The sequence below is a fragment of the Ceratosolen solmsi genome, unplaced genomic scaffold, assembly GCF_000503995.2.
Source record: "Ceratosolen solmsi marchali unplaced genomic scaffold, CerSol_1.0 scaffold1, whole genome shotgun sequence".
Taxonomy (NCBI): Eukaryota; Metazoa; Arthropoda; class Insecta; order Hymenoptera; family Agaonidae; genus Ceratosolen; species Ceratosolen solmsi.
The window spans coordinates 3371046-3443134 of record NW_011948415.1 but is presented as its reverse complement, the minus strand read 5'-3'; the positions used below and the strand labels follow the sequence as shown (position 1 = coordinate 3443134).

Below are 72089 nucleotides of genomic sequence, written 5' to 3'. Positions count from 1 at the left end.
TCTCCCTTACGGCGCGAGCGGCCACTTGGATGCGCTCGAGTCGCGCACCCGGAGTTGGCTTCCTTTGTTTATCGGTCGCGACAGCTGAGCGCGGCTACTCGCGGGAGTCTTGCGCGCCCCGTTCGCTCCCCGGTGAACGCCGCTCGAAGCTAATAGGGCAAGCCTCGAGGACGACGAGGCTGACGGAGGGACGAGCCATCCGACAGCGCGCTGAGTTTCAGCTGACGTCGTGCGGCAGCCATTTTCGCATCAGCTGGCTGCTATCGATGACGACACACGCAGGCTCTTCGAGAACTTTCCCCTCGTACGGACGTCGAGAGCAACGATGCGGCTACCGGGAACGGGACCGAGACGGAAAAGCGGTTCGGAAAATCACGGGTTCGCCTGCCCCGGCAGTGGCTGGCGTTGAGGGGGCGGGGCTGCGCGCGGAGTCCCGCGAACAAAGGAAAAAGACTTTCGGCCCGTCGAAAGAGCGAGGAGAGGAGCGCGCGCGCACCCACACGTCAGGCGCACAAACACCGAGGCAGACGACGCACGCACGTTGGTTCGCGGCAGCCTCGGGATTTAAAGAGCGCAGGCACGAGTGAGCGGCCGAGTGGGGAGGACATTTTACTCCATCAGCTGGAGCGACGCCGCGATGCCAATGTGACGAAACAAAGCTGAGCGCCGAGAGCTTCGCTATTTACGCAGTACCTCGGCGCTCTCGTCACCCCGGCCCATCCGCCCACCCACCCGCCCTTGCTAACACCCTCGTAGGTTCCCGCTTGCTTTCTATCTCTTCCTCCATTCCTACCCCCATGTCTCTTTGCATTTTATTCGCACCTCCCGACAGGTTCTCGCGGTCTCCCCATGGCGAGGCGCAATGACAACGGCGGCGACGGTGGCAGATCGGCGCATAATCACGAGCGTTCCCAGCCCAAAGCGACAGTAGTGGCAGCGACAATCAAATCACAACGACGAAACTCCTCTTATTTGTTTTCTTTCTTTCTTGGACCGAATGCCACTCGGGTGACGAATCCGAGGGGTGACGCGCCCGTTGCTTTTCCCATTGTCGATGTCGCACAAAGAGACGAGCGAAGCTCTAGATAAGGAAGGGAACGCGGAGGCGCGTGCGATGCATGCGCGGAAAATCGGAAAATCACGGATAGGGCGAACTACAGCCTCGTGACAATAACAACAACAACAACACCCCCCCCCCACACACACATACACACATACACACACAGAGACACACATCGCCTAACCCACCACCGCATCTATCGTACCGACCCCCAACGCCCGTGCCCACCCCCACCCCCTGTCGCCCGTTATCACCGATCGTCATCCATTGTCACTCTTCGTTACCCGTCCTCACCCGTCCTCACTCGTCGTCACCCGTCATCACCCGTCGTCGCTCGTAGTCGCTCGCAGTCGCTCGTCGTCGTCCGCAACCTCCGTCACGGGTGGGGGCGCGTAGGGCCCCCTAAGATCGCCCACAAACGGCCCATCCTCGTTTATATCCGTGCGCGCAATTGCGCAATGATCGTCCCGCCCGAGCCGAGTATGTAATTAGTTATCCATCGGTCTCCAAGGTGGCTGTCTCTACGCTGAGCCGCCCGACGTTGTCAATGGATTTTCGCGCTAACGCTACCACCTCCTCCTTCGGCCCCGCGGGCATTGGGCCGCTGCCCACCAAATTTCGCATGACGGATACCAGTTAAGCGTAGGATATCACGGCGCTGCGGAAAAAGGCCCCGTGTGGTTGCAACCTACATTTCACGGGCTTCTTATCGGCTCCCCCGCGAAACTGGGTTAATCCTTGACGAATAAGGCCAACCTAGTGCCATTACCAATATTCGCCCTTCGCTGCCCTCTCCAAGTCCCCATCCCACACCGCCCCACTACTCGCTCCTAACGAGCGGCTTATTAGTGCGCGGATCGCGACACCGGCGCACTCCAACCTCCCCCGCGACTCGAGCCTCCTCCTCAATAAGCGTCGCGCGCGCCTTACGGAAAGTTTCCTTTTCTTTTCATTTCAGTCGTTTCCTTTTGTTTTGCTCCCACTTCCCTAAAGTGTCGCAATAACGATGAGTAAGGCCGCGCGCAGCTCTAATGTAATGCGCGCCGCGCACTGCGGATCGCTCGAGCGGCTTGCGCTCTGGCAAATGCCACTCTCCTTTTAAATCGTTCTTGTCGATAAATATTTGAGTCTTGGCGAGTAAACAGGCTTTAAAGAGCCATTATTATACATCGCTGACCTTCGCTTTGTCTGCAGTCCTATCGGTTGCATTGTACGTTGACGAGCGTCTCGAATGGGAAAAACACGGCGTTTTTCGCGAGTCGAAAGTGCAGCGAATCCGCTCCCCACCCCGCCGCCGTTCAATTGGCAAGGCATTGTGCGCGGGAGTTGAAAAACATGAAGCTATCCCCGAATCGCGAATTATCCCGATGGCATCTGGCTTTTATTGTTGCGCGCGACGTACTCCCCTAGCTCATTGTTGAGTTTATTTTTAACTTTCATTGCTGATGCACAGTGGAGTTGTCGGAAATGCTCGGTAAGCTCGGAAAGCTAATAATTTTCCTGGTCGTAAAATTTAAAGATGTCACTGCGAAGGTCGAATAAACTTTGTTTTTCCGTAACTGCTCGCTGCCAATTACTGCTTTTTCGTTCTAGTTTTTATTGCTTTTTTCTTTCTTGTTTGCCCCCCCCCCTCACACACACACACACACACACACACACACACTCTCTCTCTCTCTCTCTCTCTCTCTCTCTCTCAATTTTATCGACTAAGGCCATAATGTATCTGCCTCTCCATAATCGAGCTAATTAACGTATTTGCACTCTTTATTTGCATTAGGAGTAGCTCGAATGTCGTCGATATGTAACGTCAATTATAATTAAAAAAAACGATTTCCAATACTCTATAGTGCAATGTCCAACTTTAAAACTAGTGTAAATCGATCATCCTATTTACAAGAATTTTGCGAAATCTCTGACGCTCATGGGTGCTAAACATATTCAATATTATGGTCGTATTATGATAAAATTACCAGAAAAAAAATATTGCGTGCCTGTCAACGTGTAATAGTTACGCGCATGAATTTCTCAAAATACTGGCTAATAAGGTAACAACATTTTACTGCGCTTTTTTACCAAGATTTATCCTTCTCTTACTATCTGGGGAGCCTTGAATCATTCAAATTAATGACAAAATGAATAAATAAAAACATAATTAATTAATTAATTAAATAAATGAATTATTGTAATCGATAATATCACACGTTATTCTAATATCATCGCGGTGCCTATAATGATAATTGCAGTAGGCTGCGATGAACGTTTGCTCTACCGTGTAATTAGAACTAAATATGTTGTAATTTACTTGGAGGAAATTCTACAACTGGTGATATGGTAAGACCTCTTGTCAAATTACAAGTTGTATAATGCTGGCGTGATTATAGTTGGTAAATCAGTAACGATGCCTATTTGAGATACGCGGAAAGTAGCCTATGTACGAAAAATCAATCATTCGCGATTCGCCGATAATGCTAATAATTTCAAATTAAATTATTCTCACGAACAAACGGCTTATTCAACAAATACATTCTACAATTGAGTAATAGATCGCGCTACCTCACATGGCCTACAACATTGCTCTCTCTCTCTCTGTCTCTCTTACCGAACGCTAAATATAACAAAAACAAAAAACAAAAAGAAAGCAAAAAATACAATCAAACAATGAAAACGACAAAACCAATCGTTATTTGTTTCAATGGCTTATTCGTACATTATGCGCCTCCCAAAAGTCTCTATATACTCGTAAAAATTTTCCACGCAAATCTATTCTACATCAATCGTACTGTCTGTTACAACTGCTATTACTACTGCGCGTGCTGCCTTTTATGCGTATTAACATAATGCATATTAAATAATTATCCATAAGTTCACCGGAACGAAATTGCTCGGCTCGATCATTAAAGAAAAATCCTACAATTATTCTAATCAATTTCATTGGCGAGGCATCTCCCATTATACGCTTGTCTGCGTATTCATTATCAAAATTCATATAATTCGTTTCCTTTTTTTTTTTCTTTTTTCTTGTTGTTTTTTTTTTCCATCAAAAAATTCCGACGATTACAATTACACATAAAAAATAAAAAAAAAACACACACACACACACACACACACACACGATAAACCAATGGATATCGAGAATTTTATGCGCGTTTCAAATAAAGTTTCTTTATAATTGTCAAACGCCACAATGACAACGAATAGAATTTATTATGCAAAATCTTAATTGTGACTTAAGTATGTATGTAAGAAATATGTACAGCACTACTGGCAATAATAATGAGTGAGAGGCAGAGAGAGAGAGAGAGAGAGAGAGAGAGAGAGAGAGAGAGAGAGAGAGTTGGGATAATCGTAGCACAACGTAAAAGGTCGAACCAACGGTGTGAAAAGTATTATTTCGTTCTATCGGACGACGCTCCAAACACCATTGAAAAAATATAAAAAAAAGAACGATAAGAATATTACCAAAGGCCCTACCATTGTCTAGAGTATTTTTGTATAAATAATGACAAGGTTATAAAGGTTAGAGCAATTATTAGATAGAAAATAGGAGACTTAATTTAGAAGCTTTGAGCCGCTAATCAAGAAGTAGACACAAATGCATTTACGATTATATCAAATTGCAAGAGTCATTATTGCGTGGAAAGCCGAGTCCATCAATAGTCGCATTTATTGGGATGATTTGTTCAAACTATGAAATTCATAAAATTACTAATTCAATATAATTATCATTGATTGAGCAATAGTTTGAAATATTTTTAATATTTACATAATAGAATGGTATCTGCCTGCTTCATGACTGTTTCAATAGATGACATAATCAGCTTTAATTGCATTTTTTCCTTTTCATTTTTCTTTTATGAAAATCATAAAAAGTTATTAATATTACAAGATCATATAATTTAAATTATTATTCAATAAACATGAGTTACAAATGTTACCAGGAATTGATATTCTTCAGAAGCCGAAGTGTCGTTACATCAATGTATTTGTCATACGTATACTTGGGAAAAGTAAAATAAATATGAACATTATAAATATTTGAATTTTAAATAACAATGAAGTTCGTTTAATGAATAAATAATTCATTTACATTTTCTCCTTTCTTTATTAATTATATTTATAGTATAAGGAGCTAATGTATCTCGCTAGCTACATTTCAAGATATAAACTGTTATTTTAATTTTTATTATGCGCAAACTTTCTACATTAATTGGCCATTTCACAATTTCATTTTTTAAGCATGACTCTTCTGTTGTTTAATACATACCGATTTAAATAAAGCTTTAAAGGTTTTTTTTTTCTTTGTTTATTATTTTTTTCTCCTTTTCTTTTTCTTTTTATTTCTTGTTTTTCTTCTTATTCTTCTTCTTCTTCATCTTTTGTTTTTCAATACAATAAAACGGTTGGTATTTTTAAAGTAATTAAGATAAATATGTGCTCTAATGGGAAATAATGTTTACGATCTTGACATTTCGAAAGCTAATAGGCTAAGAATCTGGAAGAACATTGAATTCGTAAGGTAATAAAAATGATCGCTTCGAAAATATTTGTTTGTTGACAGAGTAAAAACATTTTGATAAGTTAATGGCAGAATTTCCTCTCACCGCGAACACAGATGAAATATAAGCGAAAATAAAAAATTCCAATTCTCTCACATTCGTTTCTCACGTGCAATAACCAATGTAATATATCCAATGCCTTCAATAGCATTTTTCTTACACTTACTTATGTAGAACTGGATATTTAATGTGATATCATTATAATGACTATTATTGTAAGTTTTCCCATTAGCCATCGTGAAATATTTAGTCTGTAATTAGTAAAGTTTTTAAAATCTACACTGTGTAATTATTGCACGTCGACGAGTTTATTTTTCTTCATATTTACCATTAATTTCATATCACTACAAAGCACAGTGTAAAAATGGAAGTAATGACATCATTAAACGTGTAATCGGATATTCAACCAAAGATATTTATAACGGCAACGATGCGTAAAAGTAATTTTCAGCGACACCTCAACACACACCCACGATTGGCTGAAACTACAAAATATCACCAAAAGCAGAATTCATTGTTCCATATTAAATATATCGGTCTATCTCTGGTTAAACTTTAAAGCAAAGAGATTATAACGCTTCCTTTTCTCTCATACTGGGTAATGGCAATTTCGATCGATACCTGTTGGAATACGACTGAGCAAACGTATCGTTTGGATAGTATTAAAAAAAAAAAAAAAAAAAAAAAACCAACACTTATAATGGAACATGTAAATTAAGTACCCCAGTGGTTCGATATCGTCAAGCTTGCAAATCAAATATCATAATTCAATTAACTACTCGACAAGTTTTCGAAGCTTGCGTCTCCTATTATCTCGCATAAACTTCAAATATCACCCAATATTACTTAACCGCACAATCATTACTTCATTTACACACTGAGTAGTACTTGATCAATGACAATTTACCAAATTGCGACTCAGCCAGTACAAAGTATTACCCCCGATACTCGAATAAATTTTTATAAAAATCATTAATCGTGTCTCTCCCACGAAAGCGGCATAGATCCATTACCATAGCCGCTTTGCGCTGAATTTGTGCCAAATTCTCGCAAAACCTCGAGATCGAGTAATCCTCCACGTGTCCGACCAATGCATCGATACTAGGATCATCGCGACGCCTCGCTAACACTTTTTCCCCCGATGCCCCCCCCCCCCCCACCCACCCACCCCCACCCTTAAATCCGGTTATGCATGCATCTCACGGCTCATCTCCTAACTCAGCTCCAAAGCTCATCTTTGGTCCCCACGTCGTGGCTTTTATCAGAAAATCAGAGCCCCGATCGCACGCACTATTCAACGGCGGAACAATCGATCTTCCGCTCCTTTAATTTCTAAAGTGCGCGTCCCCTTAATCCTGCCCATGTCGATAACACCTGTATCGACAAAAAAATATATAAGTTGGGGGAGGGGGGGGGGAGGAGTCTTTGCCACAGTAAGAAGAATGACAATTGCAACAACGAACGCGGCAGTGGCTGCAGTATAGGATCAACGAATAATAATAACGATAATAATAATTTAATCGTTTTCCTTCCTCTGGGGCTTTAGAATGTCGAGAGCTGCTATGAGAAACTCGCTTACATGACGTGGCAACTGATTTCATTCCTACCTAATCGCCTCCTCTTTTTTTCTCCCGTTAAGCGCAATTCGCATTGAAATTAGCTTAATGGGTCGTATATTTTAAGAATGTGCATCCACGCTAGTGAGCGAAACCATTGTAAAGTAAGTGAGCTTTTTCCGTGCTTAGCACCTTGCACCTGTCGCATTATGGCCATTTTGCCGAGTGCATCAAAAGACCATCACGCGTCAAAATCGCTTAAATGTATTTCTACGTGATTTATTGCCGGGCATGATATTATTAAAGTAGTACGAAACGACAATTATTACTGAAAAGCGATCGTATTGCAACAGATTGCCGCTTGTTGTTACTTAAAGGCCGCTCGATAGCCAAAGACATTAAAGCCGGACATGTTGTTTTTTTGTCATATTGTAAAGGAAAAGCCGAGGCGGCGGCTCGATAATTGGGCGCGCTAAAACCGCGGCAAAGGCCGTTTAATAAACGTCGTTAAATTTCCAATAATAATGTTCGTTCGCCTCCATGATCTCAAGGGCGTTCGATAATTTGCGGAGGCGCTGTCATAACGTTTCCAGTGGGTCTTCGCGGGCGCTTTGACGATTGCGATATACGCAAACGTGAGAAAGCCGATATAAAAAATGTGTAGAAAGACGATATGAATTCGGGGAGAGATGGATGAAGGAGCGTCCTGCTTATCAAGCGGGGAATTCGATAGATTTGAAAAGTTTAATGCCGGCGACGAGTGGAAAGGTAACGAAGCCGGATTGCGATGTATATGGGAGAAAAGAGAAAATACTCGGCGACAAGGAGAAAATGTGCGAGGACGTGCAAGAATGCAAAAAGCAGAGTAGAGCCGCTTATCCAAGTGTCAGGTCAAAATTCCCGAGGAATCGGCACTGATAATTCAGAATGGTCGCAACGAGGCTGTCGAATAGCCGTTGACTGTGACGGACGAGATGGACTACGAGGGGGGCGGGGGCCCGAGGGAGGAGGAGAAGAAGGGAGTGAGCGAGCGAGCGAGCGGAAGTAGAGGACGAGCGGCTGGAGAGAGGCAATCGGGTATCTACGGCAGTTGGACTACGGGCTCGTGGTGGAAAGTGTGGAAAAGGAAAAAATGGCGTTGGACCGCACGGCAATGGATCCGCTAATAAAGCATTGCGCCCCGACCTCCAGCCTCCTTCCGCCCGATAATCTATCTCTCGGCTCTCCTCCGTTTCTAGCACATTGTATAACTTGTGTAACGCAATAGAATAGATTGAGCTCTCTCTGTCTCTCTCTCTCTCTCTTCCTCTCGAGAGGAGCGCGGCCTGCACACAGACACAGTCCCGACGTACACAAGCATCGATTAGCATCGAGCTACATTACTCTCCATATCGACGAGCTATCGTAAGTGCATCGGTGTATCGAATCTTACCCGACCTATCCTTCTTTCCCTCGCGGTCGTCGTCGTCGTCGTCTCTCTCTCTCTCTCTCTCTCTCCCTCTCTCTCTCTCTCTCTCTCTCTCTCTCTCTCTCTGTCACTCTATCTATGTATCAAACTATATATATATATATATATATATATCACACTCTCTTTCAACCCCACCGCCAGTTGCCATCGTATCCCTCAGACAACCCCTCCACCCGCCAGCCCTACGAAGTATTTCTCTTTCTCGCTTTACCGCTCGCCGCACTCGCAGTGGAATGTAAATTACGCAAAAGCCAAGCCAAGATGTACCGTTAGAATCGTTACACTCGAGGCTTCGATCTATGCTATTTCTCTTTTTTCCCTCCCCCTCCCCATCCACCTCCCACCGAACCGCCGCAAATCGACCGGTCACCCTTCCCCTCCCGACAAAACACGTCGGGATTAGATGATTATACGGGCTCGCAAATCTATCCTCGCTCTTTTCAATAATAGCGGTTGACGGGGAAGGAGGATGTGGCGTCGGAGGAGGAGGAGAGAGGCACAGGGTGTACCTCCAGAGGGACCGTTTATTTTGTGTGTTTGTCACAACTGCAAATTAGGGGCAGGTGAATGCAAAAATTGCGCTTCCCTCCCCTTATGCGCGTAACGCATAAATTCGTGCAATATGGGCTTTGCGTGTTGTACATGCTTTTTACGCATTGCGCTACTCTTGCCGGCAATTATGTTGAGCGCAACGATAATTACCATTCAAATTTACACGAAATTCAATATACGTATTTGCAATCTCAATATACTGTTCCTGACAGAATCACTTTTCGCCTCCGACGTACAATGCAACGCATCATTGCAATCGCTCCCCTCCCGATATAATTAGCTTAAAACCGATGCTACGAATTCATTATTTTCAGCAACGGCAACCAATGCGAGTGCGTTGCTAATTCTACGAATAGTGCAACAAACATGTAGGCCTTTTATCTATAATGCAAAGTAAACAGATAATACGGAATAAGGAGTTGGAGTTTTAGTTATGCGCATATTTTTACACATGTCAAATGCTGTTCCACCAGTCGATTTTCGAATTACATTATCTACCGCTGTTTTATGGCCATAATGATTCGTTTAATTAAAAAGTATGTCATACATGCATACTAGAATCAATAGTATTTGCATACTAAACGAATGAGCTATTTAATAGGTACTAACACAATTATTATCCGAGGCATCTATATTCGTTCGGTATCGCTTAAAGTTTCATAACTGCCATTTTACTCGTTAATCCATATGCATCCTTAATCAATTTTTAGATCTTCATTTAAAAATCTCCCCTCGTTTCCACACGCTCTGCAATGCCAACGATCGTTCATTATTCGTCCGATGACGAAATTTTTAATAATAAAAGTTTAATTTAGAAAAATATTGGAAAATATGTCTTAAATGCATCTTACGACACACGATCATCGTGTTGTCCAATAGCCGTCTATCTACGCATTTTTCTCTCTCTCTCTCTCTCTCTCTCTCTCTCTTACTTAGTCGCACACACTCGGCCGCACGGCCGCTCGCTCGCTCACTCACTCGCTGATTCCTTTAAGCATGCGGAACGAGATGCGAGTCATTAGTTCATCTCTGCCATTTCAGAGTCGTTCTCTTTCTGTATTAAGTCATTTCAAGATCGTTTCCGTCAAATATTTTTAATCGTAATCGTTTATTGCACACATCATGCTTTTTTTTTACCGGCCATCAGCGTTTAATAACGACTGGTCGTCTTTTAATCAATGTTGAAGAATCGCACGAATGATCACTTTTATGTTTATTGACACTCCCCATCCATGAATGCAATTATTATTATTTTCTATTTTATCTATCTATTTATTTTTCTTTCGTTTTTTTTTCTTTTGTTTTTTTTTTGTTTTATTTTTTGATTTTTTTTTGTTTTTTTTTTAAAATCTTTTCGATCGTCCAATCTTGTCGCATATCGCCATCGAGGAGATAAATTTTGACTCCCCTAGACCGACGAATAATTGCATTTAAATTACCGGGACCACTGTCTCGAAATTTACGAATAAAATATTCTAAAATTAGATTTATTTAATATTGTGTATTGCGACTGTTGTATGCTGTACTTTACAGGTGTCGCTTTTATCGATTTATCACTATTCTTTCAAATACATCATGGACGCGCCATCTAACGTCAAACGCCTACAAGTAGAATCACGGAAACCTTATTTCCCTTCATTACTAGGTCGATCATAAAATTGTCTGCACAGCGCGAGAACGAGGAGATTTTGGTATTCTGAAGTAGCAAATTTTATCTTCGAAAAACATATTTTATAATGGACGATATGTCAATTGCACCACACTATAAGATTCAAATTATTTAACGCGGAGATGCGGATTTTATAAAACTAGGACCGAGTGTTATCGCTGTAGAGGCTAAATTTTTTAGCAATTATTTTTTTAGCAGAAATATTTTCCCTCACTGACGTATAAGCAATAATTGTTACTTACCACTTGGAAGCACTTGGAAGTACTTGGAAGTAATTGTAATCGTGCATTACAATAGGTGTCGTACTGAAAAATCATAATGATGGAATATTGGGATGTGTTTTTGATTTGTAATGAAATATTTTTATTTATTTTCTCAATTACATCGAGTTGCCAATCGCGTATAGCGCATATGGTACATTAAAGAGTTTTAATTCGCCAATGAAAGGTACTTGTGCTCGATAAGCGAATTCCATAAGGCATTTCAAAATAAATTCGTACACTGACATGACACCTTTGATGTTCGTTCATTTTATTAACGTAATATTATAAAGTAGTAAGACCAATATTATGTGCAATATTTCTTCTACATTCGATTGCTATTTCGTTTAATTGCACAATCATGTTAATTTTAATGATGTTTTAATTTCAAGAGCGGAACGATGGTATACATGAATGCAAGTATATATAATCGATGAAAGATATCGTGTAACCAGATGTAAATCTTTTCTTTCTTACTTTATTCTTCCTTTTTTTTTTTATTCCTTGAGCAAGGATGTTCTCTTCAAATTCTTTTATACATCGAGACTGAGACACGAATATAAATCGGATAAACGTAGACCGCAGCGCAACACTTTCTAATCTCGAAGTTGTAGGAGATACGCTATTACGTTCAAGTTGTACAGAAATTGATCGATCGACGCTTTAAACAACAGATTTAGAGATAACAAACCCGGGAAAATCCAGCCTTGTAACAATACCACCTAACTAATACAATCCATGGTACATCTAACTAAGTTGTAATGACAATAATTCGAGCAGAGTATAAGTAATCTGAGCAGCCTCGATGCCCATACTAACACCGAGGCATGAAATAAAAAGTTAATCATAAAATGCAATGCTATCGCGATAAAACTTAAGGTATATAATTCAAGAGACGAGGTATTAAAATTAATTCACAACAATGATCGTCGTAATGTTTGTGGCAATAAGTAATAGTTAAGGGTTAAGCATTACAAGTGGAAACATATGTTTGCTCTAATGAGCTGTGCTTGACGAATCATAGATTTCTTACACTTTACATTATGTAAAGCCTATTCAGCTTTAATAGATGCACTTTCCGTTATGATAATTTTATGATTCGTAATTTGCATTATAGTAGTAACGACAATCGTAAGTAGGTCATAAATACATTTTATTCCGTTATAAGCCGATAAATATTCTAGTATTTAATGATGGGTAGAAACTAAAACCTAATGCATAATTTTTTGAACTTTACAAGCAGGGCTTTGGAGTTGAGAAAAGTATTTATCGAAAGAACCATACCGTCATAATAATATGTTATACACGCAAAACGTACTTTGATGGAACAGTTTTCGAAACAACGTCAAGCCAAAACAATCCAAATTATAAAGATATTGCTTTTACTGCTACATTAAAAAAAAAAAAAATTTTTTTCTTTTTTTAATAAAATGTATTTAATACAATTGTTTCGTGTATTTTTAGAATATTAGAATAAACAAAAAACATGCTTTGTCGAGAACAATAGTCTTAGACAACTTTATTTTATATTTAAAATTTAAAATAACATTTCCTTCGTTTTAGTATAATATTGTAACTATTATAAAGTAACAGTATCTTTTTAAAATCATTTCTAAAGAATTTTGCAATAATATTTCGTATAACATACACTGCAAATCATTGGCAATATCGCATGAACACATGTAAAAAAACTTAATTTTTATGTAAAAATTTGTATTCTCGTTCTTTTTTTTTTTAATGTATTTTATAAATATTTTCAAATAAACAAATACCGTCCTTATTTGTGCTTTACAAAGTACAATTTGAAGAAATTTAATGGATTAATTTTGTATTGAATGTTCTCAATGAAATTTTATAATAAATTGTACAATATAAATTTAATTAAAATTGTATGTAAAATAGTTACTAAAATATCTTATCTACAAATTCTTTAGAATTATTTATTTGATGGTAGTGCAGCTATGTATTCGTAATAACTTTGCACTTGTAAATTCTTAACGCTACATTAATTAATTAATTATACAAAGTGATAAATGTATCCGTCATCTTAATATATTCACATAAAAAATTGTGAAGTACAAGCATATTGGTAACTTTAAAGGGTGTAAATAAAAATGCAAAATCATTCTTAATTAATTAAGCGGGGTAATGCTGGTCGCTTAAAATTATAATTCAAATTTTTTGTAATTAATTGCATAAATAACAAAGCAGATGAAAAAGCTTAGTCTTATCCTCATAATTGATATTGTTAGAAGTTTATGACGATAAATTGTAATTGTCTACAAATAAGCTAATATTATACAAAATTTTATTTATTCGATTATATAAAACTTATGAGAAGTAATATTAATGCCACGACTCTATAAAATAACCAATATATCCATATATTAATTAAAATTGATATAGCGACTTCACATAATATTATAAGCGTTTGTCTATTATCTACTCTAATGACATTGTCACATTAAGTATTCATAACAATGAGAGTTTAAACTTTTTTTAAGAGAGATTAAACTGTCTCATTTATGGAAAAGAAAACGGAAGAAATCATTCGGTGGAGATCTATTATGTTCATTAGGATTTTGTAGTTTCTTACTCCTTCTAACAAATTCACCCTGTCAGTCTTCATCATTATTAAATAACAATTAAAATTTTTTTAATAATTTTGTCGCTTTTAAAATCATTTAAAATAATCATCCTCTTAATCCAAGCATTGCATTACCAATCATAAGAGAATAATTATAAATTTCATTCATCTGGCATTTAGGCTTACAAAGGGGCTATTAAAACAATGCCCTTTCAAATCATAAACAACATCATAATTTATTTAAAAATGAAAAAACAAACAATCATAAACAACAATAACAACAACCAAAAATCAATAGGATAATGTCGGTCTGCATTGTCTCTTAAATAACGAATTGATTAGCAAATACAAACATATGGTGTAACCTACGGTATATCCACAAAAGAAATGCATTTTTACTTACGAGTGAATCCACTACTATCACTAACTGACTATTAGCCTATTAATTTACAAAACTAATATTACGTAAGAGTCGGACATTCGCCACGGCCAGATGATCATTATTATGATGTCTCACATTACAAAACGCATGACATGTACAAGCGTCCTCCCGCCCTCCCAATACCCCTCGGAAGGCAAGATATCAACAAAATAACGAATATTTCGAATATATCGGCAATTCTCAACGGCTTCTGACATTTCTTTACTCATTCGTTCAAATAAAATTATTGGATAAAACATGCATGCTGCCATCCAATAAATAGTCCTGATATTTACGAATTTTTACAACCCACCAAGATAACACATGACACCGCCTTAACCTCAAAACCTCTCCAACACTACCACTCCGATTACAATTTTCAGCTTCGTCACCTTTCCTACTTACTTCCCTCCGGTACTTCAAACCGCCAAGAAATCCCATCCATTCTCTTACGAACGTCCTTTTCACTCCCTTACCGTAAAGACGACGACTCGAATCGGCAACCATTGCCAACATTTAACCTCCACACATTTGCACCGCCCAATTGCATGCTGACGCTAATCTCCGTACTGCACAACTCCCACAATAGAGTTACCTAATAGAAATTCGTCTTTAGACCGAACGAGCTCGGCCCCGCTATTTATAACCGACTGGCGCAGACCCCGAGCATCGAGACCCCTCGATTCCCCTACGTTCCAAGCCCCCCTCACGACGAACCGCAAGTCCGGCATCATTAGTTGCGTATCTCGGAGCTCGCCGCGACCCATTGATCGGACCCTTCGCGAACCGCAGATCGGCCGCTGATCGGTCGTGGATTAACCGCGATTGCAGCTACCGAACGACGCGCGCGCCCCTCGACTCGATGAGACCAGCGACGCTCCGCGGCTACCGTTCGCCAACGTCGAGAGCCATCGCTGTTGCCGTCGCCACCGCCGTCGCCGCCACCGCTGCCGCCGCCGCCACCACCGCCACGGCCGCCGCCGCTGCTGCTGCTGCTGCTGCTGCTGCTGCTGCTGCTGCTGCTGCTGCTGCTGCTGCTGCTGCTGCTGCTGCTGCTGCTGCTGCTGCTGCTGCTGCTGCTGCTGCTGCTGCTGCTGCTGCTGCTGCTGCTGCTGCTGCTGCTGCTGCTGCTGCTGCTGCTGCTGCTGCTGCTGCTGCTGCTGCTGCTGCTGCTGCTGCTGCTGCTGCTGCTGCTGCTGCTGCTGCTGCTGCTGCTGCTGCTGCTGCTGCTGCTGCTGCTGCTGCTGCTGCTGCTGCTGCTGCTGCTGCTGCTGCTGCTGCTGCTGCTGCTGCTGCTGCTGCTGCTGCTGCTGCTGCTGCTGCTGCTGCTGCTGCTGCTGCTGCTGCTGCTGCTGCTGCTGCTGCTGCTGCTGCTGCTGCTGCTGCTGCTGCTGCTGCTGCTGCTGCTGCTGCTGCTGCTGCTGCTGCTGCTGCTGCTGCTGCTGCTGCTGCTGCTGCTGCTGCTGCTGCTGCTGCTGCTGCTGCTGCTGCTGCTGCTGCTGCTGCTGCTGCTGCTGCTGCTGCTGTTTTCACGCAGAGGCGCGCCATTCCTCGGACAAGAAGTCTCACAGCTCCCCATCCGCGCATCCCCTCCCGCCAGTCGTGCCCGGACCATCTTGTGGGACTGTGAGACCCAGGCCCGACTCGAGGCAACAACCGTCAACCCGCTGGCGAACATTTACCCAACGTTCGGCGAACAATTGGCTTGGCCCGCGATTGCCTTGGAGCCAGGCCCCGGGCCTCTCGACGCGGCCCCTGCCTTGCGGCCTCCAACCAACGTTATTGCTGACGAGCAGCGTCGCGTCACGTCGCTCGCTCGGAGCACGGCCACAACGGCAGTACGCCGTAGCCCGCGATTGTAGACGATCCTTCATGTGGCCGCGTTCTCCCATCTGGACAGCTGCCGCCATCTATGATCGACGATCGATCGCGAAGCGGTAAGGCGACGCTGCCGTGGTCCAGCAGCGACCTTGGGATCGTGGCTCTCTGGCGGTTCTCTGAGTCGGCTTGCCCCGGACCCCGGGAGCGGGAGCAGCAGTAGCAGCGATAGCAGCGTTAGCGGCTCTGAATCCCGTCCCGGACACCGATCGGAGGAACATCGTTCAAGCGGCCGAGGCGAGCGGTAGTTAGGGAGTCTGGAGGACTGCCTGAGTGGCGAGGGCAGTCGGGGGAGGATGCGAGCCGAGCTGCGTCCGAAGCCCGCTTACGTCAGGCGAGGTAGGCGATCGGCGAGAGGGGGGCAGACGACGTGGAGCACGAGCGGAAGGTCGACGACGATTGGGAGGATGGTCGCCCCGGGGACGGCCCTCCTCGTGCTCCTTCTCGCTGCCCTGCTCGCGCTCTCGGCGAGGGCGCAGACGCAGACGCAGCTGCAGCGCTGGCTGGCGGGCTGCCCGAGTCTGTGCGCGTGCGACACGCAGCTCAGGGCCTCCTGCACCGGCCGGCGCCTCTACAGCATCCACGCGGGCGTGTCGAGCGCGGCCCAGGCCCTCGACCTCTCCAACAACTCGGTGGCCAGTCTCGAGGACCGGCAGCTCTCGGTGAGTCGACAACGCACTCCGACAACGTCGGAGGACGAAAGACCGTGGCACCGATGGGCCAGTAGATACTCGCCAGAGCATACGCGCGCGCGCGCGCGCGAGCGTGACCATTATTATTATTATTATTATTATTATTATTATTATTATCATTATCATTATCATTATCATTATCATTATCATTATCATTATCATCATCATCATCATCATCATCATCATCATCATCATCATCATCATCATCATCATCATCATCATCATCATCATCATCATCATCATCATCATCATCATCATCATCATCATTATTATTATTATTATTATTATTATTATTAATATTATTATTATTATTATTATTATTCGACGAGGAGCGTGGAAACAAACTGGCACCCGCGGTGCTGGTGAACGTCGGAGGCTGAGCCGTGCCGTCGCGTGTATCGCGAGACTCGTGCGACGGTTACGATGACGACCATGGTGATGGTGATGGTGATGGTGATGATGACAATGATGATGATAATGATGACGATGATGATGATGATGATGAAGGTGGTAGCGATAGCGATGGCGATGATGGTAGCGGTGTCGCTGGCGCGTTCTCCTCGTTTAATTACGGATGGGCGTGGGTAGGTGGGTCGTGCGTTAGTTTCGACGAAATGATAATCAAAAGAGGTCGCGACGGGCCCTACGGATGACCGTGAAGGATCGGGGCCTCGTTGGTCGTGGCTTGCTTATCGTTGGGACGTTGCAGCATACGCGATTAATAGCTTGGGAGTGACCTTTCTCTAACAGCCGAGTGCACACCAACAACAACAACAACAACAACAACAACAACAATAATGATAAAAAATGAAAAAATAAATAGAGAAAAGAAAAGGAATGAGAAAGTAAGAATAGCGATTAAGCCATATCTATTCAAGTGCAATTATACTCTGTACGAATAGATAGATGAAAGCTTCGGATCGTGACTAGTGGGATAAAATCTACGTGACGAGATAGGCTGCTTGTAAATTAGAATAGTTGTTTTTTCTTTCTCTTTTTTCATTTTCTCCAAATAAATGGGTGGGCGACGGGGGAATAGAGCGAGAAAGGGATTTTACCTCGGGCTCTTTAATAATAAGCACTTGACATTTAGCTATCCGGTTAGACTGGGTAGTAAATTAATTATGCTTGTAAAGTTGCTTGCAAACTTACATTATGGGGAGTCTCTCAGTCTTTCTCTCTCTCTCTCTCTCTCTCTCTCTCTCTCTCTCTCTCGCCTCCCTCCCTAACCCGCCACCGTTCCCGCCCCTTTATCCAATGGACTACAATTTGTTATTATTTTTTGTTACAGAGAGCTGGTCTAACGAGATTGAAGTACTTGAATCTGTCGATGAATGCCATTAGTGAGATCGGATTGAATGCCTTTGACGACTTAAGGAATCTCACGGTTCTCGACTTGTCGATGAATCGCATCGATTACATAGCTCCAGACACATTTTACTATAATCAAAAGTTACAGATCCTCCACCTCGCCGGCAATAAGTTTAATCTCCACGTCCCGTCGCTTCACAGTGTATCTCTCGTGGTAAGCTCCACGCGAATAACGAATTTCGAATTACAAAGAAAGACGCAAAATCGTTAAATTCCTAAATATCTTGCTGTGAGGCCGACTGTACGATATTTCAAGTTGAAAACTATAAACGTTGTTAAGAGAGAGAGAGAGAGAGAGAGAGAGAGAAATAAATAAATAAATAAACAAGTAGGTGCCGTGCAACACGCTAATTGAGCAAACAAAAATTATAGCCTACATTTCACGCTTCTTTACTTTTTGTTTATTTGCAAGTCGTGACGTGCATTTTTTTCGACTGTGCAAGCATTTCGCGAGTGATTGTAAGCTCTCGGTTACTAAAATAAGCGATCGATCAAATGAGCACCACTTTAATGTCTGCCGCGGCATCAAATAAATTAAAATAAAGCCTCCTTGCTGAATGTGAACTTATACAAACAATACAGATACGATAAATCATCTTTCGTCAGCCAGTATTATGCACGACCGGGGGCGGGAGGGAGGGAGGGGAGCAACTTGAAAACGTACAATATATTTGGTCGCATTTAATTTACGAAACGTCACGTGCCAACCATTTGAATGATACAGCACATAACCATTTCATGGAAATAATAAATATCACGCCCATTCGACGAGAGAGATTATATTATAATTTCACAGACGGCACTTTGTAAGAACGAAACGCATTGTCAATAATCATTTTTTCCCGTATTTAAAGGCCTAAATAACGGCTTGGCTGCATTCGATTTGCAAGCTCTAGCGATATCACCTCGGATTCATCATCAACCGACACGATCGCGGTGTCTCAAATCCACATGCCAAACTAAAGGTTATTTATTAAGGATGTAGAGCATTGATTCGCAATTCAGCACTTTTCTTTCGCGAACATTGGAATAGAGCGAGAACGTCGACAGTCGGGTCGTGCCCCCCCCCCCCCCCCCCCGCGCGAAACTTTCATTGTTCCATAACGCAAACTCCCGTGATTAAGAGAACTTTGGTGTTATGGCGATGCCGGATTCAAAGAGTAAGAATACGAGAGATGCGACATCCACACGTCGTGAAAGAGAACATTTAATTAAAACAAACAAACAAACAAACAACAACAAAACAAGTCCGATGGCTAGCTCGAGTCGTAGCGCATATCATGCAAATGAAAAAAAAAGCCATTTCTTCGCGCTCACCCGTACGTAACAACTTACAATCTTAAGAAATTTTAACTCGAAGGAAGGAGCAGATGCGCCTGGTCCCCGGGACAAGAGCTTCGGCAGCCAACGATTAACAATAATATAATAATGCAAGACAAATAAATGCACTGCGACATACATAACCGTACAGTCTTACATCCGCAACGTGCTCGAATCGTTACCTCGTGTCGACAGAAAACAGAGAAAAAAGAGATTGATCGGCGGGACATCGGCGCCGACGACGGCAAGCGACGGGTTAACGAAGGTCGCGTTGCGCACTGGCTCTCCCATACCAAGGGCTGCCGTCTGCCGAGCCTCCGCTCTTTATCCCCTCCGCGAGTCGTCCCCGCCGCGTCACAGCGTCGCTCTCGAGTATCGACGCGCGCGAATCTCCGTAAGCGCCAGAGGCGCTGTCTCACACGCACTATTTCACTCACACACAAACACACAATGTATAATATAAGTGTAATAATATAATATTCATGTGTTTGTGCGCGCTTCCCCGTACCCCTTTCGTCCCAATCTACTAGCTGCCCTTTCGCCCCAATCACTAGCTGATCAGACGGCCGCCCTCGATGACGACGCTCGCCGTCAATTTTGCTGTTTTTGCTGTTTTAGACCCTCGACCTCAGCGGCTGCCGAATCAATCATCTGCCGAAACACACTTTTCAAGGACTGAAGCAACTGCGCAAACTCGATCTCTCGAGCAACGCGATGACCGGGTTAGATAAGGACGTCTTGCGGCAGATGCCCTTCCTTCAAAAATTGTCACTTGGAAGGTACGCTAGCTTCGTCATTCACCTCGTCCTTTCAAAACTTCGTCCCCCATACCGTCGAATCACCCACCATAGTGCCCTGACTCTAGAACAAGGCCCACCGACGTCCGTCGGAGTCGTCTTGATTTTTTTTTTTTTTTTTTTTTTTTTTTTTTTTTATCTCGCGGCAATTAGAGGACGACTTTTAGTGGCTTCGAAGCTTTTTGCAACGATCTACTCACAACGATACCCCGTCCACACTCCCTCCAGGACTTATCACCAACTACCGACAGTATTATTTTCTTAATCGCATAGACTTTTAGCACAATTGGATGGACTTTTTGCAAACGAGGGACCAAGGGCAGATATTAAATACCCCATGTTCATTAAGCAATTTGCACCGAGCCGTTCGTCGTCTATTGTAAAAAAAAAAAAAAGCTTTCTCGAGCGCCACTTCTTTCTCTATGAAGCACACAGTCGATTGCAATTAACAATATTCGTTAATAAACGTCAATTTTAACAAGCAATATGAATAATACGTATGCAGAAAATATGAAAGCAGAGAGGAAACATTAAAGAATTATTAAATTAAATTGTACTATTCCTCCTTTTATTATTCAGCTCGGTTTGATTCTCCATCCAATTATCTATCGCGCGTACTTTTTACAGACAAACACAACGGCCTTGAAATTCAGAATACCAATTAATAAATCGGTGCAGGTGTAGTGTAGTCGGTAATTGGGATCACGACTCATTGCACTGTCTATTATTCATGCCATCCCCTAATTCTACTTCGCAAACTAATTTATTACTTATGAACTTATCATACTGAGGGATCATTGCACAATTTATTACGATAGCGATTAAGATTTTAGCTTTTAATCGCAAGCGAATAGAAATTTTTTTTAAAGTCCATTTAATAAACGCTAGTCAGCGTATAGCAGACATTGGAATACGTTTATACGCAGTAAACAAAACCTATCTCTATGTGTACTAGTTTTTTTTTTCTTTTCTTTTTTCTTTATTATTTCTCACTTCACGAAACGCAAGTTGATAATCTATATTTACTTATTCGATGCAACGATTGTAACGTCTACCGTATAATCAGTAGTAGTAGCATCGCGTGAACTTTTCCTTTTGTAAAATTTAATTAATTCGTGAAGATTTTTTTTTTTTGTTTTGTTTTTGTGTTAAATAAATATTTAACAAGCGTATATTGTTCTGTTGATAAAGTACATAAATATGGTCTCGAGGAGTATGCGAGAAGCATAAAAGATACAATATAATTAATGACTTGAAATAAAGACGATGAATTCATTTTAAACGCGACAAAAAACAATGCACAGGCCCAGCTTATCCGGGAACTTGTTAAAGCCCAGTCAAAGCCAAGTCAAAGGAAAATCCTGAACCAAATCCCCTACGGCATTATTTTCTTTGATATTAATCTACACGCAAATACAGCCCCGCGTTAGCCTGACGTTTCTCGGGGGGGGGGGGGAATCGCTACCTTAGCACGCAGGGCTAGACATTATCCACTCAATCGGTCTCATCCGGGCAACATTAAGCTCCCATGTGCCTGTGATCTCGTTTCAGGAACAACTGGATCTGCGACGAGTCGATGTACAGCCTGAAGCTGTACACGCGTAGCAGGAACATCGAGACCCACCCGATCTGCAACAAGAGCGCGCTGACGATAAAGTTCGAGAAGATAAGCATCGGCCAGGAGGCCGGTAAGGGCGAGTCGCGGCCCTCGAAGAAGTCGAGCGACTCTTGGGACGTGGACCCGTGGCGCAAGCTCGAGGAGGCCGTCCAAGATCAGGAGCAGGAGTGCGAGCCCACGGTCCCCGACCCGACGAGCATCTTCGCCTTCAGCAACGGCGTCTCGCCCTTCTGGTTCCTATTGATCGGCTTCCTCCTCGGCAGCGGGGCCACGATGGTCGTCACCTACCTCTGGCTCTCCACGACCATCTCCTGTCTAATACCGAGGATTCGCCGTGCCGGTGTCACGGATTCACCCGACACCAGCTCCCAGAGAGTCTCCCTGCTCAGGTGAGTCAACCGGGCAGAATCACAAAGCTACGCGTCATCCGTCGACGGCAAGTGTCACGTCGAGTGTCGGCAGCTCCCCGCCATCCGACGCGATTCGCTTCGCGTGATTTATGGATGCGCGTGGCGCACGTCGCATCATCGTCTTAACGAGAAAAGCTTTGTTAACGAAACCGCCGAGCGAATCAATTTCTTCATATTACCCATGACCTTTTTAACTTTATTAATTCCGCTGCAAACTCATTTGCATCTACTCCGTGCTATCATTATGTTTATTTATGAGCTGAGGTATTGTTCGAGCGAGCGAACCTCATATTCATTCCAAATGATTTTCGAAAGCTCGAGCTTCATTGTGGAAAATGCATAAATCATGTAGGCGGATCGAAGCGAACGCTCGATTTATTATCGAGAAAATCCGAGTCGCGGGACGCGCGCACGTATCGCCCATATCTTCATTCGCATCTCGCTCGGAAAAATTTTTAATAATACAAAATAATTCATCCTTCGCGCCATCTCCGTCACTTAAATTGGCGATAATTTTTCAACGATTCGCCCAATAATAATAATAATAATAATAACAACAATAATAACAATAATAATAATAATAATAATAATAATAATAATAATAATAATAATAATAATACTCCCAAGGCGAGGACGCAATCATCTTCCACGTCCACGGCCAGTGCCAATTAGAATATCGACAATGGTAAATCGTACGAGGAAAAGTAAAATGATAATGCGCTTTTGTTCTTTCTTATTCCCTCATTAATGGAGATTTATTTTGATGTATGACCGGTATGACACGATAATAAATCCAAATTCAATATTCCTCACGCAGTTACGTGTGCTTTATCGCTACTCATGCGACTCCCAATAATTCCGAGTACAACTGACACTTTACGATTAAAATCATCGATTCTTGAGAATGTGTGTTGCTTATCGGCGGCCGGGATGGGGCAAGAATCGGATACCCATTAATCGCTTAATATTCATTCCATCGTCGATTATACGTACGTGATACGACGAGACAAAGCAACACAATTCAAAACAAAAACAAAATTAAGAATTAAGAAAGTTTAAACAAATTCTTTTGCACCGATTTATCGCAAACCAATGAATTGCCATATTTACAATGAAATATTCGCGCCCAATCGATATATCCGAAGATTGTGCTCCCCATTCACCCCACTCATTCGCTTCCCTACATCCACCGTAACTTTTGCTAAGACCATAACGATATCCGTGCTACACTTGACTCATCGAAGCATTGATGTATGTTTGCTCAGGCACCTCTGGCAGCAGGAGAACGCGAGCGGTGCCGGCGGCTCGCCTTCGATCACGACGATGACCACCACCACGACCACCACAACCACGACCACGAACATCCTGCCAATCTGCCCGGGGACGCCGCCTCCGCCGTATCGCGAGGTCATGCTACACCGAAACCTTTACCCGCGAGCAGCGATTGCAGCGATAGCGGCGGCGGCTGCGGCGGTGGCGGCGGCGGCGACGACGACGACGACGACGACGACGACTCAACCGCAACGAGCCAACACTCGAATTCTGGGAATCCGCACAGCCGGGATCAACGGCTCGAGCACCGCCACCTACAATGTCTGAGTCTGCCACTTGCCAATCGCGCATTTTCCGTTTGGCAGTGCTGGACCAGGGGATGGCAGCGGATTATTATTATGACCGGATCATCTCGATCGCGGCAAACGCTCGGGCTCGCACTCGACCTCGATCTCGACCTCGGCGCTGTGCGTTCGGACACGCGCGATCGATTCAGTTCACCAGCATCTCGCAAACACGATTTGCCAAACAGATTTTACGTCAAGCTGGACGCAAGTCGATTACTTCTCGCATTCACGGGAACGGATTGAGCGCCGTCGAATCATTGCCAACGACCTCGAGATATTTTTATTTTTAATTTACAAATTCAAGCTGCATATTTTAATCTTACGAATATTTATCGTTTTTATTGTTAAGTTATTTGCCGAACAAATATCGGCTTGTCGGCCAAATCGAGCATTTTAAAAACATCCCGACAAGTTAGATTTGTGTACCGAGACGATGACGATTACAAACATATTTTTAGAAGATACGATTTTATCGATCTCGATCGCAGCTAGGCTGAATTAGTCTAGCATTAAATGATCACATTAATATCATTAAACGTCAAAGGTGCTTAAATTAATTGAAACAATTTTTAAAATTAAATCGACATTTTACATATTTTGGCCCATTTCGCAAGCCAATATTATGTTAAATATAATTTCGGCGCTACATTACATTACGTATCGAATAGTTAATAACTATTATAATTATTATCAACATTATTATCATTATCATTATCATTATCATCATCATCATCATCATTATTATTATTATTATTATCATCATTATTATTATTATGATTATTATTATCATTATTAACATTATGATTATTATTATCATTATTATCATTATTATTATTATTATTATTATTATTATTATCATCGTCATCATCATCATCATCATCATCATTATTGGAGTATGAGTGAAGTAAAGCGATCGAAAGGCTTTAGTAAGCTCGTTTTATTAACTTTATCGAAAAAACAAATGGCAGATTTTATAATTACTAGTGATTATATTATATTTCATTATAGTTTATATAATAAAAACATAATAAAATCTGCGACAGAGTCTACGCGTTTCTCTCGGTTACCCTCATCGGTGTATAATCCAATCCAAGACTACGTGTCATTAGATTTTTTATATTGAGAAATTATATTCTAATTAAAGAAAGACTTCCCTGAAAATGAGAGCTTTGGCCTTATGAACCTTTCGTGTAAAATAAATTGAACAATAAATAAACAAGGAGAAAAAAATTAAACTATCGATCGTTTCCATTTGATCGCACGTTGACGTTGGATTCTTAAATCTTTTCTACATTTATTACAGGTATATATAAATATGCAAATAAAACTTTCTATTACAATATTCTTCTGAAAATAAAATTAAGTCTTTTTATTCAGTACAAAGATACCACCCACCTTGAAACAGAATTTTACACTTAAATGAAATAAGAAAGACATATTATGCAAGAGTTTTACAATGAACGTAGAAATAAATTGCACCTGCATAATTAATTAATAATATAATTATTTTATAATTATATATATAAAGAAGAAATAATAATTTCATGAAAAAGCATTGTTTTATTATTAAATAATATAAACTGAAACGTCGATTGGTGTGGGAGGTTACTCAATTGGTAAAACAAATATCTTAACACAATAAAACATAAGCTGTTAACGTTCATATGATTAAATCTTAAAATTTTTTTTAACTTTTTTGCTAATCGACCTAAAATTCCTGCTATATCAGAACCATATTATCTTAATAAATTAAAGTCATTGTTCCTGCTTTTGATAATTCGAGTTCTTTCAATTTATGCTCTTTTGTCTCTTGCGATGTTACGGTTAATATACACTTGTTGCTAATGCTACCATACCAATTGGGATTATATGCCGAATATGATAATAAACTACCAAATGGATATATATTAACTTTGGGCATATTAGTCAAGATAAATCTCCAACATAAGGAATAAATTTTTTTAATTCAAATGAGAGGAAAATTTGACGATTAAAGTGGGAAAAAAAATTCATTCTAATACAAATAGAAGATGTATGGACAAATTACAAATAACTTTATTAATATTCTAGAATAATTTATGTAAAGCCAACATCATTCACGAGTTGGCAATTTCAAAGAAGGAGTTGCGAAACTTTCTATAAACATTTATTGGTGATTAAATATAAATTGTAATTAACTATGTGCGGTCATAACGGAGTTTCTAATTAAGTTGAGTTAAGTGACCAAGAACGACAGCATCGCCGAATTTATCGTATCGAGAATACGATTGTCAGAAATTTAAAAGATTCTTTTTTTTACCGCAAGAAATTCTGTATAAACTGAAACAGTATATTTCATAACGCCGCTATAAAAAAAAAAAAAAAAAATAAATAATAATAACCGACTCTATGATACTTTCTGACAAAATTCAGAAATAAAATATTCCACTGTACTATTATTCATATTATTATGGGAATAGATATTTGTCAAGGCTTTTTCGTTTTTAAAGACAATTCGTCATCAACGCTTCCCTTACTTAAAATCGCGTGATAAAAAGCAAACAATTTATAAACGAATCCATTCATTCCATAACAGATCCATTCAACGTGTGCAGCCTTCTACAAATACAGAAGAAAAATGCGCTATTTTTATGTTGACACGCAAACGATTTTTTATAAAAACAGACTAGTATATAATCGGCACTATAATTAGACGAGTTGAATGTGTGCATTGACGTCACTTTTATCGCAGACAGGTTTCTCGTATGTCATATGGCTTCGATCGATAGTGCTCTAATTACCTTTCTTACGGTGGTTTACCAATAATGAACCACGATCATTTGTGCAATTTGGACCTCACAAGTGGCTTTTTCTCTCCATTTCGACTCAATTATAAGCGGCAATTTTTCATCAATTCTCAAAGACTCGGATTATCTAATAATACCAAAACAACTGCTCGATTTTACAAAATTCTTAAATATTTCTTTACTCTTCAGATACAAAAATTTCCAGCGTCGAATGTACAAAAAAAAAAAAAAAAAAAAAAAAAAAAAAAAAAAAAAAAAAATTTATTCTAACTCGCAACCGAATCCTTACTGCGGCATTACTAAAGAACTCGGAATTAAAACATTTCAACTAGCTATTATCAATGAAACGCGAAAATCCTATTGTTCCTACAAATTATGTAAATTCATTAAATCCTATGTATCCTGAATTAACAATAATTTATATACACACGCGTGCACCATGATAAAGCCATTAAACTGTATAGCATTGTTATTTATTAAAATGGATGTTGACTACGTAAGGTCCATATACTACTCTACTTCCCTCATGCCAGTGAAATGTTCTACGCGATAATTCCTATTACACGGTATTTATATTTTTCACTAATCCATTACTAAGACATTTTTTAAGCTGCTCGTTTCATTAATTATTGGTACAGAAAATTACAAATAGCCGTTATTTTATGGACAAGACTACGTGCGCCAGCAATGATTGAATTAATTTTTCATTATTATCAAGCAAACTGTTCAAAGATAAATTTTACGAATCGATCAAAAATTACAGTTATTTCTAAATAGCTCAATTGCTTACTACACTTATTCAGTATCCTAATTGTCGAGGTCTTGAAACAATAATTCAGCATACTGCCGAGCATTTTGTTTAAAATAAAATAAGCTAAATTAGTTGTTCACGATTGTAAATTCGAGATAGTTGAAATCTTGAAATTTCCAACGAGAAAATTTATCCCTTTTTAAAAGAAGGGGTAATGCAAAGCTATTTATTGGTTTGTCAATCGCGTTCACCATATTTATCGTCAAAAACAAAAACAAAAACAAAAGAAAAACGAAAAAAAAAACCGTAATAAACGGTACCTCCCATGATAATAGATGATAAAATTCACACTTTCTACTTGCTGTTTGCGAGAATTTCCATATATGCTAGTAGTTGAGAATTAAGCACGTCGATAAACAAACGAAGTAGCAGATTATGTTTTTTTTTATCGCATTCGCAATAAAATTCGAAATAATATTTTACATTTCAATTTCATTCTCGACGAGCAATTAAAGCGTAATTATAAATCAATTTTTATAAAGACATTACAATTGGCCGCTTTGTACGAATGTTAGTGTATAATGAAAGTATTCTTTCGCGCAGTTGACAGGTTTTTACACCACAATATATTTTTCAATAATCGTCTAAATTTGCAATTATTACATATATATATATATATATATATATAATTTGACTTGTTTACAGCTATAAAGTAGGCCTATTAAACTCTATGTATAATTTATGATACATTAATACATTGCGTTGTGATATTTTTTGAATGGCTTAATTATTTTATTATGTAAAAAGTGACGTAGGCCAAGATAATTTTAAATTTATTAATCGAACGTCGTCGTTGCTAATGACAATCAGGTACTTTTTCACGTTTTAGGCAATTCTTGTGCCTAACGATTAATTGGCCCATTTGCATTATCGTTCACACGACTAAGACATTTTTCAACTTAGTCTTCAATTCCCTCAGAAAATATCAACCTTCTCGTTAATTACAAATATATTTCAATACTTTCGATTGGAATTCGACGATATATTATTAAGAATGAAAGATTAAAGATTATGGCGAAATTTATGATATACTGCAATTACATCACGGAATGCCATTGATTTTTTTTATTAATTTTACTTTAATTTTTATAACAACTATTAAATATATTGATAAATACATTAGTAAATAATAGACATATACATACTTTAAAAGGAAAAAAAAAAAAAACCATTCGTCTTCTCACCGATTGCCTTATTCACTGAAATGAAATTATTATATAATTTTATTATACAGGCGAGATAATCAAGAATTTAATTGGCCATTTATTCTTAAATTAAATATCGAAATTGATAATTATTTAACATTACATGTTATATATCGATAATTCAAATAATATATCGATACCAAATATTGGTATTTGAGATGAGGGATGAAAGGAAAGAAATTATTATATGGAATAAAAGATTTTTTATTTTTAAAAAAATTTAATATTTTTTAAGTGTTACATTAGAAAATAATCTAGAAATACTCCGATAGATGTACTTTTACTAAGAAAATTGTGATTTTTCTTAATATTTTGATATGCATGAGTTCTAGAAAAAAATACTCGGATAATAATATATGCATAATTAATACTACGCAAAATTGCAGAAAATTGCATTAAATTTTAGTTATTTACATGAAGCAATTTTACAAAATATGTGCTTTTATGAAAATCTTGGAACTAGCAAAAATAACAAACGTAGGAAATTTCTTCTTTAATACTTAAAAAGTTATAATTTATTTTCATACAATTTACAAATAACTTTCAATCTTGGATTTTTCCTTACAGTCGACGTTGATATTATTTATACGAAAGGGAGTCGATTATGTTTTCGTCAAAATGTAATTTTTTTTTTTTTTTTTTTTTTTTTTTTTTTTTTTACGAAATATTTAAAAATATTAAAGAGCCATGTTAAATTAATTTAACTATATTTCAAACAAATTATTATTTTATTCCTAGTACGCTCGATAGAGTTGGGAAATACGACATTCCAAAGTGATCTAACTCCATTGTTCTATCCATCGATATTAATAATGTTAATAATCAATGATAACGTCAATACCAAATTTTTGTTTGTATGCCTCGCTTCTTCTCCTCATATAGCGAAGGCGCAAAAAAACAATTACAGATTGTAGTTTGCTCTTTATCATAAGTAAACTGTAATTGAAGAGCTACGCCTAGCTTTAAACGATGATTGAGTTTACGAATTCCAGAACGCTTTATCTCGTTGTTTTGAAATTCTTTGAAAAAAAAAAAACGAGTAACAGATAAGAAAAAAGTCGATCTTTGTTCCGTATGCTGCTGAACGCTTAATACTTTTTTTTAATATTATTATTATTATTATTATTATTATTATCATTATTATTCTTATTATTCGCCTTTTGGTTGAAAAATTTATACATTTTTCTTGGTAAGGTGGCTAATTTGAAGGATCATATGCGCTCGCGAGTGAAGATAAAATATATCTCGGCATTGTCATAATAAAAAAAAAAAAAAATAAATAAAATAAAAGATTATCAAATTATTGTAATTTACGGATACCAGACAACAATCGCTTCAAACGAGCTAAAATAGTATAGTTCTTATACTTTGTACTTTAGACTGAAAACAAAGTATGCGATGCGGATAAGATCAAGGACTTGTTGAATTTTATATCTAACACATACACACACACGCACGCACGCACACATTTCTACGTAATATTCAACGATGTAATAGAATATGGTGCCCAAACGTAATAAGCGATCAACATTCTTCTCGAACGCGCACTTATGCTATAAAAAGTATAATTATAAAATATTTTTGTACAATTCTCTCAAATGGAAATGATATTAACTACAAGGCGGCAACGTTGCTCTTGTCGACGCTCACATCAAACTCCACAACTTTGCAGCCAGTGGCTTGGACGATACTGTTTGTGAGTTTGTGGCTATAAGGCTTACCACTGAGGTTCGTGATCACGCTCGCGTATTGATTCAAGTCCGAAGGTAAAGTCATTTTCACGTCTTGCACAATGCCCTTTTCTACGTCAATCACAAGTTTCAAAAGTCGATTCGCGTCCTTTGTATTTGGGGCTTCCAACATCCGAGTTACGGTGAATTTCGGTGACTTGCCGTAAATCCAATCCCAGTATTGGAATTGTTCGATCAGCTTTGTGATACCTGGCGAATGTGAGGATAAAAGTTATTACAATCGTTGTGCACATTTCGCGTGCTTTTGCAAGTTGACAATTGAGTTTTATTCGCTTACCTGGAAACCAGTCCTCGGTGGGATTAACCATTTGAAAACCTCTTTGCTGCTCTATTAATTTGTGACCACCATCGTGCGCTGTTAACGGCTTGGATCGAAGATATTCCCAGCCAACAGCAGCTAGCAGTTGGTCGATTGTTATATGGGAATTAACTTCATTTAAATTTTTAATTGGCGATCGAATGGATTCGGTTGCGTTTGTTGTTATTCCGTTCTGATCAACATAAAAGCATTCGTACGTGAGTAGTGTAAATTTAATGATTTTTTTTTTATCTTATATGCATTAGGAGTAACTATGGCATCACAATAAATGCAGAGCAAACATCTAAGCTTGAAAAATTTAGATAATTAAGGGTAATGTTATTACGGGGCAGGGAGTGGTGGTGGGGGGAGACGTAAGGGATTGACAAGTAGTGTGGGAGAAACAAGACGTTAAAGATAAGCTAATTCCTCAGGAATTCTAGTAAAAGATGTTTTTAAGACCGTAAAGAACTAAAGGCACTTAGGCTTACCTCTGTTTTCTTGAGGGCCAAGCTTAACGCATGCGTATTAACGTCTACCAACAGTGTACAATGATGATAAGCGTTGGGATATCCTAATTTAGCAGCTGTACCGGATATCTGTAAAGTCAATGTCAAAAGTCATATTCATGGCCGTGGACAATGGGCAACGTTATATTTAGAGAAGAATATGTACTTTGAATTCGTCCTGCACAATGATATCTTGTTTCTTGTTGATGGTAGATTTCAAACCCCATTCTCGGAACAAAGCTCTTGTGATTATATCCAGATTGTATCTTCTATTATACCGCTGTCTCGGCGTGAAGAACGATAAGTTGAGATTACCAAAGTCATGGTATACCGTACCACCTCCGCTGTTACGCCTAGCCACTACCACCTGGCTCGGTTCGATGGCTGGAATATTGCATTCCGTCCAAGGATTCTGATGACGTCCTATAACCACGCAGGGATCACTTTTCCAAAGTAGCAGAATATGATGCTTACTAAAATCAAAGTTCCGATAAAACCAGTCCTCTAGAGCCAAGTTGGTATAAATGTTGGTCGACTGGGAGATGAAAACCGATTTTTTAATGTCATCTTCATGTATATCGATCTTTGCAGAATTGTTCGAAGTATGTCTTAAGGCGGGAGAACATTCTCTGTAAACATAAAAATGCTCTGGTAAGAAAAACTCTTGTTAAACAGCTAATGCAATATAAAGTATTGAGGACCAGGGTGGTCAAAAGCCATCCATCGCCGTAAACAATAATTTTGAACTAAATTTATCAAAGAGGCATTTATCGTACGTCGACCGTCTTACATTATGCTGAGGGTATCAGAATATAAGTCGAAGCAAGCAGAAACCAGGTGACTCTAACGTTACGTCATTCGTGCAAAAAGCCATCAAAGTTAAGGCGATATTCTATGCCAAGAATAAAATTTCACTTACACAAATTTTCGTAGGGCCTTGGTCCCGAGGATGCTGGTTCTAATAATCACAGACATTCTTTGGCTCTATCAATTACAATTGTGTATTCTCTTATCGAATTAATCAAAAAATCAGTCTTTGAGCAAAATCGTTCGCTCTGTCGTTCGCTCCTCCACTAAATACCAATACACAATCCTGGACGATCGATTTTTCAATTTCAATTTCAAATCGATGTGATATCACACGTCACAAGGCCCGACCTCTAATTACACATATCACACTCAACATTAGATTGGCTAGCTGTTATGGAGATGAGGTACTCGTGCAGGGCGATGGTCTGGTGCAACCACTTCCACGTCTGATCCAGGGTATTGATACGGTATCTGATACCCAAACAATCTCGGCAGTCCTTTTGCATTCCTCCGTGTGAAGACAGTTCGTCAATGAAAAAGCAGATGGGCTCTCGCGTACGACTATTTCTCAAAGCGGCGACAGCGACTTCCCAATCCAACTCGACAATCCCTACGGGATTGTACCAATACTCCCCGGGGCACTTCCGACCGCGATATACTCGAGAGCTCGTGGATAGTGCTCGGTGCCAGGCGTCCGTCAACAAAAGTAACGACCTTCTTTACCCAACCGTACAAAGAGCTCGACTATTCGACTACTGAGCGAGCCAGCGACGAATCGTTCCACGGTGACTTTTAGGGTTATATCAGCGCTCCTTGTTAGGCGCTCGACAGCGGGGGGTACGAGCACCGCGATAACGGGAGGTTATCGCAGTTCGTCGCTGTAGTGCAAAGTACAGCTGATCTGCGCGTGTCCGTACGCGTAGCCCTCGCTTTCCCCATTTAGCGACGAGGAAATATCGCAATCCCGAACGGCACGACTACGTGCGACCAAGCCACCGCCGCCACCGCGCACACATGCACTTGCTTGTTTGCGCTAAAAGTGAAAATGATTAATGCCAATCGGAGTCAGATGTCAAGGGATAGGAGGCTTTCGCGGGGGTCACTACGACACGCACTCCCTAGCGCCCCGACTCTACGTCCAACGCTCGCGAGCGCGTATGTAAATGTCGAGTCGGCCGTGCCTTATCGATAATCCTACTGCCGCCATTGCTGCGAATGCCAATTAAAGTTCGAATTCGAGACTAATCGAGATTAATAATGATGATGATGATGATGATGGTGATGATGGCGATGATGGCGATGATGGCGATGATGGTGATGACGGTGGTGGTAGTGGCGGTAGTGGTGGTATTGTTCGTTGAGGCGCTAGTGATGTAGTTAGTGGTAGTGGTGGTCCTGCTGCTGCCTACAAGCTTTGTTTCAATCTATTTGCCGTTGTACGAAAAGTCATATGTAATTGCATTCCACTTTGCTTTCCGATCCACTGTTTATGTTTACTTTTAGCAACTTTCGATACTCCGCCGAATGGATGATGATACGTTTATCGCGGAGAACAATAATACGGATTTCCCTACGCAATAGCACACCGCCTAAAGTCGTGTATAGTCGGGTGTAATGACGGGCGGATGGGGCTCGGTCATTGTTGTTCGCCAATCTGACGTAATTCGACGGTCAATATCATCGTCACTATAGCGAGAGAATACCCATTCGAGCGCCTTGAATGTCTTTTATTATTGCGAATGCGCGCATCGAGGCGTTCGCGTTAAATTGACAATTAAATTTTTTTTTTATAAGTTGAGTTGATTTCTTTATTTGGACGTCAGTCGCTATTACCTGTCGAATCAGCCAAATCGCCTCGCTGCTAACGTGTATCCATTATCAACGAACGTAGGTGCGGGAAAGTTATTGTTCGTAAAATCGAATTTAAAAATCTGATGAACTCGTTCAGTTGGTCGCCTGTAGAATGGAGAAAGTAACGATCGATGGAATATTATAAAGTACGATGCATTGTTAGGTGGTTGTGTACTTCTTTCTCACCCAAACTTCCAAACTTTTCAAACAAAATCTTTTATAAATCGTCGAGTTTATTAAGATTTTAAGGCAGAAATTGTTTACATGAAAGTTTGTAAGAATTTCCGTATAATAACGAAACGCAATATCAACGTTGCGTTGCTTGCTATTCCTGGAGAAAATTCTCTTAGAACTATGAATTCGATCGTTATTTTATTATAAATTTTATTAATCCAACGCCGATGATTGAATTATCCGCCATTAGAATCTATCTATATTTAAATTATTTAAATTTACCATTATTACGAGTAACTTAAAAATTTACATAAAATATTGAGTAAATATTATTTAACATTCTTCGATAATATTGTTGTTTTTTTTTTTCTGCTCCACGTATTATTACCAATTTTGCATCATAAATAAGAAAGTATCATATTTATCGACAAAATGATTAAAATTTAAATCCTATGATCGTTCTGTATAGCTAAATTGGAAATTTATTATGGTAATTAGGTTGTTAATAATGACGTTAAAATAACGTAAGTAACACGAGTTATCGATAATGAAAATCAAAATAAATAGAATACCATAGCTAGCCATTCAATTAAAAATGTAAAATAATTATACTGGTTATGGCACGTGTGCGTGTTGTGTACGTCATACCGTAGGATTCATTCGTATGATTTTTATGATATTTTGTGTGATACCAGAACTGGCGCCCTTTAATGCTGTAAGAGCTAATTTAGCATAGAATAAATTTATAGAACAGACTAAACTAGGTTATCGTTATAAAGAAATGAATTTTAAAAATTTCAAAATGTCTTTATCAATTCCTTTAAAAACGATTGAAGAACCGAAATTCGTAGATATAAATTATTTTGAACAAAACTTGTATGTATTTTTAGAGCTGCGACAGATTTCGTATGATTTTAACGCTCGGAATTGAGGGCACATGGGCGCACTCGGCTTATCTTCATTGCGGTTTACATAAGTTTGACAAAGTTTTAATGACCCCCAGTTCTAAGAAATTGGTTGGCCGACAATCATATTCCCCCATTTTCATAAAATACTTGGTGAAAAATTGTATAAATAATCATATGCGTAGTCCAATATCCTTCGTTATAATGCAACGTTTTTTTTTTCTCACTCGAGAGTCCGTTCTTAAGTTGCTGCTAAGCTGATCGACAAAACGGATGGATCAGTTAGTCGTATATCGAATATTCATTCTATAAATTGTAGGTTTAAAGTTATTTTGGATAATATTGTATGATGTCCTTTGTGACACTTTTACCATGTGTTTATAATTAATGAATACGTACGCGTATAAAATGCCACTAGGAGTTGAGTGAAAAACAAAATTTACAATGTCTATTCGGCTTGTTTTATTCATATTGTAATAACTTAAAGGCAATAATATCAATCGTTCATTAATATAATTATTAATTAAAATGCTATGCCTAAAAAAAATATTGTTAAATTAAGATTCGATTGTCGATTTGACAATCTACTTGTCGGTTTCATAGTCATTTAACGCCTTGAAAACATATTAAATAAATATAAATAGTAGAACAAATATTTCTTATGCGTTTCAATCTTAGCTAAAAATCTTTTATTTTTCATTATGATTATTATTATTATTATTATTATTATTATTTTTTTTTTAATAACAAATTATTATATTTCTTGTTTCTTTAATTTATATTTACAAAAATTAAATATATTTTTTACATTTTTTTTTTTTTTTTTTATCAACAGGGAGTAACTTTAATTTATACGTATAGGACGACGAAGTTTAAATTTAAGTAGAAATAAATTAAGACATTGATAAATATAATTAAACGACGCTTTAATTGCAATCAAGAAATCATGTAATGAATAAAAAATATTTTTTTTACGATAAGATTTGATGGCTAAGAAAAATATCATATATCATATAAAGCCGCGTATTATAAAACATTAATTATAACTCGGACGGTCAATTTAAAATATCGATGGAAGTAAGATATTTGTTTATCAATTACTATAATTCAGACCATTTAATGTATAAGTATTTAAAAAAAAAAAATATTCTTCATATGGGTACGTTGTACCTAAACAATTTGAAAATGACAAATTCTATATTAAATGATTGATTTTCATTTTTAAATACAATGATAATATGATAGTGAGATAGATTTTATTTAAATTGAATATTAATGTTCTGTCAAAAGTATTCATCATGTAAAATTATTATCTACTGTTGGTCTAGTACGAATGTCTTTGATATCACTATACGATTTTAAATATTCATTTACATTAGCATATTGTGCATTTCGTCGCAAATGAGATCAATGATTTAATTAAAAGTTTATTTATTTATTTTCCTATTGTCTACAATGGTTCCGTTGTAAAATAAAGTCGTAAAAAATTATATTGTGATTATACAAATATGAATTTTTGGAATTTATCGATAAGTATGTTAAGTAAATATACGCTTATCAGGGAAGGTTGTCAATTGTCTGCGACAGATTTTTGAACTGAAAATGTATTACTTTTTTTTTTTTTTTTTTTTTTTTTTTTTTTTTTTTTTTGGACAGAACTGAAGAACCAAAAAGAAAGAAAGAAAAAGATGTACGGACGACCTCTGAAAAGTGTACATCGCACAAAGCGCCACGCCAAAGCAAACACGCACGCACACGCGCAAGCTCGTAGGCGATTGCATGCGTTTAACAATAAATGTGACTTTATTAATATTCGTATAAATCTGTCTTATTTGATATATGGCAAACTAATAATCAATATTAGTAATTTATTTCTAAAATTTAAATTACAATAATGGCAGAATGATGAGAAGTTAAAACGACTGGATATATCAATAACAACTTCTTTTAAAAGACATAAAAGAAGGATTTTTAGAAAATCTTTGTTCCACCATTATCGTGCATGATCAATGAAGATATGCATAGATCCAAGTAAATATAAATAGATATTTTTATACAAAGTATCGAGTAATACTTAGTTAAAAGTACGGTGGGCATTTTTCTTAGCCTCTTGTATCCAAGCGACAACGGAGTGACTCAGCTGGACATTGTTTATTTAGGATATGATATCATAAACTAATGAATAGAAAAATAAATGTCACTGCGAGAGAATCGTGGGGACATATATTTATTTTCATTTTTAATTTAAAGTATTTTAGTTTGTAATTTTGCATTTTTTGTGTAATATATTATTCGTTGCAATCTCTACAATGACGTATTATTGTTTAATTATTAAATACAATTTTTCAATGTTTTTATTAATGATTTTTTATTCTTGATAATTAATTTAAGTTAAACACAGTTGGGAAAAAAAAAAAAAAAAAAAAAAAAAAAAAAAACAGACACACGTATATTAGCAAAAGAAAAAAAAATAATGATAAAACGTTTTGTGTTAGAATTTTCAAAAATGTATTTTTGAAATATTTTTGAAAACAAAATATTCAAAAATACAAAAGATAATATCGAAATACATAAATTATCGTAGCATTTTGTCATTTTCGTCATTTATCATAAACGAATAAGATCATTCGTCATATTAAGACATTAACTTTCCATTGGAAATGTTACCAAGTATTCCAAACGCGTAGATTTTGATAAGAAATTTTATAAACCACTTGAATTTTTATTCGATAATTCAACATTACAATTACCTCCTGTATATTGCATGCAATGTTAAGCTACAATTTTATTTCACCAAAACAAAAAACAAATATATACATGTACAAACGACGATGGATCTTTCGAATAAAAAAAAAAAAAAAAGTCGAGAGTCGAGAAGCGTTTCAACTTATAATTAAGAAAAATAATTGTCAATTGTTTGAAGCACAATTGGGCACAGTGAAAAATATTTTACAGACTAGAATAGCATTATAGACAAAATTTAACTTTAATTTAATGTCATACAACGCTCATATAGTCAATGAAATAACCAATGGAAAATTCGCAGTGTTCGCACTTTGAGCAAATGTAACACTCGTCCATAAAATTTCGAGCCGATTTCGAATCATGAATCGTCAAAGTGTAGAAAAAGTCTACAATTCCATCTTCCACGCGTGCGATTGTAACGACGAAAATTGATAGGAAGCATTCGTCGAGCACCTCATCAAGATAAGACGAATCCGCAATTAGTGGATGGAAAGGCACTACGATACTTGGGTATTATTATATTACCGTTTCGTAATATAACGAGCAGAGCGCCGTGGGGAGGGGCAATTAAGGTCAATTGATAATGAGACAAGCCCCCCCCCCCCCCTCTTCACCTTCCGTCGGGGCTTTCGCGCTCGGCCCTCATTGTTTTCTCAAAGATGAAAAGCCCCGGGACCGGGGGCAAGTCTCAAGAGCTCTCGTATTTATATCTAAATTTTTGTACATTAGACGCGCGGGGCATCGCACGACGAGTGATGTGCGCGTCTTATCTGCGAGCGATATTAAATACGCGATCATGGCTGTGCTCTTTAGCGCCTGTCACCACGATATATGTGCATGCGATAAATGGATAATCGGGTGTATTATTACACCTCACCCCTCCCATACTCACTCACTCTCTGGCGTCTCATCGCAGCAATATCTCATCGTGTGTTCTTGGCTTTCTTTCTTTTTCCTTTTTTTTTCTCTTCTTCTTTCATCTTTCTTTTTGCTCCAATATGTTTCCTGTCATTGTTCCTGATGTAATGCCGGGCGTTTGTCTCTAACGTCACCTTTTACCATCCATTAAAATATCATTTCTCATGTCGTCTACGCGCCTTTCGTTCCCCCGCTTAAATATTATTCAATATTTATATAAAATATCCTTTGATACTAAGAAATGAGCGAAAATCGAAATGGTTCATGTTTGCTCGATAGCCTCGTGTATTTCCCTCATCCAATAATACTATCGTACGCCATGAATTGTCAAGCATTGCAATGCTCTTTTTATCAAAATACGACAATAAGTTCCAATAGCTGTTTTTACCTTTAAAAAAAAAAAAAACTATATGCAAAGATCCAATAAATATGCGCTACGAATGGGAGAAAAAAAAAAAAAAACACGAAAAAAAACGAAACAACTGGGGCAGCTTGTAATCATCAAGGAAACAAACTCGAGTAAACAAAACTACAAAGTAAAAACCACTTCAAATATTACAATCGGTGTCAGTCTAAAGTTTTAAACAAGTTATCATAGTGGTCGATGTTAACGTGATCGAATAGCTAAAATTTTTCTAATTATTCGATACTTTTAATTAACAACAACAACAACAACAACAACAACAACAACAACAACAATAATAAAATTAATACTGAAATGATCGAATTACTTATTTAAGCACTTTTCATTCAATTATTACTCTATGATGAGCTAATAATTGCCTCTGACATTCAATAAATTCCTTTTGTCGGCGTGGATAAAAATTGCAATTATCTGCGAAGCCAATACTTAAAAAATTATTATTTAATACTTAGCTATTGGGTATGGAATATCGCAAATAATTTGGAAACCGCGAATAATCTCAAGCAATATTTTACGATTAAAAACATTGTAAGGCCAGAAAATTAAATTTAGACCAACATATAATAAATTAATTGCTTGTAAACTATATTCTATAAGCTTTTCGCTTCGCAATATGAAAATGTAACATTTGCCATTTAATTCTATAAATAAAGTATTTTTATAACTAGGTAATGTGCAAGCGTTATGCATCCAATCACATATGCATGGATTTCTTGTTTATAAAGTCTATTACGAATGCCAAATTAATATAAGAATGATTTATATGGAAAGAGAGCAATCGGAAGTCACGAACCGACATCGCGTATTATGAACCAACAATGTTTCATAATTATGCATGATAGATTTTCAAATAGGAAATTCAACATTTTAATTGCTAATATCGATCGATGCGATTCAATGAATTATCTACTTTCTCAACCTTTCGATACGGACTTCGTACAAGCACAAAGCATTACACATATGAATAAATAAATTTATAAGCAATGTCTCGAATACAAAAATCTTTTACTTCGATCGTCCATTTTTTCCACGAAAATATTCAATATCATCCTCGAATACGACAACAAGTCCTTTTGGCTATACGATCGATCAAGTATGCGAAATGCACGTTTTAACGAGTACAAGCTTGTTAAACATCGACAGCGAGGCGACGAACCTTGAAACGAAAATTTATATTTAACGCGAGATAAGTTGGACACGCCTACGCGAAGCATACGATTAAGCAACGGAAAATTGCAAGAAACGAGCGGAAACAAGGGCTGCGGACTACACGATGTCCTACAAAAGCACGAAATTCCTTCGAATTCTCCATCGAGTTAAATCTACCGGTTTAATGTACTTCGCTACGTACGTTCATCGTCATCGAGTCATGCAATGCTCTTGTGTTCGCGAGAAAGGATGCTTTGCTCGGGGGCAGGAGGGTGGGACGAGAAGATGATGATTTGCTATCGATTTTTCTCGCCTCTTAATGCCTGGAAAATCCGTTAATCCGACTGAATGAAAGTCGGGATTGTAAGGTGTCCGAAGTTTTCTTTCGTCCTCGGCAGCCTGTGCATCCACGTCCCCCGACGAAATCGCCGAGCAATATAGCCGTAACTCTGCCATTCTCCTTTGTAATTGTTATTTTTTAACGATGAAAGAGTGAGTAAAATATCGCCACGAACGACATGTATGAAATTTAAATTCTTAGCTAAGTAGGGCTAATTTAGCATTGATGCACAATGAACGACGGGCCACGAAAAAATTCTCGCGCATTATATGAATAATATTTGGATAGAGTATGCCGATAAATGTGAGTAGTCGTTAATGCGAGTAAAGTTTTGATTGAACGAATGTAAATGTGGTTTTATTCTCTTTTGCTTTTATTAATAAATCGTAAGATTAACATTTTGAGTAGTTTTGCTAAAGTCTTCGGGTGGTTAGTTGCGCCGCAATATCAATTAAATCAGACAATTATTAATTCGAGTTCTGAGAGAAGAATTTAATTGTCGATGGTGATCGATGCACGTGGAATATTAAAAATGACAGTTTTTAATGTGCGCAAGGCAATTATTGCGTATAACTTAGCGTGCGTATCGGCATTTAGCCAAATAATTAAATAACGAGTGAAGGACTTATCGACGCAACCGCTATTACCGACTGAAACCCGAAACACAGTTTGTACTGGTGGTAGTCTCATTTCAATAATCAACGAAACAACATTTTAGATAATAATATTTATAAGTTAAGTTTTAAAAAATGTTACAATCATTGCGAGAACGATCTCAGAAACGAAAGAAATTACTAGCCCAAACGGTAATGCAAAGATATAATAATACACATATATTATAAAAATTGAACAGTACTTTATGTATTTAAATATTCTTATAGGTTATGTTTTTGTAGATAAATAATGTCTTATATTTTGTTATTGTTTAAACATTTAGTTGGGGGTTTCGAGTGTTGATGAATTACGTCAAATTTTGGGAACGGAAATCGATGAAACGCAGAAGAAAAAAATTAGAGTGGCTTCGAGTAAAACTGAAAATGAAGCAAAGGAGAGACAGAATAGTACAGTTGTGACGGACGAAATAGTTTATAAGGATTCGTCGACGTTTTTAAAAGGGACGCAGTCATCGAATCCACATAATGACTATTGTCAGCATTTTATCGATACGGGTCAACGGCCTCAGAATTTTATAAGAGACGTTGGGTTGGCAGACAGATTTGAAGAATACCCGAAGCTTCGAGAGCTTATAAAATTAAAGGATGATTTAATTTCAGAAACAGCTACGCCGCCTATGTATTTAAAAACCGACTTATTTACGTATAATTTAAAAGACTTGAATTGTAAATTTGATGTGATTCTTATTGAACCGCCGTTAGAAGAGTATCAAAGGACTTGTGGTGCTACAAATGTACAACTGTGGAATTGGGATCAGGTTGATAATTTATATCTAATTTATTTCAATTTAACAAGTTCTACTTATCAATTACAATTAATTTTATAGATTATGGAATTAGATATTGGTGAAGCGTCTGCGAGTCGAAGCTTTGTATTTTTGTGGTGTGGTAGTAGTGATGGATTGGATATGGGAAGATTCTGTTTGAGGAAGTGGGGTTTTAGACGTTGTGAAGACATTTGTTGGATTCGGACAAATATAAATAATCCTGGACATAGTAAAAATTTAGATAGTAAAGCGGTACTTCAGAGAACTAAAGAGCATTGTTTAATGGGTATTAAGGGGACTGTAAGGCGTTCGACGGATGGAGATTTTATTCACGCCAATGTTGATATTGATTTAATTATTTCTGAAGAACCTGAGTATGGTTCTATTGAGAAGCCTGTAGAAATATTTCATATTATTGAGCATTTCTGTCTTGGTAGAAGACGGTAAGATAGCAATTCATGATATATTTACAATAACCAAGAATTTCCTTTATAACTAATTTTGATATAAACAATTTCATAACTGCACGACTTAATTAATTATCATATATCTATTGGAACCGTGAATGAAAAGGTTCAGTGAAATTCAACAGATCGTTACAAGATTGGACTTTAAAAAGACAATAACTTTTTTTTTTGAAATTATTTTTTATTACTTAAAAAAGATTTTCATAATTATTTTATAACCTAATATTAATTCTATATTTTAACCTACAATTGAGATAAACTAAAATTGTGTATATTATCAAATGTACACATTATTAAACATTAAATCAAAACTCAAAACTTCAATTTATGAAAATTGTCGATACATTCTCTCACACGCGTATTTGAAAATATTTAAAACATTGGAGTGCTTATTCGAATGAATTATATTAAAGGCTTTGGAGTAAGGTTTGCGAAATTTTAATATCACATAAACTCATGGGTTTATGTAAATTTAATTGAATATGACTTATATAGTTTGATATACAAGCATTGAGAGATTGTGTAATTAATTTTTGGTTATAAAATAGAAAGAGACAATTAATGTTTTGAAATAATTTTTTCAGCTTACACCTTTTTGGTAGAGACACCACTATTAGACCCGGATGGCTTACAGTTGGTCCAGAACTAACTAATACCAATTTTAATACCGACATTTACAATAGTTACTTTACTAGTAATCAAGTTACTACTGGTTGTACAGAACGAATAGAAGCTCTCAGACCAAAATCTCCACCTCCCAAGGGTAAAGTTTCTGGCAGAGGCAGAGGTGGTTTTAATCGGGGAAGGGGACGCGGAAGATGAAATAGAGTGACGTACATTACAAAGTTCAATAAATATCTGTTACATTATAGACTACTATATTAAAAAAAAAAATATAGTAAATTCAACATACACGAGTATCATAAAGTTTAAAAAACTTACATGAAAGAATAATTAAATAATCGATTATTCTTTCATTGTAGAAGTATGTTGTGAGCTATATATACTTACGCAAGTTCAGCAAGTAATGAGTATTTTTGACGATTTACTTTTCTTATTTTTTAATGAAATTCTTCTTTTATTGTTTTATTTGTCTAGATGTATTTTATTCATAAGTGTGACAAAATGTAAAGTTTAATAAAATTCGTATTTTTTAAACTAAAATAGTTTCCAAAGTATTGTTAATTTATAAATAATATATATGGATTGAGAGGAGGATTGGATGTGGACGAATTAAATGCAGTGGTTAATAAAGAATACGTACGTTTGTAAATTTTTTACCTTCAGGTAAATTTAATTTAAAAAAAAAAAAAAAAAAAAAAAAATAATTTATATATAAACATTTCAGGTAAGATGCTTTTGTTTTTCTTGAAATATCAAAATGAAGACGCGTTGTTGAATATTTTGCTTATTAGAAAAATACCATATTACATTTTTTCGTAGAACAGAAATAAACCTGACTATACATTAAATAATTATAAACAATGCAAAATTTCTTTAAAAACATGGACAATCTTTTATAGTACTAAACCTTTGAATTTCTTAAATTATTAGATAATGAATTGAACCGTTGAATTTGCTACTGTTCGAGCTTTAAGTGCACAAGTAACTAACAACATTAATTCATATATTAAAGCTTACAAGATTAGGAAACGATCTTTTTTTTTTTTTAATTAAGAGAACAATCGACGAATTTGAAATGTATATTGCACTTGTGGCTCCTTGCGTCCAACAGTGGTAAAAGTCAATTAATTCATACCATGATAATAAATTGTGTATATTGTTGTAACATTATATCTGTACTACGAGTATTGCTTACAAACACATTCGTTGTCATAATGAATAAGAAAATTTATTATCATCGCCATAAATTCGACGCTCAATAAATATGAATTCATTGGAAATGATAGCACGAAAAAAAAAAAAAAAAAATTTCGCGACCACTGCACAGAGAGCTTCAATGCACAGCGCTTTTCCAAAATTGTACTTTCAATCACTAATACATACAAGTACGAATTGTCAATTAAAGTCAACGCTAAAATAGAAACAATGATTAATAATCATTAATAATAAAATACAGTCGATCGATATAAAGACATCTATATATATATATATTTTTTTTTTTTTTATACAAATTACAGCGACAACATTCACTAATCCGTAAATAAAGATTTGTACTTTCATTTCTACAGAGGCCGATTTTATAAATAATAATAACAACAACAACAACAACAACAACAACAACAATAATAATAATGATAATAATAAAAAAAGAAGAAAAAAAAAGAAAAGAGAAAACGAGTAATTTACATGTAAAAAATTGCGCGATAGAATTCTAGAAATTTGACTCTTTACTATCTAAATTATGCCAAAAATGAGATAACCACAGAATGCAATTCACTGCGCTTACACACACACATATTATATATATATATATATATATATATATATATATAATAAATAAATAGAAATTTCGGAGAAAGATAATGGATACGTTTGCTATAATATATTTATAAACGTTTACCTCGAAGAATACTTAAATTATATCTTCAGGACTTAATTTATATCTCTAATCGACCTTTATTAATAGTGGCTTTCATTACGAGCCCTCGCGCGTTATATCACTTTGCTTTTATCATCACCATAATCATCATCATCATCATCATCATCATCATCATCGTCGTCATCATCATCATCATCATCACGACCATATTTTTATTTTCGTATTATGGCTTACCATAGTCCTTCGCGGCAAGACAAATAAAAAATAAATAATAGATTGTTTACAAAATATATAACGAGGAACTATGTTTAATATATATAAACATAGAGGCGTGTTAGATAGCAGGCATTCTCAGCGTGTAGCCTGAAAAAAATTAAATCAGACGTGCCTTAGGTTTATAAATTGTATATAGTGACGAGGGGGCGGGAAAGGGAGAGGGAGAGGAGAAGAAGAGAAGGGACTTGGGAACAAGGCTCATTATATTACGACAATATCTAAACACGGAATTAGTTTTAAAGCGAAAAATGATATGTCGCATGGACCAAGATGCAATATCACACGGCCAATTTAAAAGAAAGAAAAAAAAGCAAAAAAATAAAATAAAGAGGCTCCACCTTCGCACACAAACAAAAAAAGGATTCGCTCGTGCGCGATCATTGCACTGTAGTCTTCACTTTCACGTTCGCCCAATAATAAAGCACCGAATGGCATCGTATTCGAAAACAACGAATGCACCGTCGTCTATTTCACACTCTTACGGATGCCGGAAGTTCATCTGCTCAAATTAACCCTTAACGCGTTGCGGCGTAGCTTCCTCCAACTCGATTTCGTACTAAACTTCAAGTATCGCGTCTCTTTGGCTTTAACGTAATATTGTAAAAACGTGCCTGGCTAAACAATCCAGAGTAATAATACCGACCCCCTGTCGACCGATGAGCTCTTTCTCCATTATATTTGATCACTGCCCCTACCCCGAGGCCCGCGCGTCACGCAACTCGATGATGCATCGCAGAGCTTAGGGCCTGAAAAAAAAAAAAAAAAAAAAAAAAAAAAAAAAAAAAACGAGGGTTAGTGCACTAAGTATTCGCGACTCCTCGGAAGTGCGAAGGATCGCTGGTCCCCGGATGTCTTGCGTGCGACGTATAGGAATCGAAGTCGGATCCCGGGGGTGGGGTGAGGAGGGGCGGAGACAGGCGCTCGGCGATACGTAAGGGCGAAGATAGTTGGTGGTGGAGAGCGGCAGGACTTTGCGACTTTGGCGTATGGTTTGCGGTGAGGGGAATGCACGCGTAGCAGGTTGCGCAGCATCGGCGACGGTGGAGGCGGCATCGGCGGCATCGGCGGCATCGGCAGCATCGGCAGCGTGAGCATGAGCACGAGAGCGAGGATGCTAATTGGTTAATTTGGTGGTTCGCAGGCCGTTGAGGCGTGTGCAGCCGACAAGGGGTATCAAGGACGGGAGAGGAGGACGTGGGTGGAATCGGCGGGGCGATCGAAAACGCGTTAATGCGTGGGTGGCGTGGCTCGATCGGCCGGCCAGCGCCGATTGGAGGAAGATTGGCTGTTTCGCGCTGCGAGCGAAGATGCTAATTGAAGGAGGAGACGATCGTCATTTGCGGGTGCACGAGGAGCTAAGCCACTCATTGGGTCCGGCCATCAGTCAAAGTCTCAAAATCACAAGTACGTCGATTCTCCTGTAAGCAGACCCCAACGTCAGCGCTCTCACTCACTCACTCGCTCTCTCGCACACAGCCACCCACACCTACACGCGAGCACGCACACGCTTTCTCACCACCTTGTTCATTCCACCGAATATTGGGAAGTTGCATGAAATCGACTTTGGGCCGTCGATAGGCACGTAATCATTTTGTTTCTTCCAATCTTCATTTCGATTATCGATCATTAACATATAAATCGTGAACGGGTTGTATCGCGAAAAATCTCGATAAATCTCGATCGTATTTCATGAAACTTCCAAACAACCTGCGGGATGTTGTTGTAAAACGTTATTTTGAAAAAGTCTTATTTTTTCTTACCGAGAACGAGAAATTCTCAGCTAACCGATGCATTTCACATGAGAAAACTAACAGAAAAATAGCATCTTGGATCAAACTAATTTCTCCGAGTGAGATAGAAGCTAAAAAACAAAAAAAAAAAAAAAAAAAAAAAAAAAAAAAAAAACAATCGAAAATAAACGAAGGTAAATTGCTCTTCTATGTAAAAAATCCAAATATCCATGGCTAATTGTATTCTACAAAGCTATAACTATATAATATTTTTATATGATATATTATTTTTCATGCATAATATAAGACTTTTTCCAAAAAATTTGCTCACTTTCTTTCATTCTTAAGCTCAATTTCATAAACGTTATCAACTAATTAATATACAGACAGAAAGACAGGAGAAGAAGAATTAGCTACGCACAAGTAATTTTGCATTATAAAATAAAGGATTTTTATTAAATTTTATTGTTATTGTTATTATCTTTATCTTATTATAATCATAATCACAATCATCATCATCACCATCATCATTATCATTATTATCATTATTTTCTACATAACATAGTCGTGTGTGCATTTATTTACACACTACGTGACGTGTGGGTACGCGCGCAAAATACATAATTTGCAGTTAAAAATATATTTTAAACTCATACATAAAAGAAAATTAATCTTGAATAATTTAACTGTCGATTAATTCGTGAGATTAACAATACTTTCAGCGATTCAAAAATAATTTCAGCAATAATGTCCTGCATATTTAGAAAATCAGATGAAATATAATTATATAAATAGTAATGATAAAAGATTATAATCACTTGTATTGTATAATTATAAGGTCCTACTCGAGATAATTCTACAATATTCTTTCTTTCTGATATCTGTAATAGCGCATACTATTTATTTATTTATAAAGTGGACAAATCGTTAAGATGAAGTATTTAAATACACTTGTGTATCTTGATCATTGTAAATGAAGAATAATGTATTTACGTATAATTTAAATATTTTTTTTAATCAATTTTGATGATATCTCAAAAGAAAGGACGATAGCTTAAATATAATTAGATTTCTACTTCATTATATGATTAGCTAGGGTACAGCTTTCATAAATTTCATATATTGTTTCTGTACAAATGTCAATTAAATATATGTTCCTTAACACACACAAGCGCACACGCGCGCGCGCGCGCACAGCCAGACAGACAGACAGACAGACCAATGAATACGGAATGATAATTTTTACTTAAACTATATTTACATAATAATTTATTCTTTATCTTTTGTTACATTTTAATATATTGTAAAATTCCAAATATTATTACGAAAAATGAAAGCTTCAACGAAATGATAATGTAGGTAGAGTAAAAATTAATTTTATATTACATAAAAATAGAAATTATTAAAGTTATTATAATTCTGAGAAATAGATTATAGATAAATTATGAATAAATAAGGGATCTGGTTATCGATATTGTTTTAATTTGTATTTTTTACAAGTTTAAAAATTATGAAAATCAAAATTTTATTAAAACATTATATCATGCGATATTGTTTGAAAAGGATATATAGACTCGGTTAACTTTAAGACGCGCTTTATTTCTTATTAAAATAGATTACATCGAATAACATTGTTATCGAATGTGATGTTCCTTAATTACATACACGCGTGCACCCACACGCGCACGCACGTATGCAAACGCACAAACGCACAAACGCACACACGCGTACACAGTGTGAGACGAACGTATCAATGGTTCTTCTGGACAGGTGAAGCATAACTTGCGTGAAATTGCGGTTCTTGCATTTATGTTCTTTCTTTGCCTCCCATTCATTATCGTTTTATCGGACGTTAAAATATACAATATATATATATATATATATATATATATACACACACACACTCTCACACACACATACGCATACATATATCTATATCAAATAACGTATCAGTTCGTATTCTCGTTTAATGAAAAATGCACATCCTTAATCCTTATTTGTTTTCTTTTATCTCCCGTGGCGCAATATTAAAAGACGTGCCGTAAAGTAAGCGCAATGCAGTTTTCCGCATTTTACGATTCGCATTTATCTATCAACTAATAGGTACAAAAAAAAAAAAAAAAAAAAAGGGTTTGTCGAAGCCCCTACTATGTCTTAACCATATCCTACGCGTAAAATTTCGTTTTTTTTTGTTTTTTTTTTTTGATACTTTTTAAAAATCTTTTTGCTATAATTTTTTTGTTGCTGTCTTTTTTGTTGTTAACGGTTCCTTTGACAGTTGTTTGCATATTGCATGCAAATATTCACACATTGTAGACTGCTCTATATATTTTTTACATTAAGAGTTGGCCGCAAGTCGGTTGCGGTTTCTACTTTCATCTCGCTGATAAAATGAGGTATCGCGGGATTTTAACAATAATACATGCAGCTGCACCATAAACTAGCATGAAAATCATTAGAAGAAATTTAATTTTCACTTAGTATATATCAAATGAATTACATAATGTTTCAACTATCAATGTTTTTCATCAATCATATAAATGAATTTGCCTTCAACGAGTATTATTCGATAATATTATTAGAAAACAGTTGATTAAGTGCAAGAAAATATGAAGCTTTTCTGATTAACCGTCGTTTTAATTAATCTAATGGTGCAACGGTTAATATAATTACACTTTCCACATGTTAGGTGACGCTTATCAAGGATAATAGTTGTTTGTAAATGCACCTAAGTGTTTATTTCTATTCTTTGTTATTTGGATTTTCATAGAAGAAGCTGTTTATTTGTACGTATAATTGCTTTTTCCTTTCAAATCACCTGGACCATACCTCATTTTAGCGAAAGTTTTGAATTGACATATAACGCGTACTTTTAACATACACTCTCGCACATCTATATACCTCAAAATATGGATGATGACCATTTCTTGCATCAATACATTTTTTTTTGTTTTGTTTTTGTTTTTAGAATATATTAAACATTTATTTGTTTTGTGTATTTCTTACTTTTTATCCAAAAGCCTAATGCAAGTTTAATTCGTAACTGTAATCCAATAAGAATCAATCGTGCATACATGCATACATACATATACACACGCGCGCTCGCATACACCCATTCATTATTACTTTAGGTACTCATTTAAGAGATTCGTGTCAATTTCTCGCAAACAAATCTAGGTATGTATTTTGTTTTTGTTTTTGTTTTTGTTTTTTTTTTTATATAGAACACAATTATCTGTCTATTTGAAGAATATTTACAGATAAAATAGTTCGTTTTTTATTATAATTCTCCTTTTCATATTATTTATACACTGTTAAAATTAAAAACGCATATCGAAACACATTGATGCTCGCTGTAATTAATTTATCAGGTGTTAAACCATCGCAGATCCTTTAGATTTTCCTATCACGCAGCTTATTTACTTAATTTGTCAAGTTAAATTGTAATAATACCGTATGTTTTAACATCAAGAAACGGCGATTCTTTGTCATTTTTATATTATTAACCTTTCGTTTGGTAAATAAACCAAGTGGGCTTCTCTTTAATTATTGTTAGTTTAATTTTTCTTATAATTTAAATATTTATTCGATATGCATTCAAACACTGCACGAATAGAAAATAGTTTTTGTATAATACTATTTCCTTTTCTATGTAAATGGAAAAGTTGAAAAGTGTCAAGCGATCGATAAGTTTGCATCTCGTTACGAAAATAGCGTTTTAAGAGATCAATTTTTAAATACTTGTGCACTCGCAAGTTTTTTGTTTCTTGAGACACAATGTTATTAATAAGATTATGCGTAGATGTAACGATTGCTTTTTTTTTAATTTTTTTTTTAAATTAGTTTTTTTTTTGTTTTTTTTGTTTTGATTTTGTTTGTTGTTGAAAGCTCACAGTCAATGTAATATATTTGAATGATTAATTTGTCTAATGAAACATTACTTGAACAATTGTAAATTAGAAGATGCTCAGATTGTAATATTAAAACCAAATTCTTTACTAATTATAATTTATCATCTCTTTTTTTTTTCCTTTTTCTTTTTTTTTTTTTAAATGACGTGTTTGGACGCTGAAAGGTTCCCGAATTCAGTATATGTGCGGAATGTGTGTATATATAATATATAAATAACGTTCATGTCCGATCATCTGCTTCCTATATCTTTTAATTTATATCCATATTTTTTCATTTTCCTCGCCTTCTCTCACTTATTTCTAAGTATATTATTGACTTTTACATTTTTTTCTTTTATGAAAATAGTTTGTATTCTCTTTGTAACTGCGCATTAATCATTATATTATAAAACTTTTTTCTCTCGTAGTTCGTACTTTACGAATAAACGTACTCTCCCTCCCTCCTAGCTTTCAATCAAAATTTTTTACCTTGGGTTTTGGAGCTCTTCGACGATGTCTCTTTGATTCGTGAACCCTCGCTAATTCACCCACTTGCTCTCGTATAAGAACTTTAAAAAAGAGAAAGAGTACAAATTAATAACGCGATTCGGTCCTAACAACAATTTTTTTTATTGTTTTATATATCGGTCGATTGCAGAGGCGCTTCACTGCTAACACTTTCATTTTTCCCATTTTAATTAATATTTTCCGAAATAATATAAAGCAATATTGCAATTAAAGGATTTCTAAAATTAACGTTACGATGTGAGAAAATCTAGGATACGTCGCCACGACATAATACCATATAATATCTTTCATAAAATATACACGCGCGATACTTTATTTCATTATATATTTTTATTCTACATATTCAATAATTATTTCATAGTCTTATATAGAATACTGTACCAAAAATTCGATTGCATGAATATATAAAAATAAGTAAATATATATATATATATATATATATATTTATTTATATGTCTGAGAACTGAATTTATAGCATAGAGAAAATTAAAATTAAAAGTTAATTACGAATAGCGAAAATATTATTATTCTGCTCTACTTAGTAAAATAGAATAATTATTGTATTTTAACGATACGTTAGTCAAAATATTTCATTTCAAATGACTACAATAATGTATACAAATTATCTGACTGGATCAGTAATAATAATAACAGTTCTTTCAAGTCTATACTTCAAGTGTCGTCGTTATTGAACGCGCAAAAAAATTTTCAGTGTACCCCAATCATAGGTTGAATTGCACTGTTCACTTAATTAACAAAATTGTACGTTAAGACCGAATTACGTATCGTATCGCAAAATATATAACTTGAAAAGACTTATTATTGTGTATATATGTTGCACATTTATGCACAGTGCTTCGAGTTTATGTACATTATTATTATGTGTTTGGCCTTTTCCCAGTACCGATTATAGATTGTCTTGGCCAACGAGTAAACAAATAGTTACTTCGACTTCCCGTTTATGGACTTGGTTTGTTTTGATTTATTTCTGGTTGTTGCTTTTCACACGGTACAAAACTGGGAAAATTGTCCAAGTGTTTGACCAAGTGCCGTCGTGAACAATTTTGTCTGTGTACGTAAAATAGTAGCATGCAACAACATGTGCAGAAACATGTACGGAATTGAATTGGTAGGAATGATCGAAGCGAATAATACAGTAGTGTCTTTTTCTTCTTTTTATTCTTTTTATTCTTCTTCTTCTTCTTCTTCTGCTATTTCTTCTATTTCCTTTTCTTCTTCTTCTTCTTAATCTTCTACTTTTTTTTTTATTTGTACAAATCGACACATATGAGTCTCTAATGTTAATAATCAGGCGCTCATTAGTGAAGCGAAGATAAATGCATGTATGTATACGTCATTGCATATTTTATTTGAAAAATTCATCAAATATTGAGCAGAGTGTATATATACTCTTTGACAATTAAATTGTTGTTGCTACCAATTTATTATTATGTACATTGCAATGTCATTATGTATTGTTCCCCGAAACGTGTAATGAGTTAATGCATAGCATTCATCCCAGATAAATCATGTCAATGTAATTTAGATGATTTGCAATTAATTTTGAATCTAAAAATCATTGAATACATATTGTACATGACTTCACAACGATACGAATTTTAATAAACCATATGAAAGAAATCATAAATTTTATATTGAGCATACAACTTACCCACTGCTACTGTGAATTAAAAAATTAATTATAAACTCGAATATACGCTCTAGTCAATATTTAATTAAAAAAAAAAAAAAAAAAAAAAAAAAAAAAAAAAAAAAAAAAAAAAAAAAAAAAAAATTATTTTGATAATTTGTTTCATGAATAAAAGCTTCTCCTAATGTATGTCCATTAATGGACGCATAATTATATAAACACACAATTATGTTCGGTGATCATATCAATGGCATGAAAAATTCGTTTCGTGAAAATAAACACCCATCCTGTCATAAACGATGGCATGTGTTTATGATAATATGGCATCCGAGAGTGTATTAAAGAATAAAAAGAAAGAAGAAAAGGAAAAGAAAGAAAGAAAAAAGAAAGGGGAAATATATCGTGTATGCGACGTGAAAAATCCAAAAGTACATTGTAGAGACCGTGTACGGCACCACGGCTTATTGCTAGTTTGTTTAAATGATTCGGTACTCTCCTGGATGAATGAGGATGATGGGCGACCACGGACTCACAAAACATCTATCATCCCTCCATCCGACAGGAGGCGATAGCGTCCCACGCGTCCACGATCCAAGTCCACTGCGGGGGAGCCAACAGACATATTTACGTCAATTATTTAAAAAAAAAAAAAAAAAAAAAAAAAAAAAAAAAAAGGTAAAAAAAAATCTTACACAATCCACATTATTTATATTATTTAAGATGTATATTATGCAAAATCACACACGTGAACGGTGAAGCAAAATGCTCTCATCAATATACGCAATACGGTAATCAGATAATAGACGAAATGCAAGGAGATATTTTGCATGTTTAATGTATGGTTTACAATTACGTTATCTACAAAAAAAATATACTTTAAGGATCTTCCGTAAATTCCTGTGTACTTATTATTTTAACTCAATCATTAAAATCGATTTTTATTCTTCAAGTTGGATAAGTCGTATTATTATTATTATTATTATTATTATTATCAATGAAAAGTGATAATCTGTTTGATTTAATTCTATCGAAATAGCCGATTGATATTATTTGCATTTTTACGATTGCAGTTAGGCGTACGAGCAAATGCTTTAAATTAAAACAAACTACGATATTTGGATGGTCTATTGTGTCATTAATTAATGTTTCAACTGTCGCGGTAAAGAGCAATTGCAATTTATCTTTAACATTAACATATACACAGAGATCTTCGGTAATAGATGACAAAGATTTTCGAAAAATTGAACAAAATGTCACAATTGAAGGAGGAATCACGCAGCATGCATCAATGTTTTTTATGCAGTCAATCAAAACTTTTAAAAAGTCCTTTCACGCAAAAAATACACATGTGAATATACAAATCGTGCATTTTTTTTTTATTTAAGTGACGCTTGTGTTGGGCTCGAACATTTTTATTCTTGCCGAAATTCTTTGGAAGTTCAATTCGTTTACAATAACATGCTCGATAGATGAATTAAGAAACAAAAAGAGAAACACAAGTGCATTCATATATATATATATATATGTATGCATGCATGTATGTATACACGCACACACCAGTGCGCACGCACGCACGCGCAAACGAATATATATATATATATATATATATATATATGTATATATGTATATATTATACCGAATACTCAAATAATAAGTACATGCACTCAAAGAATTCTACGTGTGATTACGAATTGATAGAGCTCGTTATTTGTGTTGAATAATGAAATATAATAATCACAAGTTCATAGTGACAATTATATTCTTGATTTACAAGTATAATAGATTTGTGCTTGATGAAAAAAAGAGGAGCGATAATTTACGAGGCATTATAAAATGTGATACATAATATATATATATATATATATAGTCAAGTAATGTATAATATATAATATAGGCATTAAACATAATTACACAAATACAAGTATATAACAATGAATTATTACATTTTGGAATTATCCAAGCAATAATGGTAATAGTAATAGATACAACACAATAATAATAATGATAGCGGTGTGTTTACGGTGGTATAGGTTCTAATGAACTTAGCAAAATTAACAAAGGTAATAATATAGATGTACTTGTTGTAAGATTAATAGTAATAAAATAATAACAATAACAATAATATAAAGTATAATGTATAACATCACAAAATAATTATAACACGATAAAACCATTAAGTTTACTAATGCATTCAACTTTCATATTGCCGAATTGTAGCCGCTTTTACATTCATGCGTTATTTATGTGTTACTGTTTTTTTTTTTTATTTGTGTTCATCCGAGGTGGGGGGAGGGGGGCTGAAGTCCACACGGTAGCACCTGAACGATCATCCATTCGTAATTATCAACCATACCTGAGTACGTTATTAAAATTGGCTTGGACCTGTCAACTTGAATGAAGACACGGGCGAATTTTTCACAAGATTGTGAAAGAACAAGAAACGTGAAAAATTGCATAGATTCGGGGTAAAATCGACATTTTTGTTTAAAATTACTCTTAAATCTTTAATATATATAAAAATTAAAAAGCAGGATCTTTTAATCATTACGGCACGATGATTACAACTAATTTTCTAAAAATTAAGTTACTTTTTAATTTATTGTAGCGACAAGTAGTATTAAAAAAAAATTCGAACTCCTTTTAAATAATAGATAATAAATATGTTGAGAAGTCAAATATAAACAGTGGTTATGTTTTAAAATGGATACAATCGAAAATTTTCCGAATTACAGCATGTGTAGTCGGCTCGTAATTAATATTTCGCAATTACTTAATTTATATAATAATTAAATTTGCGACAGAGTATAATAATTCACAAAGTTGTCAGATGTACATGATCTTGAAGATAAATATAAAAAAAAAAAAAAAAAAAAAATAGTGTACTTCTTCATAGTGTTTTTCATTTTTATTATTAAAAATGCTTGTAAAATTTGTAAGAGTTAATTTATTGGAAAGAAATTGTTATAATAACATATGTAATAATCTATGAGAATGTGTTAAGTACATCATATACATTTCTATAATGATTTGTTTTTATATTTATAAGGTTGTTGCGTCGATTTTACCCTTGTAATTTTGTTCGCATTACAAAATCGTATTATTTTTAATTTATGTATAAAGCTAACTTCTTTTTCGGTTCATAACTTTAAAAATCCAATCGTAATTGGGAAAGAATTAAATTTACGAAATTTGATATCTAGTTAAATTATAATCGATGAGTGAATATTTAGTAATTCAATTTTTGGAATAATTGCATAATTAATTCGAGAAACACATTAATTATATATATTTTTACAATTTTACACATTATTTAACTGGTTTTGTTTGACTTTATTGATTTGACTTTTTAAAATCAGTCAAAACTTAGAATTAGTCTTTTTTTATTTTGCGATTATCATGTAAATATTTCCTCCTGTGCTTTAATATCTCGTCGACTATTGATTCATTACATTGACTCCTCTATCGAGAATATAAAAGCGAATTTTTTTTTTGAATAATTGTAATCTTTAAATAATCTAATATTTGAACTAATTTAATTTTTCTTGAATATATCAATAACTTATATAAAATCACAATAAATTATCAGACTCTTGATGAATTTTATTACAATTTATGATTGTCACAATATATAAAAGTATTATAACTTATATTAATTCATTGCACATACATATAAGATTTAAATTCTTTAAAATACTAAAATAAGTGACTAAAGCAATCATGTTAATGTTCTCGTTATATCAATGAAAGAAAAAAGTAATTAACTAAATATTAACAATATTATTTAATTGTGTCTGAGTTCAAGATTGTTAACGTATTTAAATTATTTATCTAGTAACAAAGTTTACAGCGTTTATTTTTGAATTATATATCCATTAACTTTATACCGTAATAAGTTATGTATGTCAACAAGCAACAGAATATTAATATTTACATATTTTTACTCGATCTAATGTCAAATTTGTATTCATTTATGTCAGCCAAAAAAAAAAAAAATAAATAAATAAAAAAAAATTAATAATAATAATAATAATAATAATAAACTTTCTATCTTCGAAAGATAATACGAAGATTAATTAATGATTAATTGTTTTCTATCTAAAAATAAATTATAATAATTAATATGACTAATAAATAGAATTTACCTGGGGATATATATATATATATATATATATATATATATATATATATATTTAGTAATAATGATTTCGTAAGCATTTATTATACGTTCAAACTGTTCTATAAATAGGAGCGTTGAAACGTTAGATAATCTTCGAAGAAATATATTTCATATTTGAACTAATTATCAATTTTTATATAAATTTTTTTATTTTATCGTAATCACAAGAAATCAATCCCCACTGAAATTATATTTTATTTATTTGAATATAACTATTAGAATAAGGATTCCCTATCAAGTCCTTCTAATACAACAAGGTTTTTATTTCGATTGTCTGACCAAACTATTAGGCTTTAATAATACTTTTTCGTTCGTTCGTTTGTTTGTTTATTTTTGCTTTTGTTGTTTTTTTTTTGTTTTTGTTTTTGCAACATTCAAAGTTTTATATTACTTATCTTTTATTTTCCTTCATTTGTTTGTCCCTCATAGGCTTTACTCTCTCTCTCTCTCTCTCTCTCTCTCTTCTCCTCAATAATTTGCATGTAAAACGATGGCAATTAAAAGAAATTTGTTAACAATACTAATGATTATCAATATTACAAATACGCCTTGCGTGTCAGATCATTTATTGAAATTCACTTTTAATAATCACATTCGACGTCTCAAGTGGAAAAATGTATTTACATTTTATTCTCGCCGTAATTCGTTTCTCGCCGAAAGACAATAATCAATCGTTAATGTCATCGAGTAGACAAGAAATCACAATTATATTCACTCGTGTTATTCAATAGTCGTATAGACATTTTAGCGAAAAATATACACATTCCAAGAAGAATATTAATTATAACCTAGTAAAAGTGCTTAAGTACTGCGAGCAATGAAACTTTATATGTCTAAAGTGGATGAGCGAAAGAATCCGGAGGACCGACTGATGCTAACGATGGAATTCGGTTTTTGGCTAGCCCTTTTATCCCTATCCCCACGAGGAAGTAATTCTTTAGCAGCTCCTCCAAGATTAGCTTTATGGTGGGCATGGGCATGTGTATCGTGGCTAATGCCGTGTAAGTGAGAATGTCGTTTCACTACCAGAGATGCAGAAGACTCACCCGATTCCCAACCATCTTCGTCCCCCGTAGTGTCGCATTCGCTACTGTCAGCTTCGCTCGACTCGCTCGGCGTCTCTTGGCCACTCATGCCAATTCGAATGCTTTCTCCGGCTCGTGCCACTGTCGATGCTGCAGGTGGCACGCCACCTCCCACACGGTGCATCAATAAACTAACCTGCATAGTTTACATTGTCAATATATCTATCAATATATCTAATGAGCTACAGTGGGTGTCTGTCGTGGTATTATGTATTTGTTAATGTTGGCGTTAATTGCGCGAATATACATGAAAGTTGGGTGTGTTTTTGAGCCAAGGGGGCTCTAGTTCGTTAATTGTCGCTATCAAGATGTTTAGTGGCGACTTGAGGTGACGTTCAGGTTGACATGGATATTTGTTATTCGCAATAGCGAACACGATAACACGATGCTTAATGCTTCGTTTATCATTTAGGTCTTTGCAATGGAAAAATGATTCGACTCGCGAGTCTTTTGAGATTGCGAGCTTGCGAGATCTATCGGATTCATTATATTAAAAGCTTTTATTAAAAGTGCAATATCTTACTTGTTTCCCAATAGAATGATGCGAGGCACGGTTTTATTTTATCTTCGAACAAAAGGAACGATGCTTTGTACCATCGTTTACATATCGAATTTGAAAAATAAATAACTTTTATACGCGACAGGAGGTACGATGGCCTTGATGCAATCTAATATACAGCTTTGTATATTTATAATCAATAAAAATGTAATTTCCACGGTCAGTTCATTAATAAAATTGAATTTTTTTTTGGTTTGTTTTGTTTTGTTTTTTGTTTTCATGATATTAGCAGCGTTAATTATTACCAATGACAATGATGCGTGTGCAATCTCAATTTTTTGTTTAACCGAATGATCGGTATGGTGTTGAAAGAAAGAAAAAAGGTATATATTTGTTTAAAAGAGTACCTTGAAGTCTGCATTGTAGAGTTTGTGATGTTTGTCTTTATGCGCTCCGTCCAAACCCCATTTGTCTATGGTCAATACTAGTGTCGGAGGTACTGGACCCAGACTTGCTAGCGAACCTGTTCTGGGCTTTGAATGAACCATTGGTAGTTCCATAGCGGTTCCGTCACAGCTCAATGCTCGTGTCGTTCGTTCAATTGGTCCTCCATTATCGTATTCGGATGTCGAATGTTCACGAACAAAAAATGTGTTGAACCAAAAGTGAAATAACTTTTCCTACAATGAGCATAATTAAAAGGTGAACGATAGTAAGTGGTAAGGAGTGAGTGTCTAACTTTTAGAGAAAGACCAAGCAACTTACTTTTCGTTTTACTTTAGGCGCGTTGTAAAAATCTACCCTTATATCGCCCTTAATGGGTACACTATGTTGTAAGGGAATAGAAAGGGTGGAGGTACCTTTTCGTACTTCATACGTTTCTGAACTAAATATTTTAGTGTTAGCCTCAGATATCACAAAATGGTCTGAAAAGAACGAATTGGAAGTTATTGGCTTTCTAACATCCTTTCAACAAAATCAAATGAAAAATCGTTTGTGTACTTACAACCCTGACCCCCGTTAAAAGTAGGTATCGGATCCAGCTTGATTTCACGAAGTATTAAAGTTACAGGCTGATAATTAAGACCCTCTTGGACAAGAGTAGAATAGTAATTAACGTATCTCCTCTGAGATGGTATTGTTACTCCTTTCCTGCATCATTAGGACAATAAAAAGGATTTGTATAATTTGAAACTGTACGATGCACTTGATATGGTTAGTATTATAAGTTGACTTGACAATTAATAATAATCGATATAAGAGTATGTATTTTACCTATCGGTCGTCCTTTCCGTTCCATAAAAGTTGAGAGCTTCCGTAGCAGTTCTACATTGCTTACTATGGAGTAGGTAACAACAAACCATCACACCGGTTCTACCTTTTCCAGCTTTACAATGAACAACGGCAACATTAGAGTCATTTTGTGTAAGCCACGTATGTACATCTTCACAAAATGGCTTTATCAGTTCTAGCGATGGTGGATTGTGATCATCAAACGCATAGGTCGCCACTCTTTGTTTGAATTTCTTACAATCATAAGATCTTTCCGAGCATCTTTGTGTGAAAAACAACGAGCGTAAAACATCCATTGGCATTTAAATTATTGCAAATTTTTAAGTTTTAATAGAAATTTACTCACAGGTTATAAATTTTATAGTGATCCTTATGCTTAGACTCTAAAAATTTGACAACATCGTCAATGTGATTTCTGTATACACCTTCTAATTTTTCCGCTGGAAAACCCATAGCTATTAAATTATCTTTTATATCTACAATTTTTACATGTAATGAAAATATTTTTGGACTGCTTTTAATAAGTAATTAATAAATTAAAATATTATAAAATTATGTATGTACAAATGTGCATTAAAGAGGATACATGTGAGATCAAGGTCAAACCCATCGGCAGTAAAACGTTTCCGCCGCTTACTGACTAGCCCCTTTATGGGGTTTGTCATTTTCATATTACTTATAGTATTAGCCATGCTTCCTTGGTTTTGTTTCAGCTCATCTGCTCCAGAGTGGAGCAGCTCTTTCTTACTTTCTTCCTCACCAAGTTCTTCTCGTCTTCCCCTCGTACAATAGACACTTTCAACCTTCTTAACAAAGTAGTATTTTTGGTTAATTATAAGGACGTTGCAATATTTCATCATCATCAAAACTTTACATTCACATTATTATTTAGTATTATCGTTGAATTATACCACTACTACTTAACATAAATTTGAATCAATAGCTTGAATATCGCAATAAATTTGCAGTAAATTAGTGATTTGTAATTATAGTAAACGTACAATACATATTGCATTCATTGATATTTTACGTAATACTTCACATTATTAATAATGTTAATTTAAGTTTTAAAATATTAAATTCAAATGGATACCTCAATTATCCTTTAATTACGATAATAGCATTAATTTCAACTTTGTAAGAATAGAAAATAAAGCTTACCTGTGGTCTAAGAGCTGTGATATTACACGAGCCCAATTCTGGTCCCCTTGGTTCTTCAAGACAAACATGGAGAGGAGTTACTGATGCCGAAATATGTTCTGAGATCTTGTTATTTAATCGGTTACTTGTGGGTCTCCTGCAGGAAAAGCATATACCCATCAATTCGCAGAACATAGGTCCTTTCTATCGCTCATTCTATTGGAGTTTTATAGATTTGTGCCTTCTCTAGGCTCAAGTTCCATTTACAAATTCACTACCACCTCAAATTGTTAAAAGACAAATTTGTGCAAAAGCTATCCATTATTAATAAAAGCACATTGCACAACACAAAATTTGACTGGATACTGAAAGAGAATCATGAATGTTACATGATTTCACTTTTGCGGAAGCACAGAAATACAATATCAATGTACGTTACTGTATCTTAATTGCAGTTGAAGCACATTTGTCTTGATTTTTGCACAGATTAGGTCGATAATAATTCTTTTAAATGATGATTTGCACATTTAATTTGGTTCACCTACTTTAATTTAGCAATCACAGTTGAAATATCAGAAGTAAAGTGTAGGGCTAATATTTACCTCAAACAACAGCAATCCTTACAGAATGAGCATTTTAAAAAAATTCTAGATATCACACGCTTGTTATTTCCATCTTCAAGCGCATTTGAATATTTCTGTTCTTTTTTTTTTAATTCTTTCTATATAACTACTTTAAATTAATTTAAATTTATATATTTAAAACTGAAGTATTGAGTGTGCATTTTTAAGCTTATGCATCACAATGTACACGAATCAGTAATCCTAAAGAAGAAAATATTTTAATTAGAATAATTTACAAGCACAGTTGGATATAAAAATTAATTTCTCAGATTATGACTATGACAGTTATTATAAATGGGAAAGACAAGGATGCGAAAAGATGAGATAATTTGCAAATTCGGAAATATGAATTATGGCATCTATCAACTTAAACATGAAAGAAATCGTGATAATTTTATAAAAGTTAAAGGGCAATGTCGAAGGGATGTGGCTATTTATATTTTGTATAATTTACACGTGAAGGCGAGCAAGGGCGACATATATTGTTCAATATTAATTGTTTTCGAAGGAATCAAAGTTACCGAAAAACTTCGTGTTCTAGGTTAAGTACAACGCTCAATACTCATTTTACAGCAAACTACGGGCGATTCTAACTGCGGGCGATTTTCCCGTTTACCCGAAGTAATTTGACTTACTGATGTTTGCACGATAATTACCTGGAACGTTGATTTGACGGCTCTCAGCTCGAAGGAACACTATCGGACACCAGGTTAGAAAATCGCTTTCGCGCACTACTCCCACGAAATTTATTTTGCTCGTCTTCGTCGAAAACGGAGCAACACTAGCAGCAGTTTCTCCGGTAAAATAAGTATATACGTCTACTACTCGTGTAATGAGCAGTGCAGAGGACAGTAAAGGAAAAAAGTGAGAAGAACCGTGCGCCTATACGAACGCACACGAATACACACGTACAGAAAGTACAGCCACTGCTGGAATTTAAGACAACTCTTCCGTCGTTGTCTCCGGTCTCCCGTAGCGGATTGCTCGGCGAAGTTGTCTCTCGCGCGCGCAGGGTATACAGTGTATAGAGAGAGAGAGAGAGAGAGAATGAGTGGGAGAAAGACAGAGAGAGAGAGAGAGAGAATGAGTGGGAGAAAGACAGAGAGAGAGAGAGAGAGAGAGAGAATGAGTGGGAGAAAGACAGAGAGAGAGAGAGAGAGGACTGCTTTAACGGCAGATCTGACGAGCAGCGACACTCCCAAGTTCCACTTTCTTTCCGTAGCTTTTCTACTTTGGATTTTTTTTAATAAATGCGCGCGTTTTCTGCAGGTGTCTTCCTCATTACTCGTATTATCTTCCGTCACCACCTACCATCATCATCTCTCTCTCTCTCTCTCACTTTCTCTCTCTCTCTCTCTCTCTCTATACACTGTATACCCTGCGCGCGCGAGAGACAACTTCGCCGAGCAATCCGCTACGGGAGACCGGAGACAACGACGGAAGAGTTGTCTTAAATTCCAGCAGTGGCTGTACTTTCTGTACGTGTGTATTCGTGTGCGTTCGTATAGGCGCACGGTTCTTCTCACTTTTTTCCTTTACTGTCCTCTGCACTGCTCATTACACGAGTAGTAGACGTATATACTTATTTTACCGGAGAAACTGCTGCTAGTGTTGCTCCGTTTTCGACGAAGACGAGCAAAATAAATTTCGTGGGAGTAGTGCGCGAAAGCGATTTTCTAACCTGGTGTCCGATAGTGTTCCTTCGAGCTGAGAGCCGTCAAATCAACGTTCCAGGTAATTATCGTGCAAACATCAGTAAGTCAAATTACTTCGGGTAAACGGGAAAATCGCCCGCAGTTAGAATCGCCCGTAGTTTGCTGTAAAATGAGTATTGAGCGTTGTACTTAACCTAGAACACGAAGTTTTTCGGTAACTTTGATTCCTTCGAAAACAATTAATATTGAACAATATATGTCGCCCTTGCTCGCCTTCACGTGTAAATTATACAAAATATAAATAGCCACATCCCTTCGACATTGCCCTTTAACTTTTATAAAATTATCACGATTTCTTTCATGTTTAAGTTGATAGATGCCATAATTCATATTTCCGAATTTGCAAATTATCTCATCTTTTCGCATCCTTGTCTTTCCCATTTATAATAACTGTCATAGTCATAATCTGAGAAATTAATTTTTATATCCAACTGTGCTTGTAAATTATTCTAATTAAAATATTTTCTTCTTTAGGATTACTGATTCGTGTACATTGTGATGCATAAGCTTAAAAATGCACACTCAATACTTCAGTTTTAAATATATAAATTTAAATTAATTTAAAGTAGTTATATAGAAAGAATTAAAAAAAAAAGAACAGAAATATTCAAATGCGCTTGAAGATGGAAATAACAAGCGTGTGATATCTAGAATTTTTTTAAAATGCTCATTCTGTAAGGATTGCTGTTGTTTGAGGTAAATATTAGCCCTACACTTTACTTCTGTATATATATATATATATATATATATATCTTTCTATCTATCTATCTATCTTACTGCCACAAAGAAGTGCGAGAGATTGCCTCGTCTTCCGAATGCATGTATATAATTCCGTTTTTGTGTTGCCCGCTTCTGCTATATGTACAGTCTCTAAAGGCGCTTTGTTCTCTCTCTCTCTCTTTCTCGCTTATCAGGTTTTCACGCGCACGCGAGAGAGCTCATGGCCGCGATTGCACGTGTTTATGTAGGTATGCTCGGCCACTCATGGGCTGTCTATTATTTCTCTCTCTCTCTCTCTCTCTCTCTCTCTCTCTATTGAAGTACAATATGTGCAAATGCATGATTATCGTCAGATTTGACGAGCGATTTGCATTCGCCTGCACTGTATCTTGTTTTCATTTTTAGGTGAGTTGAGCAGAGTTCGATTGTAAAAGCTTGCACCTTTACCATATAATTGCTATTATTTATTATTTACAATTGCTGTAATTACATTGTTTGTAAATCACAAGCACTTTAAAACGAACCGATACACTTATTTAAACTACAGCAATGCCCGTAACGTTTAGTCCGTTTGGTTACCATCGACTCGCTCCTTCTTTTACTAGCATTTTTGACTTGACGATCGATCGGCCGATAATATCAAGTTGCCCTCTTCCATAGCTTTTGATTAGGATTCGCTCGGCCAGTAAAAAGTACTTTTGGCACTTTGCTATTAATGTCGATGCAGCCGTAGGTGGAGGTATTTATAATTAGGGAGCGAAGAGAAATCAAAGGCACTGCTACGCTTTGTCGCTGGAAAGGAAAGAAAAAAGTGGTGGTGGTCCGGCAGCCTAATAAACGCACTGGTTCCTTTAGATGCCCAGATATCCTGGGATAAGGATAGAGGTGGGCGTGAAGAGGGCATAGTTTTTTTTTCTCCGGACTCGCTCGCAGCTCCGTACTTCGTAACCCCGTTTTTCCACACCTATGCACGCGTAAGCATACCCATTGTGCGGGGGGGGTGGGGGGGGGGGGGGGGGGGGGGGGGGGGTGGGTGCGCGAGAGACGACTGACGGGCTGAGATCGAGAGGTGGAGGCGCAGGCGCAGAGGCTAACCGCGAGAGGGAGAGAGTATGTAGATATGTTGTACGCGGGACGGGAGTGAACAGGAGGAGCGGCGTCGAGGTGCAGGTGTTGCTAATGTGGTGCTCGTGGAGAGTCGAATAGCGACCTACTCCGGGGCCCGAGTCGAAAGTCCGAAATGAGATGGAGAAGGGTGGGTGGGGTGGTGGTGGCGCGTAAGTGTATGGTGCGTGCGTGCGTGTGTGTGTGCGTGTGTGTGTGTGTGTGGAGGGGGGAGGGAGGAGAACACACACTACCTAATGACCGGTGGTGACTACGTTGCAATATCCTATCCTACCCTCCGAAGGAAATCCCCCGGGATATCACGAGGGACCGTGAGAAGGGGAGAAAGAGGTAGGCGCCGGGAGTGGATGGCGGCTGAGAAGCGGAACGAGTTGGTTAAAGCCCGACCGGGCAGCGTCCATTAATACGCACCTTCGATAAGCTGGACCCGATGACGATGATGACGATGTCGGGCCGCGACTCGCAAAGTTGCGTGCACACACGGACACTCGCTCGCGCACACACACAGCAACACTAGCAGCAACAGTAATAGTAGTAGCAGCAGGAGTGCAGCGGTGCAAGATCGCGCGGCTCAGCCGAGCGCCGGAGGTTTTCGGCTCGCTAGGATCATCCTCACTTCGGCGGCGGCGGCGGCAGCGGTGGTAGCAGCAGCAGCGGCGATTGGAGCAGCAATAGATCCGCGGCACATCGCGGCGGCTCGCGCACCAGCTGTACTCCGCGCGCACCTCCACACGACAGCGGTCAGCGGCAGTGGCAGCAGTAACAGCGGCAGCGGCAGCGGCGGCGGCGGCAGCGGCAGCGGCAGCAGCGATGGCAGCAGCAGCAGCAGCAGTGGCGGTGATGGAGGCGGCAGCAGTGGCAGCAACAGCAGCAGCCGGGCCAACTCAAAAGACGACGCACTCTTAGCTTCTCGCTCTCGGGATCCGCTGCGCTCCCTTTGTCCTTGCTCTCGCTCGCGCTCTCTGTCTATCTCTATCTGCCCCTAGTTTCGTCCCTCTCTCGCTCTCGTTTAGCAACTGGCAGGAAGCCTCGACTGCACTCGCGGCAGTGGCGGTGGCGGCAGCGGCGGTGGCGGTGGCGGCGGCAGCAGCAACAGCAGCAGCAGCAGCAGCAGCAGCAGCGGCGGCGGCGGCGGCGGCGGCGGCGGCGGCCCCTGCCTCATCATTCGCCCGGTCAGAAGAGGCGTCGCGGCGTCACGGTCGACTTTTTTCTTTAGCTGGGGCTGGTGCGCCGATCATCTCGTCGATCGTCCTTCATCCGTCCAGCGACGGGTCCCGGGAGTCAACGAAAAGCGAATAAGTAGTCGGGGGCAGGCTCTGCTTGGTCCTGCACACCTCAATCGTTTACCGGGGATTCCAACAGACCGACGAAGCTGCTGCGCCTCGCTACGGCTACGACTCTTTCGTTATTCAGCGGCAGCCCCCCTCCCTCCCCGCCCCTTTCATCCTCCCGCCACCTGGCTGGTGCCCTATGTGTGTAGGCGGAAGCGCGCGCCTGCGCAGTGACTCGGTCGGATCGCGAATTCGGTAATTAACCCGGGATTGTTGGAGCCCTGGAGCATCGGAGCTCGTCGAGTGCTGGATAACGGCGAAGGCCTCGGACTGGACCGTGTTTTTCTGTTCGCCGTATTTATTATAATAATGCGACGTTACCGTTTGCGCTTTATCTCAAGCACGTCTTACCCTTCATTTCTTGCAGAGAGAACGAATTCATTTTCCGCTCTTGGAATCAGTGGAATTTCAGCAGCAAAACGTACCAGCATCGAGAGTAACATCGCCGTTGCTGGAAATTGTTCTTGATTACCTATGTGGCCGAAAACTTTCGTTATATTGTTATCTCAATGGTTCTCCTTTTGCACGAGTTTTATCCAATACTTTATTGTGCGAGCATATGTATTTGTTTGATCGAACCTTTTTTCGTTAATATTATAAGCTTGAACGAATAATGTTTAATTCATGTTGGTCCTTGGCTCAAGAAAATGTCTCGATCGTTGGTACAATAGTAGAAGAAACGATTCTTTGACAATATTATTCGATTAATTGGAATAAAATTTCGTTTTATTATATTGCAATTGTGGTTCTCGTCCACCTCCCCCTCAGCCCCTCTGCGGCCGACCAAGCGAATCCTTTTATTTGCATCATGTAACATTATTCGTTCTCTTTTGCATTTCGACAGATTCATAAATTTATGGAGAAAAAGGTTTTTTCAGTTCACTAGGCCGAATAATCGTTGACTTTTAGAGATTTTAACAACAAAGTATATAAATTCACGGATTTAATTGAGGAGGTAAAAAAAAAAATTGTTTCTTATAATAATTTACACTAGAATATTGAGATACTAATAGAAAATAGAAATTGTAAGTATTCATGTTAATATTATTTAGATCGTTGTAGTAATAAAGGAAATCGTTGTGTAAAAGAAAAAAAATAATATTTTTTTTACAATTTTTAATCCACTGTCGTGATAGGCTGTGCTCAAAATATCGTTTTTTTCCAGTTGAAACAAATATAATAAAACACGTTACATCAAATAAGTATGAACAAATAATAATAATAATAATAATAAAAAAAAAATATATATATATATATAATAAAATAAATAAATAAATAAATAAAAGAAAACGTCATTTGACTGTATTCGAAGTAAATATATGGGATTTTGTCGTATTGGAATAATTAATAACTAATAATTTGTCAATACTTAAGCTAAAGACCATTTAATATTTTCTTAAAAATATCGCTAAACATATTAGTAATTCCATAGGTTAAATTAAATTAAATATTCGAATAACTCTATAACGGATAACTATAAAATAAACAAATATTGCATATACGTATGTATTTCATATTGGTAAGCGAACTGTATTTTTCGTTTCATTCGAAAAGAATTCAGCATTCGAATGGGCACAATTCATTCCCATAAGTGCGTATGAAATATGCGTATAAAACAATAATTCCAAGATCTTTTACTAACTATTTATTGATAAAATTGATCTGTAAGATTTATTTATTTCGTTAAATCAATTTTATATTATAAAACTACGATTTAATATTTAGATATGCATATTTGACGATGTTAAGTAGAGAGGGCATAATCAGCGCATCTTAAAGCACAATTATTAATAAAAAAAACTATTTAATTACAAATTAATAAGTAGATTTATTTTAGAATTAGATTTTTCGGATAAGAAGTGGGCCGGCGGTATTTTTCTGATATTTTTTTCAATAATAATATAATACAATATTCCCACTCTTATTAATTGTTAATGTACCGACGATAAGTTTTGAACATTGAAAGGATTCCATATCATTTTATGTAATCCAAGCCCAATTATATTAAATTCCCTTTCCCCTATCCTTTTTTCTCTCTTTCTTTCTTTTCTTTACATTCAAATGAATATTTTGACTTTATTTACCACGATTACTTTTTATATTCATCTTTGAGTAAAAAATATACAAGCTGCTTAAAAGTAGTCCCTTAACATAAATTATAAATTATAAGCATTCTAATATTTTTGTTAATTATTTTTCGCCTAAAGCGTGTTATTTTTTTTTTGTTTTTTTGCTTATTCATTGAAATCTCAAGAGGATGTAGCCTCCCTTTCTCTCTCTCTCTCTCTCTCTCTCGCACGCATATGCATTGATAAGATTTTCAAAAAGATATTTACAGATTCTATTTTAAAATCTTTTCATCATATTCGTTTATACATTATATTTCTAATAATGAATTTCATGAAAATTATTACTATAACATGTCGATTCTTCATCGCATTTGAACCTAATATTTAATTTCATCTATTTGTACATTATACTCTGTATTTTATATTTGTGTATTAATGTTCTTCATGAATTGTCATATATTCATTTTTATAGTCGTATTGATATTTTACTTTTTGCAAAATAACAACGACAAATCAAAGAAAATAAAACGAACAAAAACAATGATTTTGAGGAATAAGACGTGTAAATTACTTTAATGATGATGCATTAAAATTTAATAAAAATTTCAATACTCATATTGGCGAATCTGTAATATCAATCCCTAGAAAATAGAAGTACGACTTATATAAAGAATTCAATCATGAAGCGGTTTTTCGAATAATTTGAAAATTAAATGTATTAAAACTAAAGAAATAACAAATAAATATAATTTCTAAAATCTTTTGTGAAAATATGTTTTTCGAATAGATTAAATGCCGATTCAGTAAAAGAATGTCAAACAACACTTTTTTCAAACATAATAGTTTTTAAATTATTTTATTCAAACTGTAGCTTAGATATATTTAAGCTACCTGTGTGCATTTTTGAGGCTTTCATTTTGCTTAAAGAGGTCACTAAATCGTCCATGTTTATTGGACGCACAGCGTCATGGTATATTTCCTCATCGTTTAACCCAGAACATGTGGGACTAAAAATTAGAATAGAGGTGAGTAAACAATAATGTCTAAAACGAATTTGAGACTTTAGGAAAACTGAAAAACTTACTTTGAATTTTTCATATAGTCTCTAACACGATATACCGATGCATTTCGACAAAGTTCTTGTAAATCTGAACCCGAAAAACCATCGGCCATTTTCGATAATCGAGCAATGTTAATGTTATTCGCTATTGGCTCATTTACCAATATTAGAGTTAGAATTTGAATTCGTTGTTGTTCATTCTAAAATATATGGAAAGCCTCCTTCAGATTATCAGATATACCATTATCAATATATAATATGCGAATGATAAAAATTTATATAAGCTTACGGGTAAGCCAACATGAAACGTAGCAGGCATTCGTCTAATAATTGCTCTATCCAAATCGTGCGGTCTATTTGTTGCTCCCATAACAATAACTGTACAAGATGGATCGGTAATCAAACCATCCCACAAAGACATAAACTGTGCTTTCATCATAGCCGTTACTTCGTGATCATGCGAGTTGCGCGCTCTCAAAAATGAATCTATGACAAGACAAAGGCAAGGCATTGTAAAGTTGAATTAAAATCGAACCATTAGCTAAGAACATGGTATATTAACAATAATTTACCAATTTCATCAATGAATATAATACAAGGTTGAAGTTTAACTGCTAAGGAAAATACGGCGGAAGTGAGTTTTTGACTTTCTCCATACCATTTATCCGTTAATATACTGAGATCTAGATTTATGAAACAAGTTTTAGCTTCTTTGGCCGTAGCTTTGGCAATCATAGTTTTCCCACATCCAGGTGGTCCATGAAGTAGGACACCCTAAAAAGGGATTCAATAATTATAAAAAATTTTGCAACTCATCGTCAGTTATTACAGACATTTTGTTTTAATTTATATTAAAACAATACAATTGCATTTTCTAAATTCCCTTAATTTCTATAATAATGTCTTTGTATAAATAATATTAATCCTTAACACCATGGTATATATGTTTAAACATTGGTGCTTAATTCTTATACCTTTGGTGCTTGAGTTAACTGGGAATCTTTGAATAATTCCTTCTTTTGAATAGGTAATATAACGGTTTCCTGAAGTTCCTGAATCACATCTTCCAGACCAGCGATATTGTCCCACGATACTCTAATATCGTTTGGATTAATTAAGTGACTGGCAATCATCATTTCATAATCGGTTAACTGATCAAGATCAATACTTTTTGTCAAGACAACTGCATCTGTCCTAGCCAACTTACGTAACTTCTCTTCGGCCTGAAATTACATAGAATTCAGTTGCTCATACGATGAAGCTTTTATGTGGATTAGCCATTCCCAGGCAGCACCAGCAACAATAAAATTACCATGAATAAAAAGCTCTTTCAAGGTTATGTCATAAATGACGCAACTTTAAAGCGATAACATAGATTTACCTTTTTTTTAGCTTTTCTCTTTTGTTTGTTATTAGGATCAAGTTGATTTAAAATCCATTTCATACTAAAGAATCCAATCGCCGTAACAAAGGATAGTCTCGCCACGAGCATTAGGGCCTCGTAGCGGGAGAATCCCGGTCCATCAGCAACGTTCATATCTCCCTATAGGCTTCAGGGCAATTTATTTAAACTCGATATTATTATTTATTTTATGTAATTTTGGACGTTTATCGTTTCTGTACCGGTGCGTACTTGTGCGCTAACTTATGCGTTTGTTAATAACTATATATCATGTAAATGGGAAAGATCTCGTATTCAATCGTCATAAACTTCGTCGATCCTTTAGTCGCAAACTGAAAGGCAGTTTCAGCTGTATAATCTCTAATGTGTATGTTTCTATGGTTAGCTCGTATTGTACACACGTATATAAGCGTGCGCGCACACCTTGTCGATGTGTACGTAAGCTATTGCGCAAGTACAGCCATCAGCGGAGACGAATATCTACGTTATTTTGCAAAACGGAGATTATAGAGAATTAGAATTTTTAGGCTGGCTGAAAAGTATTTAAAATGTAGTCAGTTGTTGTAAGTGGAGTGTATTTAGAATTAGATGCTTAATTTATTCGATACATAAGATATTTGACATGGGTTAATTAATATTATGTTGTTATTTAAATGTGATGAGAAACGAATTCGAGAAAACGAGAGTTTTCCATTTAAAAGCTTTAAGGAAAGACATTATTTTTGTTTGATGATTTATAAATCTTATTTTCACTGTAAGTGTCGTACAAGTTCTTGTTATAAAGGCTTTTTATTTAATTTTTTTTCAAGTTATATTTAGAAGATGTTATCGATCATTTAGTGGTTATTGCATAT

The 72089-nt window shown here is 36.5% G+C and overlaps 5 protein-coding genes across 13 annotated transcripts; 2 read left to right on the top strand and 3 right to left on the bottom strand.

Annotated features, from left to right (window-relative positions):
- The first annotated feature begins 16371 nt into the window (after positions 1–16371).
- Positions 16372–24413, top strand: LOC105368595 (uncharacterized). Its single transcript, XM_011507637.1, has 5 exons — positions 16372–16669; positions 17991–18224; positions 20009–20169; positions 21739–22194; positions 23481–24413. Exons 1-5 carry the CDS (start codon positions 16415–16417, stop codon positions 23812–23814), a joined length of 1440 nt encoding a protein of 479 aa, XP_011505939.1. The 5' UTR covers positions 16372–16414; the 3' UTR covers positions 23815–24413.
- Positions 24414–30109: 5696 nt separating this feature from the next.
- Positions 30110–32353, bottom strand: Lipt1 (Lipoyltransferase 1). The gene is made up of 5 exons (XM_011507636.1): positions 32114–32353; positions 31361–31823; positions 31177–31284; positions 30665–30878; positions 30110–30576 (listed from the first exon to the last, which is right to left on the bottom strand). The coding sequence occupies exons 1-5, from the start codon at positions 32167–32169 to the stop codon at positions 30251–30253; spliced, it is 1167 nt and encodes a 388-aa protein (XP_011505938.1). The 5' UTR covers positions 32170–32353; the 3' UTR covers positions 30110–30250.
- Positions 32354–41181: 8828 nt separating this feature from the next.
- Positions 41182–43336, top strand: Mettl14 (methyltransferase like 14). The gene is made up of 4 exons (XM_011507635.1): positions 41182–41316; positions 41448–41942; positions 42012–42394; positions 43003–43336. The coding sequence occupies exons 1-4, from the start codon at positions 41260–41262 to the stop codon at positions 43238–43240; spliced, it is 1173 nt and encodes a 390-aa protein (XP_011505937.1). The 5' UTR covers positions 41182–41259; the 3' UTR covers positions 43241–43336.
- A 1753-nt stretch (positions 43337–45089) lies between these two features.
- Pten (phosphatase and tensin-like protein) lies at positions 45090–66141 on the bottom strand. Of its 9 annotated transcripts, none has more exons than XM_011507633.1 (10): positions 65785–66141; positions 61212–62014; positions 60637–60856; positions 60397–60526; positions 60033–60311; positions 59764–59909; positions 59523–59683; positions 59165–59437; positions 58220–58394; positions 45090–45284 (listed from the first exon to the last, which is right to left on the bottom strand). In XM_011507633.1, the coding sequence occupies exons 2-10, from the start codon at positions 61383–61385 to the stop codon at positions 45256–45258; spliced, it is 1587 nt and encodes a 528-aa protein (XP_011505935.1). In that variant the 5' UTR covers positions 61386–62014; positions 65785–66141; the 3' UTR covers positions 45090–45255. The 9 variants fall into 9 exon arrangements, with proteins under 9 accessions (XP_011505935.1, XP_011505933.1, XP_011505936.1 ...); XM_011507631.1 differs by lacking the exon at positions 45090–45284 and adding an exon at positions 45391–45943; XM_011507634.1 differs by lacking the exon at positions 45090–45284 and adding an exon at positions 46381–46615.
- A 3403-nt stretch (positions 66142–69544) lies between these two features.
- On the bottom strand, positions 69545–71643 carry LOC105368590 (no mitochondrial derivative). Its single transcript, XM_011507624.1, is given in 6 exon segments — positions 69545–69780; positions 69846–70033; positions 70123–70319; positions 70406–70607; positions 70808–71056; positions 71215–71643. Coding segments are annotated over 6 exon segments (1143 nt in total). The 5' UTR covers positions 71371–71643; the 3' UTR covers positions 69545–69629.
- Positions 71644–72089: the final 446 nt, after the last annotated feature.

Bases quoted from the DNA above. Each gene is read 5' to 3' on its own strand.
- Pten (XM_011507625.1), bottom strand. From the start codon at position 61,385: ATGTTCTGCGAATTGATGGGTATATGCTTTTCCTGCAGGAGACCCACA. The intron at 60,312-60,396 runs GTGAGTAAATTT...TTTCACACAAAG, and splicing joins CACTATAAAATTTATAACCT to ATGCTCGGAAAGATCTTATG. The intron at 59,684-59,763 runs GTAAGTACACAA...CGTTCTTTTCAG, and splicing joins TTTTAACGGGGGTCAGGGTT to ACCATTTTGTGATATCTGAG.
- Mettl14 (XM_011507635.1), top strand. From the start codon at position 41,260: ATGTTACAATCATTGCGAGAACGATCTCAGAAACGAAAGAAATTACTA. The intron at 41,943-42,011 runs GTTGATAATTTA...TTAATTTTATAG, and splicing joins AACTGTGGAATTGGGATCAG to ATTATGGAATTAGATATTGG. The intron at 42,395-43,002 runs GTAAGATAGCAA...TAATTTTTTCAG, and splicing joins TTCTGTCTTGGTAGAAGACG to CTTACACCTTTTTGGTAGAG.
- LOC105368595 (XM_011507637.1), top strand. From the start codon at position 16,415: ATGGTCGCCCCGGGGACGGCCCTCCTCGTGCTCCTTCTCGCTGCCCTG. The intron at 18,225-20,008 runs GTAAGCTCCACG...TTGCTGTTTTAG, and splicing joins TTCACAGTGTATCTCTCGTG to ACCCTCGACCTCAGCGGCTG. The intron at 22,195-23,480 runs GTGAGTCAACCG...ATGTTTGCTCAG, and splicing joins CAGAGAGTCTCCCTGCTCAG to GCACCTCTGGCAGCAGGAGA.
- Lipt1 (XM_011507636.1), bottom strand. From the start codon at position 32,169: ATGTCTGTGATTATTAGAACCAGCATCCTCGGGACCAAGGCCCTACGA. The intron at 31,285-31,360 runs GTACATATTCTT...TTGACTTTACAG, and splicing joins TTGTGCAGGACGAATTCAAA to ATATCCGGTACAGCTGCTAA. The intron at 30,577-30,664 runs GTAAGCGAATAA...CACATTCGCCAG, and splicing joins CACCGAGGACTGGTTTCCAG to GTATCACAAAGCTGATCGAA.